The 72,089-nt window shown below is 46.1% G+C and overlaps 2 long non-coding RNA genes across 4 annotated transcripts; one reads left to right on the top strand and one right to left on the bottom strand.

Annotated features, from left to right (window-relative positions):
- The first annotated feature begins 31,982 nt into the window (after positions 1-31,982).
- On the top strand, positions 31,983-47,305 carry LOC113998973. Of its 3 annotated transcripts, none has more exons than XR_005565806.1 (4): positions 31,983-32,280; positions 36,709-37,055; positions 38,116-38,224; positions 44,807-47,305. It is a non-coding gene; the product is annotated as an uncharacterized LOC113998973 (long non-coding RNA). The 3 variants fall into 3 exon arrangements; XR_005565805.1 differs by having other exon boundaries at positions 40,516-47,305; XR_003544702.2 differs by having other exon boundaries at positions 38,116-47,305.
- LOC120324466 lies at positions 39,925-57,211 on the bottom strand. The gene is made up of 3 exons (XR_005565807.1): positions 57,084-57,211; positions 48,838-49,055; positions 39,925-41,610 (listed from the first exon to the last, which is right to left on the bottom strand). It is a non-coding gene; the product is annotated as an uncharacterized LOC120324466 (long non-coding RNA).
- Positions 57,212-72,089: the final 14,878 nt, after the last annotated feature.

The following is a 72,089-nucleotide window of genomic DNA, read 5'->3' as shown; positions in this document are numbered from 1 at the left end:
ATTTAAATTTCTAATAGGATTATCCAATATGTGATGCACAGCAAGTGAAAACTTGTTGTTAAGGAGATCTGACAAGGTTTCCATTCAACACAGAAGTTTAAATCGATTCCTTAAGTTCCCCTCTCACCCCCAATTCAACTGAACTTCATAATCCTATTATCACCAATAAAATAGCTAAGTAATTTTAAATAAAATTCTTTTAACTACTGTATAGGGTTTGCATGGCAAGCTTTTGGGGTGGGAGGGAGGGAGGACAGCGGTGGCTTCAGAGAGAAGCTGCCAGGAGGTTCCCCGTGTCCCATGGAGCCAATGCCAGTGGCTCCAAGGGGGACCCACCACTGGCCAAGGCTGACCCCACTCATGACAGGGGATAATGGAGTTAAAAAGGGGAAAAAACAGCTGGAGAGAGGAGTGACAATATGTGAGAGGAACAGCCCTGCAGCCCCCAGGTCAGTGCAGGAGCAGGGCTAGGACGCGCTCCAGGCGCCGGAGCAGAGGCTCCCATGCAGCCTGTGGGGCAGCCCAGGGTGGGTCAGGCTGTGCCCTGCAGCCCCAAGTAACACATTTAACTTTGGGAAAAACCAAACAGAGCCAATGCTTCTGTACTAAAGTCTTACTCAAACAAAACTGTTCTTTTTTCCACAAAGGCCGTCTCTTACTCCAAGCCACCTGTGTCACTGAACAGAAGCATTCTGGATACAGCCCTGACTGCAGCCCAAAGCAGCTCAGCCTCTCCTGCTCAGGGAGGGCACAGCTCCTTTTCCTCCAGCTGCCAGGAGCACTGCACTGCTCAGAGAGCCACCAGCTCCAGGGGCACCGGAGAGCGGCATCAACCAAGACTCCTTGTTCAGAAGGGAGATCAGATGTGTAACAAGAAACACTGAGTGGTCTGTGGTCACTGAAAGAGGCAGGAAAATGAAGAGAAAAAACAGCCAAGGACCTCAGCCAAACTTACAACACTGAGTACAATGTATCCATACCACAGACAGCACTTACCAAACCTCCTACTGAACTGTAGATGGTGCAACATGACTTGTGGGCTTTGGGATTTTTGTGATTGTTGTTGTTTTGGTTTGGTTTTAATATTGCAAAGGTTTCCTTTCACTTCAGCTTTCCCACAGTAAGAGCACATGCCTGTTTTGAGGCGAGCAGTGCAATGAGCCAGAGGACTCTGTCCCTGGCTTGGTGTTCCCAAGCACTGTGGATGGTTTGGACAGGCTTACCTAAGAGGGAGCACTGACATCCCCTGGCACAGTCCTTCCTCCTGTTTGACCCCAGGCTTAAACATATCTGAAATCTATGTCTCATCCAGTTCTTCTTGTAGTCCTGCAGCAGCATCCAGGACAGTGCTCCAAGGCTGTGACAGTTGCCCTAATAAAACAGTTGTAAATGGGTTTGCAGCCTCAGCAGTTCTCTGCCCTCATCTGTCACCAGCCACAGGGGGAAACAACAAGCAAAGAAGGTTGAACCTGATACAGAAAAAAAAAGATACAGGGAACCAGCTAAAGGGAGACTGGGATGGGATGGGATGGGATGGGATGGGATGGGATGGGATGGGATGGGATGGGATGGAATGGGATGGGATGGGATGGGATGGGATGGGATGGGATAAGAAAGGATGGTTACTAATATCAAGTTTCTGGGAGCAAATTTGCTTATTCTTGGTGCCTCACTGCAAGAGGGAGCAGTGCAGTGACACTTCTTGGAGAGCAGTTTCACTGAATGGGCATCACCCTGGAGCAGTTCAGGGATGTGCAGGAAACTGTCCCAATATACAAGTTGCTGGTGTTGTGAAGTGTCCTGAGTGCCCTCTGCGAGGAGCAGATGGAAGGAGACTGGCATGTGCAGGTGCAGCTGGTGCTTCTCCTGGTTTCTGGAGCACCGGGGCAGGGAATGCCGTGAGCTGCCAGGCAGAGCCAATGAGGCACAGGCAGGCCTTGTCTGGAGGGGCTTGGAGAGCCATCACCTGCCCTTGCCACGGCCATCCCTCCTGCAGCTGCTCTGTAGGACTCGGAGGGGCTGGCACAGCTGGCACACGGGGGTGCAGACCCACAGCACGTGGTGCAGCACCGGGAGCACGGCCAGAGGTGGGAGAGGAGAGGGGAAGTGATAGAGTCCCAGTATAGCCTGCCACTGCCCATCGCTCATCCAGCTTCTCCAATGCTTTTCTGCTTTTGCTGATGCCAGAAACACGCTGGTTTCTCCATGGCACCTGCTTCTGCCCACCCTCCTCTGCCCAGGGTTCTGCTGCTGCCCACCCTCCTGTGGGACCCAGCAACCCTCAGAACCAGGGCAGGCAGGATGCCTGGGGTGGGCAGGGTGCCAGGATGATGCCAGGACCAGGACAGCACTCTGGGACAAATTTAAATCAAAATGGTTTGTTCAAACCTCCCCTGAGCACAGAGAGAAGGGCATTCCTTATGCAGAGCTGTGTGATGGATAGCCCTGATACAACACCCCCTCCCAGATGCCACAGGGGACTTCAATTAGTATTTCACAATTAACACTAGTGAAGAACAAGGCTTTTCCCATGGACTTATACTGTGTATGTTGTTTTCAAAACACCCACATTTCTTTCAGAGGGAACAGTAGAGAAAATTCATAATATTTCATTAATCAAAGAACTGAACTTCAGAACAGAAATAGTTCCTTTCCAAAATATTACACTGATCATTGGAATTTAAAAATTAAGTTGAATTAAAAGTTTAATATCCCTTTATCCAGCTTAACTTTTTTTCACATTGGCCTTTGATCCATTGATATTTCTACACCGTGGAGAAAAAAAAAAAGCCCACAAATGATCTCTCCATCACTTCAAACCCTCAATTTTAGATGTACACAAAAAGCAACAAGGCTAAGGAAGACCTTCTCATCTTCTGCATCTGATTGTATTCTCTGCCTTTATGTTGGTAGCTTCTATGTATTATTGAAGATAGAAAATTAACGCATTAGTGTCAGAAACAGTGATGTAGTAATTATTAAGGACTCTAAAAGGCTGAATTCATTTGTGCTGAATGAGTCTAAATTATCTAATAACCCCTTTGATCATGAGTGGATGCCTTTCTGAGCTTCCTCTGCATTGGTTTAGTCTTTTCATTTATGGCCATGCCTAAGCAGTCTGTTCCTGCATCCACCCTACTTCCTCAGATACGGAATAATCAGGCTCCCAGAAAGCCTCACGGTAACTTGCTTTGCAAGGACCTACTAATCCACAGGTGAAGGGGATCTGGGAATAAGCTGCCCTCTTCCACACATGCAGAGCAGCCTCAACAGAGGAGCTTTCTGCTTTACGGAGTTTGCCATTTTAGAAGCCTTGTAAATTATTTTGATTCAGGGATTTTAGGGATCTGATTAAGGTTTTCATATGCATTTCTGTGCAGTTTATATGCAGTTGTGTGAAGTTGTTCTGTGGTTTGGTTTTAGTGGGGGTATTTTGAGCTACAGGGTGGCATTGTGGGGCAGAGACAGCCCCTCTGAGCTCTGGAAGAGGATCCTTCCACCCCAGGATCCCAGCATCCCTCACCATCAGCGCTGCTCAGGCATCTACCAGCCACCCACCACACCCAGGAGGGTGTCACCCCTTTGGCCACCCCCACCTCCCATTCCTCTCCTTTCAGCCAGCAGAGTCCCTTGTCCTCACCGAGCCCAGTCAGCACACACACGGGGCAGGAGGCACCCATGGAACTTTAGCTCAGTTTAGGGTTTTTTACTTTGCATCTTCATACAAAACCTCTCAAAACAAACCAGTTGGTGGTAAAACCTGCCCCAGCTCTGCATGACAGAGCTCCCTCTGCCTCTGGGAGCATCTCTCAGCAGCCCCTGCCTTTGGGAACATCCCTCACACATCCTGTGTAAGAAAAGTAAGTTTTAAGTTGTAGGGAAAGAAGCTGAAACTAAACTGACCTGGACCACAATTTTACAGTTTCCAGGTGTTGCGGTTTTTTTTTTTTTCCTTTTTTACATTTACAAGGAGGGTAAATAACAATGGAAACAATGTAATTTCCCTGGCCAAAGAGCCCGGAGCTCTGGTTCATCACGAGGTCTTCCCCACCTTCCAAGAACCTCTCTCCTCACAGCATCACCACAGCTGACCCATGGAAGGAGAGCTATGAGGCCTCAGGGGCCGCAGGAATCTCATGAACTCTCCTCGAGGTTCACCCAGTAAAGGCTCATCTCAAGTCAGCCCACTCAGATGGAGGGTGAGCATGCCCAAAATGTCTTTCATCTGAATTTTCTATTGAGATTTCTTTTTCTGAGTGAGTTTTTTTGCTAGAGATGGCTGTCAGCATGTGATGCTTCCACTGCCTTCATACATCTGGAAAAAAAAGTCAGAATTTCTCCTAACTCCTATTTTTTATCCAATCATATAAACAGTCATTAAAATTAAATTGAATACACTTGCTTACAACTCTTGACCTGATTCATGTCTGATTTGTACCAGACCTCTTCCAGCACAGCTCCAAGGAGAAGCCAGCACAGCCTCAGCACAGTGTCAGCAAGAAGTCCTGGTATGGAGGTCACATCTTCCTTTAACATTTGCCATCCCGTCCCAGAGCTGTGACCTTCCTGCTGGCTTGGAGAAATGCCAATAGAAGGGAAGAGCTGCACTGTATGATTAATAACTATTGTTCTTCGTCTTTCGTGTGTATTTTCCTCCCAACCTTCAGAAATCTGCAGGCATTCATTCAGAGCATCCAGCCTGAATTCGCACGTGCACAGTCTATCCGCTGAAGCCAAATCTCTCCTGTAATTAAGGAAATGGCACAAAAAGCAGCACTGACCACCTGAAACCTTCTGAGGCTTCAACCCTATTGATCCGGGCCCTGGGCAGGGGAAGGCTCCTGGAAGCACCAGTGGATTTGTGTCTAAGTACCTGGTCTTTTCTCTGTGCCCAAACTCATTTCGTTGTTAGGGAAGTTGAACTGCAATTGAAGAGCATGAGTTAAATATTTCATGTTGTGCTGGAATGTATAATTCATGATCAAATTCTTTAGAAAGGAAAAGATAAGACAGAGCTGCAAAAGCTTTAAATAAAGTATTTTCTATACCTTGTAGACAGACTGCTGGAAATTAGAAAATAATGTGATAGTAGTAAAAACAAATACTCAAAGTACATTTGAGAAATTATTTTTTATTGTTTGCAAACAGATGTAATTAATATTTTATACAGGCTAGTCCTAAAGCACTGTGTTGCACTTAGGTTCTCCACAATTCACACCCTCTCTTAGGAACAAGATGTATTGGCCTCAACCTGTAAAAGCTCTAGATGTTGTTATTTGTTGTGCTGACCTGGGGAGCCCCAGGCAGGGGAATGGGACAGTGCAGCTCTGATAGAGCTGCTCCATTCTATCCAGGGCGTGTGATTGTTCCAGAAGTCTGAACCACGAAGGGTTTGTCACACTGGGATGGTGTGGGGGATCACAGAATCCCACACTGGTTTGGATTGGAAGGGACTTGAAAGCCCATCTGGTCCCACTCCCTGCCATGGGCAGGGACACCTTCCACTAGCCCAGGTTGATCCAAGCCCTGTCCAACCTGGCCTGGCAGCCACAGCTTCTCTGGGCAGCCTGTGCCAGTGCCACAGGGAAGAATTCCTTCCCATTATCCCATCTAACCCTGCCCTCTGGCTGTGGGAAGCCATTACCCCATGTCCAATTGCAATGGGCCCTGTTGAAAAGCCTGTGCTCATCTTTATTATGGGTCCCCTTTAAGTATTGAAAGGCCACAATCAGGTCACTCTGGAACCTCCTCTCCTCCAGGCTGGACAGTGCCAGCTCTCCCAGCCTTTCCTCATAGCAGAGGAGCTCCAGACCCTTCCTGTCTGTGGCCCTTCACTGGGCTCTCCCCAGTCTGTCCATGTCTCTCCTGTGCAGGGGAGCCCAGCTCTGGACACAGTTCTCCACGTGTGGCCTCACCAGTGCTGTGTAGAGGGGCAGGTTCACCTCCCTCCACCTGCTCTATCTGAGCACTGATCTTAGCAGAAAACATTAAAAAAGACTCAACAAAAACAACCAACAAACAATAGAAATTCAAAGCAATAATCATTTTGGGAGCTGTTTGTCCCACTAATGGTGGCAAACAAGGATCTTAGATGGAATATCTTTGGATTTTTCAGCTCGTAGTTCAAGAAATTTCCAGTCCAACAAGACCCCTGGGGTGCATCTCTGAATTAGCTCTCTGAGGACGTAACTTGCTTTTGGAAACTGGAAATATGTCTGTCAGAGTTTGTGCTCTGTCCTCTACCACTCCTCCTGGGCGTGCAGGTTTCAAACATCTCTGAGAGCACTAACATTCATTCAGCATCCCCAGAAAAGTGCTCTTCTTCCCTTCATTTCTGTGGCAGAGATTCAAACTGTCCACTGGCAGTTTACAAATCAACAAGTTAATGCTGGGCTCCCTTCAGTTTGTGGAGAAAATAATCACAGAGCTTTGACAACTGAACAACAGACAATTGCTTGTTGTGTCTGTGTTTTCTTTGAAGGAATCCTTACAAAAAGACCAGCAGGATTTTCACATGTAGTTAATCATTCCTAGGAGACACTATCAAAGTTCATGAAAATGGATGAGCTTGGGCTGGTGCGATGGAGCTGCCATGGAAACAGCTGGCACTCCCCACCACAGTTACCAAACCGCAGGGCAGCTGTTCCAGGGACATCAAACACGGGAAAGCATCAGGATTCAGTAGTTACAGCACATCTACGTAAGCAATGAAGCTGCAAGTGTGCAAATAACCTGAAATCAGCCCCGTTTTGAGCCGTGCCTTGTGTGGATGGATGTGTGCACCGACACAGCCACAGCCCCCTGACCCTGCCCACGGGGCACCGGGGCTGAGCTCTCTCGTGGGATATCGCTGCCACTCCCACACTTTCCCCTTTTAAAAGATCCCTCACTGCCTTTCCACACAGACATTTGTTACCAGGCATCCAGAACTGGAAGGGTTTTTCTTGCTGTTCCTATTCGGAAAACACAAATCAAAATTTGAATTATTGAAAAAAAAAAACCCCAAACATATCTGTAGCCTTTCCAAAGAAATTCTTGATGAGAGTCAAACACTTCAAAACAACATTGGCTTCAGGACAGGCTGAGGTAAAATGTAAATGACAGAGTTTACTTATAACAGCGGCAGAGACAACACAGACTGGAAAATGTTTATAAAATACATAAATGCTTATAAAATAGAGTGGAAAAAGAAAAGGAAGCAACATTCAGTTTCTACAAAACACAGTATGGCAGGGATCTGCTGGTCGCTGCCTGCCTGTGCCAGAGGCCTGAGGGATGAAATCAGTGGCCCTTCCCAGATCCACCTGCCAATGGCCCATGTTGGGGTGGCCTCTCCCAGCCATGCCACAGACCCCAAGGGTTGTGTGGGGTCATCTGGTGTGACATGCAGAGGATGCTGTGCTGGGACAGTCCCATCAGGCTCAGACAATGAGGCAAAGATGAGCATTTCTCCTGAGGGAGGACCATTGGGGAACAGCCACCCCAGTGGGGACACCTCAGCTGACAGGGGACAGCCATCCCAGTGCCCACTGACATGGGGACACCTCAGCTGACAGGGGACAGCCATCCCAGTGCCCACTGACACCGGGACACCTCAGCTGACAGGGGACAGCCATCCCTGTGCCCACAGCCACAGGGACACCTCAGCTGACAGGGGACAGCCATCCCTGTGCCCACAGCCACAGGGACACCTCAGCTGACAGGGGACAGCCATCCCAGTGCCCACTGACACCGGGACACCTCAGCTGACAGGGGACAGCCATCCCTGTGCCCACAGCCACAGGGACACCTCAGCTGACAGGGGACAGCCATCCCAGTGCCCACTGACATGGGGACACCTCAGCTGACAGGGGACAGCCATCCCAGTGCCCACTGACATGGGGACACCTCAGCTGACAGGGGACAGCCATCCCTGTGCCCACTGACATGGGGACACCTCAGCTGACAGGGGACAGCCATCCCAGTGCCCACAGCCACAGGGACACCTCAGCTGACAGGGGACAGCCATCCCTGTGCCCACTGACATGGGGACACCTCAGCTGACAGGGGACAGCCATCCCTGTGCCCACAGCCACAGGGACACTTTTGCTGACACTCCCCCTGCAATGCCAGCTCCAACAGCAAGAGCCCATCACTGCCCCGTGGCTCTGTGGTCAGATCAGCCCCTGCCCTTCGGACAGACAGCCCCAGACAATCCAGTCAGTGCCTGAACAGCATCCCAGGAGGAAAACCAGTGCAGGAAATATGCATAAATTGCTGAAGACCAAACCAGAGTCTTTTATAATTCACTGCTTTTTCAGCTTCCCCATTGTGATTGCTTTCAGCCTGTAAGCTCCCACTATCCACGAGATGCAGAGATTATTGACTTTGCTGAATGAACTTGGATGCCAAATCCCCTCTCTCCTTTGCTGAAATAAATTCTTGGACAGCATTAGTGTGGAGCATCCACATCATCGTGCCAGTGTCCTTGATGACCTTTTCTTGGATCTTTCTAACATCTGTGGATGAATTTACACTTGGAATCGAATAGCTTTTTACTGCTCAGGGTGTTAGTGCATTAGAAACGTCAGCCTTTGAAGTAAACATCACAAGGCATTTAGTTATAAAAAGCAACACAATTTTATTACCTGACAAAAGAAAAGCTTAAAACATTTCATTTAAGAGACACAGCTGATTTTCACCTAAATAGAGCAGGAGAAATATCCTGTCAGTTGTTTCCCAAAGTCAACCTATCGCAAAGCTGATGCAGCAAAACTGTGCTTGTGGGTTCCTGGGGAAAAATGATTTTATTTATTTTCTCTCTTCTAACAAAACATAAGAACATATGGGAAGTGCAAAGTGCCAGACAGAAAACAGACACAATTGTGAAGAAGTAAAAGGTGATTGGAAGAGGTCAGGAAGAAGAGCACCCTAAGAGACATCCATATGGGCTGCATAGACATTGGCTTCTTAAAGAATTTCAGTACTCTTAACTTGACCCCGGTCTCAGGACATAAAACCAAGATGTGCACAATTTCTGATTTTTCAGGAAGGTATATCCTCATATTGCTTGTCTATTTTTCCAAACAGGTAAGCACCTTCTCATACCAAATTTGCATTAAAAGCAGGGGAGTAGCTGAAAGAAGTCAGTGAAAACTAAGTTGCTTGCTGCAGCCTTTAAGTGCTGGTAAACAGAGCCGGGTGTGAAAGAGGGGTCCCAGGTTCCGGATTATTGACATTAGGATCAAGGCGAGAATTGTGAGTGGGAGGCAAACAATGAACAGCAACATTCATCAGCTCAGATTCTGACTCGAATGTGATGATAAATAAGAACATCAGTCATCAGCTGTGAGGTAGAAACAAAAAAAAATGTGAAGGAAAGCCTACACCTATTGTTAGATACTTGAGAAAACTTTAACAAGTCTGAGACATTTCCAAAAATAATGTACACATGTGTCTTGAATAATGGAGAGTTTTTAATATAATAAATGGTGATAAACTGATAATATAATTATGAGCATTAATTCAGCAATCAGAACTGTTTTCAAACATTGATGCTCTGTTTTTTTCAGAAGCTTAACAAAGAGGTTGCCAGTATTTGCAGGGAAGTGAAACAAGATTTATACCACGTAGTCCTTCTGTCTTCTCAAGTGTTTGATCAAAATGAGTGAGCGTGTGTATTGCACACACCACTGACCGAGCCTCACAACCCAAAGAAAACACTTTCCTAAAACCCACAGCATAACTGTTTGCCAAAATGAATAAATCTGACCTGTTTATTGGGGATCTGCCTACCTTAAGTATATGTTCAAAATGTTGCTTCTTCCTACTCTTTCATTTACCACAGGACCTATCCATGGGTCTGGGGCCAACAGGCTTGGTAGATCTTAATTTGAGTTTAATAGTGATAGCAAGAGGCATAGGAGAGGGGAAAAAAAAGATATTTGTTTGCCCAAACGTTTTACAAACACTGGATGAAGCCGAATCTGGATCCTAGTGACCACTGGTCCACAGCCCGAAGTCCCTGTTTTCCCCTGTCCCATCCCCTTGCCAGCAGGGTGGGGTGAGGAGCGGGACAGCCCCTGGTGCCAGGGCAGGGGCACACACGGGCACTGACCCGGCCCTGTCCAAGAGCTCTGCTTGGCCTGGTGCATCACTGCTGCGAAGGACCTGGGGAAATGTCACAGTTTTAACTCCCTGTTGTTCTTCTTTCTGAAGAAATGTGAAAACCCAGGGCACTGCAGGGGCAGCAATCACAGGAGGAACTGAGAATGGCATGGTGTGACTGTGACAGCAAAAGAATCTGCTCAGTAGGAAATGTTACCATCAAAGGATTTAGAGTAAGGAGTGGCTGTTTCCATAGCAACATCGACAACAAAAAGCCACAAGAGAAGAGTAAAAAAAAAATTCCAACACTGTCTTCCATATCAAACCAATTTTCCCCAGATCTAGACCAGATCTAGACTGGTTAGTACCAGGAAATGGAAAATGATGATAGAGTCAGTGTTCTCCCCTTAATAAAGGTTTCTGGGGATGCACATCTCATAAAGTTGAAATAGGATATTTGCCAGACTTGGTAAAGCAATAATGTGCCTTAGTTATTAATGACACATTGATTTACATAGTGATAGCAGTTCTGTTTAATGTCTCTATAAATGGTCTGGGCAAGAGGAACAAGTGCACCCTCAATAAGTTGCAAATGAGGCCAGGCTGGGTGGGATGTGGATCTGCTGGAGAACAGGAAGGCTCTGCAGAGGGACCTGGACAGGCTGGATCCATGGGCTGAGGCCAGTGGTGGGAGAATCAACAGGGCAAAGTGCTGGGTCCTGCTCTTGGGTCACAACAACCCCATGGAATGCTCCAGGCTTGGGGAAGAGCAGCTGGAAAGTTGCCCAGCAGAGAAGAGCCAGCTGTTTCTGGCAGCAAGGTTCCCTCCCTGTGATGTGCATTGGACAGAGCAGGGTTTTTTCCAAAGCAATATAACTCAGGGTGGTGCTAAAGGATTCAGAAACTTTCCTTCATCCAGGTCTTACTGCTATGCATGGGGTAAAATCAGTCTCTTATGCCAGCCCCACAAGAGATCATCCCTCACATCTCCATGTGGAATTACAGAGCCCTCAGTGGGCATCTCCTGACAGCTGTTCTGTGATTGTCATACTTTCACCTTTTTTTGGGAAGCAATTGCCTGAAGCACACTGAGCTGCTGCCCAGCAGCTGCTCAGATTCGCTTTCCAGGTTGGGCAGCAATGCCTTCGGGATTCTCCCTTCTGACCAAATGACTAATTCCACCAGCTGAGCATATGGCACAGCCACTCTCTTTTATTAAGTCAGTACTACAGCCCTCTAATCAAATCAATACTAAATCAAATTTTACTCATTATTCATATTTTTATGTTGCTAAAAATGTCCATTGCCAGTGCACAGTCCCTCGGCTGTTCCCAGGGCAGAATGCAGAGCTGAACAGACTCTCCCTCACAGTTTGAGTGAAGAGTTATGAGCTGAGCTCCTTCACATCCTTCCTCCCCCCACATCTCATATGCAAAGACTCCTCATGTCTGTGTCGCACTCTGTAGCAGGATCCTGTTCTCATCTCTGCCTACAGGGCCAGTCTGGGGGTGAGCCCAAGCAGTGACTCCCTGCTGGCCCCTCCACCTCTGCTCGGATGGTCACCCATGTCCCCCTGCCCCACATCTGTTCTGGGCACACCACAGTGCTGCCTTCTGGGTCAGCAGCACGTTCTCTGTCCTTTGTTGCTTTACAGCAATAGCCATTGCAGCCATGACCTTGTCCCAATGGGCTTTTCCTTCCAGGCAAGATGTTAAGGGAACAGGAAGGACTCTAGGCAGTGAGGGAAATATTGGATTGTGCAGCACAAATATGGAGGTGGAATCTGCCCGTTCCACTTTCCTGCTCCTGCTGTAATTAGCAAGGATGTTCCCACCTCCATCGTTACTCCAGCATTCAAGCCATCTCCAGGCAGTCTGTCAGAGGCTGTGTTTCCAGCAGCAGCAGCGTGCCAGTGGTGTTTACCATGGCAGTCACAGCCTGCACTCAGTGCCACCCCCTCAGTGCTCCAACCAGGACAGCAACCTGCTGCAGCCAAGGGCCCTGCACACACACCAGCCACGTGCCAGTGGCTGTCTCTGGAGAGCTGCTCAAATGCTAAATACCCCGGCATCAAATTCTCATCACATTTTTCAGTACCAGGAAAAGCGCTTTGCACAGCCAGGCTTCCTCACATGGCTCCTGCCCCTCCCCAGCCCCTTCCAGCAAGTGAGGAGAGTTTTCCTGATGGTAGCACCACAGTGGGAAGGGCAGCTCCCTCAGCCATTCCTACATAGGAGCAAACAGAGCAGAACTACAACCCCTTGTTTCTAGCTCACAGTGTTGGAAAATGCTGTCAAAGCAGTGGTTGTGGGTGAGCCCCTGTGAGAGGACAAGGTGGGCTGCAGGTACCTGACTGTGCTCCACGCCCAACCCTGCAAGTGTGGCAGGAGTCAGCCTCACTACAGGCCAGGGCAGTATCCAAGCATCACACACCAGGACAAGCCTCAGGAGCAGAGGATGGGGCTCAGCCCAGCTCCAAAGGTGTCCCATGTCCCAGCCACAGGCACCAGCCCCCCTGGCAGCCCCTGCAAGGTCTCAGTGCTGAATGAGGCTGTGCTTCCCCATGACAAGTTTCCATGGTTCTCCCTGCTTGGACCTGATCAGTCTGCACAGAAGACGACTTTCTGAGCACTTTAATGTCAGCCCTATTTAAAACTCGACTTTTACCATTCATGATTCAAAGAACCATTTATTTAATCATGTGGCGATGAAGATTTTCCCCAGATGACATTGTCTGACATTCAACGTGACTTTGGTCTCTTATAACACACTCTGGTCACTAATGGGTTAGTGAGTCTCTGTCTCAGTACAGGGCCATTAATGATGCCAGTTCATTGACTGGGGACTCAGGTCTCTAACAAGAACCTGGATGTTCTTCAGGGTCTTCAGCACTGTCAGTATTTATCCCTCTCTGTCCTGCTTAGTCCCTGAGCCACCAGGAAGCTGGAGTAGGACAGGAGGTTCTGATGAGAGGTTATTCATCTGCACTTCACCCACACTCACCTGCTTGGCAGAAATGAGGGAGGAATAGGGGAAGAGAATTTGGTTTAAAATTAGTTCAAGTATTAACAATGCCCTTACCCTGGATGGACAGCAGCCCAGGGACTGTCACGTTGGGTAAAGCAGCAAACCCTGCTGGAGGGTGGACTGTCAGGAGCCTCTGGTCAGACCCCAAGCCAGGCACGGACAGACCCAGCAGCCCGAGGGAAGGCAGGGCTGTGGGTTGGCCATGTCCTTCTGCCTGGGCAGGGAACCTGGGCCTCTCCTCAGCTGCCTGCTCCCCTTGCCTGGGCGTCCAGCTGTGCTGGAAGTGCCAAAGGCTCCAGCAGTGCCGAAGGCCCCAGCAGTACACACTCTGCTCTGACTGACCTGATCCAGTTGCACACAGCAGGACAGTGGCACAGAGCTCCCACAGCTGCTGGAATGGGGACCTGTGTCCCTGGTGCTGTTGAAGCCTTTGTGCTTTGGCTTATTTTTATCTCCTGTGCTTTCTAGACTGCACCCTGGAAAGAATGAAGAAGCCCCTGCACGTGCCAGTTGGGCCTCTGATATGAACTTTATGGCATGGAAATAAATTAGAAGGTTCACTTGATTTTGTTCGTATTTATGGCCATCAGAAGTGCAAAGGTGTGAATAGACACTCTTTGCTATAGACAAATGGAAACTAGGACTGATCCCCTGTGAATCACTCGTGTTCCTTAAAGTTCAACTCTCCTTTCTGCCAGACAATTCTTTACAGCAATAAATGTGACTCCCTGACCTTTCTGACTGCAGACAAGAGGATGGATGGGACAAAAAGAAATAGTGATCAACAAAAAATGTGATATAGTGCTGAGCTGGACTCTCGTGGTGCTTTGAACCACAATGACAGTTCAGAAAGTACAACCTTGGAATGGCTTTGCACAGCACAGAGTAAAGCGGAAGAGCTCTCCCTCCCTCTGGACTGAACACGCACTGAGAGTTGTGGTTGTCTCCAAGGAACTCACTACACTCCACCCTTGCTCTTGTTGCTCTGAGGGGTGGTGTGGGCATCATGAGGGTAGTTGTGGTGGCCAAGTAAGAGTCCCCTATCAGCTGCAGCCCTCAGTGCCCACAGATCCTGCCCATTTCCAGGCTCTCCTCCAGCTCCACAGGTGCTGGTGTGGTGATACTGGTGACACAGGTCCTGAGCAGCTGGTTCTGCGCCCTCAGTTCCCAGGAGCTCTGAATCACCCCAGTTAGGACTGTAAATGATGCCTTTCAAATGGTCCCAAAGAGTTAGGCTCTGTGTTTCCAAGAGATAACTATTATTTGCTCCCAGAATAACACTGAGTAGAGCCACTGAAAAATGTTTTGTGCACTGAGTCATGCTCTATTAACCAGAAAAGATAGCAGAAAAAAATTACAACAGCACAAATATTAACTATTGTCTGTCAGCATGGATTAAGAGCACCCAAACTTCATTGCCTGAAAGGCTATACTTGCCTAATAACACAGCAATAGTTTTCACGTGAGGCCTCAATTTAATCTTCTGCATTCCTGGGCTGTTTAGGCTGCCTTGCTTCAAATGTCACATTTAATCAGTGTGCCACCTTCTGTTAAAAGCATGCTTTTTAAATAAAACTTTGATAGACATTTGTCTTACATAAAATTTATCCTTCCATGCAAAGATCAAAAGCAGAACACTGAAGGGAGGATTTGTCTAAAATCAAAGAAATGCTGCTTCTCTCGCTGTCTGGTAAGTGCCTTATCCTCAGAGTTCATTTCTCTTTCATTACACATCACCCTCTGCAGACACCGCCACCATCAAATGAGAGAATTGGGAATTTGTCTCTGGAGCCACTCACTAATGCATGGTGCAAGGAATGGAGCGTGGCTGGCTGCCCGAGGCGTGCGAGTGCCCTGGCACCCCTCTCTGGTGACGTGTGCTCTGCATCAGCCAGCGACTCATGAATGTGTTCAGGTGTTTATATACTTGGAATAGCAGCAATTAATTCCAAAGTCCAAACTTTGACTCTCTTTTTCAAGAGTCAGTACTCTGAGTTACAGCGTGGTGGGGCCGTGCCCCTCAGGGTGACAAGGGGTAACACGGTTGTGCTGCCTCGGGCCACCTCCAGCAAAGCCCAGCTGGGCTCTAGACAGTGCTCTGTGCCCAGCAGCAGCCCCACAGCCCCCACCCCCAGGGTCTGCCAATGCTGTTGCTGTTTCCAAGCCCCCGAGCAGCCGTGGGCGGTTCAGCCCAGGCTCGCAGCCCGCAGACCTCGCGCACCGCGCTGACTCGGACTGCCTGGCTCCAAGGTTCACCAGCCCAGGAGAGGGCTCTGCCAGGTCACTGCTTCTTGCTGGTGCCTGCTAAAAGGGAGGAAGGAACCCCAGAAGCTTGGAGTCCTTATTCTGGAAGGAGCTCCCTGTACCACTGCTTCAGGTGGGTGCTGGAGCACTATTTTCATTTTCATCTTCTTTATTTATTTCCCTGCCACGCTTTGCAAGGTTTTCAGAGATGAGCAGTTCCAGATAAGCCTACGGTTCTGAGTTTTCACTGTCTTCATTTAATTCATTTTCCATCAGCTGTTGCAGACGAGCCCCATCCCAACCCAGCATCTCTGCTGCAGCTGAGAGCTTTTCTGCCTCTCCTGTGCCCAGAAAACAGAAAATCAGAGGGAAGCATGGACTTTGCATGGATTTTAGAAACTGTGACTATCTCCTAAATAACAAACTGCAGTGACTCACCTTGCTCCAAACGGTTTTACCTGAGAAATTATATGCAACAATTTTTGAGAAAAAAGAATGAAAGAGATGAAGAAGAGGGGAGGGGAGGGGAGGGGAAAGGGAAAGGGAAAGGGAAAGGGAAAGGGAAAGGGAAAGGGAAAGGGAAAGGGAAAGGGAAAGGGAAAGGGAAAGGGAAAGGGAAAGGGAAAGGGAGGAAAAAGAATTCTGTTTATTGTGTGTGAGCCTCAACAGCGATTGGGGCAAATGTGTTCAGACACTTGAGGTCAGCAGAGAAGCAGCCAGAGGGAACCCAGAGCCTGATAATTCATGACCTCTGCTCCCACCACCCTCATGGCTGAGAGCCCATTTCCCGGCCATTAACCCAAATCCAAGTGGACTGGTCCCCAGCGGGAGGGCTCACAGGGCCCCAGGGTGCTCCAGGACAGGCAGCACTGGGGCCTGGGGAGGCAGCTGCAGAGTGTCTGAGACAGAGAGATGCTGCAAAGAGCCCGAGGAGGAATCACCGGAGTTGCATGATGGCAAGAGAACAGCTGCAGGAAAGCAAGGGCCTGCCAGAGCACAGCTCAGGGATGGCACAGCCCATGAGTGTCATCTAGTTATGCCAAGTCAAAATAATGTTTTCTGAAATATTTCCTCATTTCTCACACCCACAGTTTATCCATAGAGATGGTGCAGCGTGCTCCTTACCCTGTGTGATGGGCTCATCTGCCCTTGGCAGCAGGAGGGGAGTTCTGCCTATGCCTTGTTTTGATGAGAACAAATCACAGCACAAAATAAACACCGGTTTGCCTCCAATCTTTACAGTAATGTGGAAGCTTTATAAGCCATTACCTAAACATTAAAGAAAGCAAAAGATCCCCAGGCCACTGCCTCTGTTCTTGTGTCCAACCATCATGGGTCACTGAGCCCATTACTCTCCCTTTTCTCCATGGGGTCCAGCTGGTTTTGTCACCCAGCCTTTTCTGGAAGAGGTTAGAAGCTTTTAGGGGTGCAAATTCCCACATATTGTGCATGTGTCCATGGGAATGGATGACCACGTGTAACAGACTCTCCAAAGATCCATCACCCCGTGCAGGGCTGCTCCTGAGAGGCAGCTTCAATACAGACTGTGATTCTACTCTCTCTCTTCATATGTACATGTATATTTGTGTAATAATGTACATTTTCCCACTGTATTCTAAGCTACAGGAATCCAAATAAATCACACATGGAAATATATCCCACACCTGACCTGTTTTGCAAACCAGTCAGTGTGGTGATGAGAGTGAGGGCAAGGTAATAGCTTCAAATTTAAATAAGTAAACATAAGGATGTCAACATGCATCTCCCATTTTTTCCTGTGCAGAAGGGGTGAGGAAGGGATTGTGGGATGCTCAGAGCACCATCATCACCCAGAGAAGCTCTGATTCTGCCAGGCACAGGGAGTACACACACTGTGAGGCTGTGCAAACACTGACACCAGTTTTAATCAAGTTAAACTTCAGTCATTTCACTCAGTATTATTTCATTAGAACAACCGTGCTGTGAAAAAATAATTTTCCTTAATTAACATTTTGCTCAATTAATTCTTTCTCTCAGAGGAGATTTGAACTTTATTAAATTATTTGAAAGAAAGGAAACACATCTCAATACGAATATTGCATTAATTCAATGCAACCCACAAGCTTCCATTTCAATAATTGTTGCCATTTGTATAGATCTCTGCAAAACTTCTCAAATCAATAATCTTTCCCAGAGGTTAAATTTTGCCTTGAGACAGAGATCATATGAAGAGAAATGTCATGTCTCAGACTCCTGGAATGACTTGCAAGCATAAAATGAGACATGAAAAAGAGTCAGAGAAGCAGTAATGCTATTTTGCCCGGAGGACCAGAATTCTGTTGATTTTATTAGTGGTGCAGATACTGTAAAATTCAGACTCTCAGTTCAAGTTAACCTGGTCCATTTGACAGCTGGAGCCTCCTCAGTGTCCTTCCACCCCCTGTTCTGCTGCAACACCTATTTTATCTCCATCAGAAATCATTCTGAAGATCACCATCCATCCATCCCTTCACCCATGACCACCTGTTGCTGTGGGTTTCATGCACACTGAGCACTGCTCACGGTGCTGGGACCAACCACACAGGTCTGGCCCCTGTGTGCCACAGCCCACTGTGAGAGACACCCCTGCCCTGGCAGCCCCTCGGTGCCAGCTGAATCCCACCTCTCCCGACAGACCCACGGACCTGAGGCCTGGGCGTTCCCCACGTGCCTGTGCTGCACACCAACACCATCGAGGGTGGCAGCGGGCCCCAGGCAGGCAGCCCAAGGCAGCTCCTGGACCAGCCGCCCCCTCCCAGCTGCCTCGATGCCCCCACGGCCTCCAGCCACAGGGAATGTGCCGCACTGCAGCCCCCATGGTGCTCCTAGTGCCCTGGCCCCCCTCCTGGCAGGGCTCCCCGGGCTCCACTCCACGCTCCCTCCCAGCCCTGGGGGAGGAACCGCGTTTCCAGTTACCCAACAGAGGCACTTGAAGACAGCGATTAGTATTCACATAAAGTACCTCTAAAATCACTCCACTCCATAATTATGCTCAAATTCATTAGTAAGAATATTAGAACTATAATTAAGTTCCAAGCCTTGTGTGGGCTCCAGACAAAACCAGAGCCTGTTATGAGGGACGGCTGCCAGAGGCACCGGCATCGAGGAGGCAAAACTACACAGAGCAGAGTGAAGGTACTGCTTCACACTCTCAAAATTACAGTTTGGTTTCTTTTGCAACGCCTCAGTATAAACTGTAATCTTAATATCTGATCTCTCCCTTTTTCTTTCTGTCGTTGGATTAAGATTCCTAATAAGCAAAATCACGGAAAAACCAACATACCCAGTTACTTAAAATTGCTCTATGTTTACACCCTAACAAAGTCTGGAAAGCATCCTACAGGATTCAAAAGCATCATTTCAAAGTAGAAAACTAGAAATAAAATGTCTTTTAAATGCTAATTACCCTCTGACCTCTGCTAGTAGTTGTGAAGGATTTTCCTTTGGTGGGAGTTACTTGATGTAGATTGGATTCTTCCAGAGACTGTCTCTATATAATACCTGGGCGTCTGGGGCCTGGGACAGGAACCACTCAAAGGCATTAGAGAAGACATTGCACATGAGGTTCTTAGACCATTCTAATCTTAAAATCCAGCCTTCCACTTCTGAAATCAACATTTTTCTACTTATTTGAAGAAGACACGACTCCATCCCAGTAAACTGTGACACTTCAAAATGTACTTAAAGTTGAGTAACTTCAAATATTTGAAGAAGATAATGATGTCCACGAGGCAGGGAAGCCAGCCTGAGGTGAGCACCCCAGCAGAGCTGTGTCCTGGGGGGATCATGGCACTGAGGGGATGGCTTGTACTCCAAGGCTGTGGGAATGGATGGGCTTCAGTGAGCCCTGGGGGCTGGAGAAGGGCTCAGGTTCAGCAGAGAAAAGCAACCCAGTGCCCAGAGCTCAGGGATCAGCAGGGTACCTGCAGCTGCACTGGCAGCAAGGGGCAGAGTAAGGAAAAGGACCGCAGTTCTCCAGGAAGGGGGTGATGAGGGACACGGAAGGGGTGGCAGTGCCATCCTTGCCCCAGCTCCTGGCCAGGGCTGCCTCTGCCCCCATGCAGAGCCTGGAGAAGGGCAGTTCTGCCGTGCAGCACTGGGGTGCCTTACCCAGCTCTGCAATTCAGCCTGAAAGCCTCTGAACAGGGAGGAGATGAGACTCTGCTGACAGGACCTGTTTTTACCTAACACTAACACATGAGCAACTAACCACATGAATGACACCTGTTACACAGAGCTGAAATCTGCCTTTTGACAGAAAAGTCTCCAAGAGGAGGTACAAGAGCTATTCATTGGTTTTGGTTCTTGTCTGATTATGGCAAACAGGAAAAAAAAAAGATATTCACATAAAATCTCAGATAAGAAAAACTTCTGTTTCTGTGCCCATACCCATACTTTTCCTTGAGAACAGTCTGGAATTTGTGCACTTTTCTTTACTTAAGTCATAACTGTGTTTCAAATACAGATGATATATCTGTTTCCCTTTCTGTTCATCTGATATATTTGGTTTTATATGTGAGAATAAAAATAAGGTGCCCCATGGAGCCTGGAAGAGTAGAAAATGTACAGTGCCCTGCAGAGATAACCCCTTATCTTCATCAACTGCTATCCAAATGGAGAGCAGTAAATCTTAATCTGTTTTCAGGGAGCAAAATTTTGCACATTTTTTCCAGCAGTTGTGAGATGTATCTGATTCAGTGCCACTATTATTGATGACAGTAGGAAACAGCACAAATGTGTATCTTGCTGGCCTTCTGACACTGGTATCTCACAGCTCCTGTCAGACGGCACAACGGAGGCACATTGCCCAGAGATGTGTTTTCAGCAAGAGATAAAACCAACTGGAGAGCTCATCATTACAGCTCTGAGCTGGAGACCAGACACGGAAGAGCTGCAGTGCTACCAAACACCCTACGGGATGAGCTCGGCATGTCCCGTGCTCTGCAGGCAGGGACGGGTGCATGAGCTCCTCTGGGATGTGTGCCACTGCCTGGTTCCCAGAGCGTGTGCTCAGCTCCCAGGGAACCTTTCAAGGTCAACCACTGGGAGCTGCTTCCCAGGCAGGGTGAGAGAAGAGTTGAGCTGTCTTTCCTGGTCCCCAAAGTCAGCATCAAAGTCTTTATGCCACATGGCCCGTGGTACCTGACTGTTTACAGGGGAAAGGCTGGTGCTGGTGCCCTACCCCTCATTGTTAATGCAGTTCCTCTTCCAGCCTTCCAGACCCCACCAGCACATCAAATCTCTGGCCACTGCTCACCTTAACCTTGCTCCTCACCTTCTGCCCCACCCCCTGCCCAGCACCAGCACAACCATTCCCACCCTGCCCTGATCCTTACCCAGAGGAGGGTCTGTGAGAGGGGTCAGTGACCTCGCTCACCCCAGTGGATGTTGTGTTCAGGAACCAATGCCCATGCCGTGTTGAACAGGAGGAAGGAGAAGAGCAGAGTCCCCACTGATTTCAGCAGCATTCTCAGATTTAAACTGCACATCTCACTGATCCCAGTGACAAATGAGTCCAAACAACACTTAGAAAAGTTTTCCTGAGATGACAGGGAGCTGTGACAGGGAACAGGGTAGAATTTAGACTTTTTCTCCTTCTTTTATAATCCTCTGGATTTTCCAGTTCAATTTTAACTACAGTGAAAGCGACGTGTTGAGAAGGGAGGGTAGAGGTACGAATGCAAAGCACTCCCTGGGCTATGATGTTAGAAAGGCTTAGATAAAAAAAGCACATCTTTAACCTGAGAAAGCAGGTTCACAGCTCCTGGAGTTTGCTGGGGCAGCTTTTGCTGGACATGAATTGATCTAATGCTGCCATGTGTCTGAACTCATCCAAGTGCATTCCTTTCTCCAGCCTTGTGGGCAGCCAGCACCCTGCTCGGGTGTCCATGTGGCTGGTGCTGGTCCCAGAAGTGTCTTGTGCCCCTCACATGCAATAGCTCAGCTGCTGCCCTGGTGCCCCTCCTCTGGGAGATCCCAGGGCCCATCCTCCAGGAGGTCCCGGTGTCCCTCACTGCACAGCCCCTCCTGCACATGGAGCCAGCCACGTGTGTGCACAGCGGTTCACACCAGCTCCAGCTCATTCACAGGGCTCGAGACAGAGGAGTGGAGTGATGCAGGGAGGGAGAGCATCCATTCACAACTGCTGTGTGGCATCAGGTTGAGTACAGGCTTCTGCCATCTGTGTTTTCCTTCTAAAGACCTTGAAAGCAGCACATCTCCTTCTCAGGGTGACACACAGAGAACACAAACAGCCTGGAGCCTGTACTCAGAGCAGCCCCTCTGGTCCCTCTCAGGCAATGCTGTCCGCAGAGTGTTTCTCCAAGTCAAGGACCTGCCGACTTCGTCAAGGCACTAATAAATATTTCTGTAATCTTTGTTTCATTTGTGTTTGATTATAAATGCTGTCTCAGTAGGAGGGAGTTTCAACCAAAGCCACAAGAGAGTCTGTGCAATGTAGAGCCCCAGGTTAGAAGTCCCAGTGCACTAACGATTGGTGCCCAACGCCCTGGGCATTGCTCCAGGTTACATGGTCCCTGCACAGCCAAGATTCCCTCAGAAGAGCAGGTCATGTTGGGAATGAACAGTGAATAAGAACATGTGGCCATCAGGATATTGAGCTATTTCATAAGTGGACAGATGGCTTCTTGAGAAGATGTTGACCCCTCAGTGCTTTCTCCCCATGCCTTCTCCAGAAGAGCAGAGCAGTGCTGCAGTGAGTCTTGTGCTGAGAGCTTCTGCACCTTCTGCCTTCCCTGCTGCAGGAGCATCAGGCTTGATCCTGCAGTTCCCAGGGCTCTCCTGGTCCCTGAAAATGTCAGTTAATGCTCCATGGCTGGACCAAGTGAGAGGCTTTCTTCCATTCTCTTTTTTATGGCTCCTATATATAGTATTTGTTCTGAAGGTCTCTGCTTATATACACACAGTATATTTGATATATATAAACCCATATAAATACCACTGGAATATAATGAGGCACTGAAATTAATACAGATTATGTGCTTAGAGCTGCTGGATCACATTTAATCAAAACTCCAATTTTATTGATGATAAGGAAGAAATCTTTATTGTTGGAGATATAAAATATGAAAAACTGCCTCTCATGAGGAGACATTAAAACCTAATTCACAGAAAAATCTAGCTTAGGAAATGCATTGCAATAAGGAAAGAAGGGAGGGAAGAGAGAAAGAGAGACCAAGAGAGGAAAGGAGTGAAAAAGGGAGAAAGCGCCAGAGGTGGAAACGTGCACAGATTTACAATGTCCTGCAGAAAAAAATCTCCTCTGCTGCCTCTGCAGAGCAGTGTTGTACAGTGTTTGCTGCTAAAGTAGAGCTTCAGTGACGAGCAGAGCTGAATGGCCAAGTCCCAGTGAATAACACATTCACTGACTCCTGACCTGGGCTCTGCTGGAGAAGCTGGAATGGACAGGATTCCAGTGTGCCAACAGAGTGGGGAGCACCCAAGAGACCCAGGACAGCACACAGTGCAGTGCTGGGAGCTGTGTTTTGTTGCACTCTTATCACTCCAGTGAGGAGGTGCAGGACAGATCAGCTCAGTCCTTCGCAGCCCAGTCATTGTTGGTTTTCCCTATGAGGCCGTGCCAGGAGAGCAAAGGAGCTGGGAATATTCTGGTGTAATTGAATTACCTCTACACCCACTGCAACACCAACCAGGTGGTTTAGAGAAGACCTGGGATCTGGGAAAGCCTCAGACAAATACCTTTGATGGAGAATTATCATCTGAAATACCCACCGTGCTGCAAACATGTCATGCAGTGATGTAATAAACTATGATGTTGGACTGGGCAGGCAGGTGCTGATTTTCCACCTCAAGGCAGGTAACAACATCACTCCAAAACTGCACATGCAGCCATTTTCAATATCTGTTCCCTATTCTGTGCTGAAGGCTTGTGTCTTCCTGGTCAGAGGTGAGCAGTGGCACTCAGCTGGGAGGAGAGGAGAGGAAAGGGGAGGGGTGGGGAAGAAGGAGAATCATTTGGGAGTGGAGCAGTGAGGGGTTTAGCCTTGCACTTGCTACCTCTGAGGAGCAGGACCCTGGGGATGCCGCAGCACACGGGAGAACCCCCCACCATTCTTCACAGCCCTGGTGGCACTGCTGTGACGATACCCAGCTCTGCCATGTCCAGCTCTGCCATGTCCAGCTCTGCCATGTCCAGCTCTGCCATGTGGCTCCAGCCTGTGGGGTAAGCCATGCCATTGCCCTGTGGTCTGACTGGGAAAGAGGCATCTGGAGCAGTCCCTAGCCTCCTCCTACACTGAATAACTAATCTTCTCTGAGCTTTCCATGGCAGAGCACATCATATAAAATACCAATTTCCACAGAAGTCCCTAATTGGAATGCTGGAGGCTTTAGTGACTCTATATTCTGATAAACTCTGAGACAAACATCCCCCTGGTAGCAGGGAGGAAGCCACTGTGCATAGCAACAGGGAAGTGGATGGAAGGTGTTGATGGAAACAATGACTCCCTGCACACTCCCTGGGAGGAGTCAGGACAACCCAGGCTATTGCCACAGCAGCCTGCAAAGGATTTGCACCTAACACACAACAGAACAGCAGCCACAGTTCTCTCGCTCTGGTGTGGCCAGGATAGGCAGTGACCAGGACACATCCCGAGGGCAGCAGGGTCTCCTTCCCACAGCCTCCAGCAGTGGTCACTCTCTACAAAGTACTCATTCGGAAGGATGTGTGACAAGCTACTGGCAGGTTTATTTTCCCAACAAATTGAAAGCATTCTGCTTCTGTTAGAAATTACCTCTGCTCAACTCCACCTGGCACTTCTCCATGCTGCAAAGATGAACCCAGGGCAGCATCATTTCTCCTCCATTCACTTCTGCTCTGGATGCACTCGGAGTGGGCCCAGGCAAAGAGCCCTCTAGGCCATGCAACACGGCAGGACAGTCCCTGCTTTGCTGTCTGGGGAGGTCTCTGGTGAGCTGAGAGCTGGGGCACGCTTTGTGCACTATGGATATCTTACCTGGCTGACCATGGTCTCTCCTGGCTGAATTACAAGTGCCCTTCTCCATTTCAGTGCCTTTCAGAGGACCACGTGCCTTGCAGGATGCTTGTGTGGTGTCACCAAATCCAGCTCATGTGTGGAAGGTCCCACAACAGGTCAGATCTTTATTTGTTGCATTAAGGACTTGTTTAAGCTCTTTGCTACTTCCCAGAGCAAACAGAGCCTGGGCTCTGGTCCTCCATGGTCCCTCCCACATCAACCTGGATCTGTTTTCTTATGACTTCAGGCACTGATTTCATTCATCAAGGATTTTCATTAATAATTTCTCTCAGCTCTTGCTTTACCAATAACTCAGATCATTTTGCATGTACCAGCACATGTATTAGTATTCACCCTCATATGAACCAGAGCATCTGTGACTTGTAGAGGTAGGAGCAGTGTCATCAGCTCAGATGACTTCTCCCACTAAATAATTAAAAATAATCAGTAATGAGCATTTAATCATTTACATCACCTGATGCCAAAGCCTCATCTGTACCAGACGGCCCATCAAAGTAAGCCACTCTGGCCTCTCAGATCCTCTCAGATCTGGGAGAACAGAGACAAGCCTCAGCAGTCAGTGGTCACAGGGGCAGCCTCGGATCTGGCAACTCCTGTTAGCTCTCAAGGGACTCCCAAATCCCTCCTGGGACCAAGGAAACTGGCAGGCCTTTAAGGTCAACATTCTTCCAGTGCAGGACTGATGCCTCCAGTAGGTGGGAAAGCACAAGGATGAGCTACACAGGAACGTGCAGAGCAGCTGCTTTGCCCTGGGGCAGATGGGATGGAGCCCAGCACACATCCTGCCTGTGCACCAGGACCCTCAGTCAGCAAGTCCTGCCTGCATTAGCTTTCACTTTTTTCTGCTTTACTATGACCAGAGCACTCCAGCTGAGTCAGCAGGCAGGGCTCTGTCTGCTCAGGGGAATAAGTGTGATTTTTTGGCAAAAGGGTATCCAGGAGTCTCAGCTCTCGAATTCACCAGCTCTGTAATCATTCCCTCTCTGTGACAAAATTTCTCTCCGAGAAATATATTGAAAGATCAATTTTTCACAGTTCCTTGACACACGCTGGAAGAGTGAGCAGAGACATATTTATGGATTTCCTTCCATCAGCACTTTCACGTTTGTGACAGCTCAGCATATTAACATAAGGCTTCTGCTTACAGGTTTTGTCTTTTCTTATACAATATGAAAGGAAAACAATGTTCTGAAAACATGCCCCATTTACAGACATATTGTTCAGATGTGCTTGGAGGGTGTTAGAATGGGCAAAACTGGTGAAGAAAAATGATTATAAGATAAAAGTGCTGGTAAATGCTGGAACCCAACGCCTCCATTTCAGAAGTGTTGTGACAGCTGTTACATATTGAAATTAATAACCCATGGGCTGTCAAGAATTCTGTCCAGAGCTATTGTTTGGGAGCCAGGAAGGACTAATGACAAGCAAAACTGGCACCAGCTCTGCAAATGGAGGTGTTTGCATATAGGGGTCAAACCTGTTCTTATCTGCAAGTCTGGGCTGGACACCTGAGTGGATTTACCTGGTTTCTGCCTTTACTCTGAGTATACAGTAGTGACCTTTTATTCCATGCCTGCATGGGGAAAGAAAGAAAACCAGAAATGAGGAAGAAATACACCCGAACAATTCTGTACGTCAACAAGGAAAGCATGATTCTGAAATCTGGCCAGGGGTTTCAAAAGAGTATGAAATGTGTAGTCTGTACATGGTCAATTCATTTTCTTTGCACTATTACCTATAAAAGATAGTCTCAGCCAATGAAACATCAGCTATATGTTGTCTACAGAGTTCCACCATCAGAGGAGTGAACATCTCTGTTCACTCTTGAATGTTCTTAAGAACATGGATTTTAAGAGCAAAGAGGACCATTAAACCATTTTATCTGATAGACTGAGTAACTTAAGCCAGAGAATTTAATTTCTGATGTGTGCATTATTCCAGTAGCTTGTCTACTGAATTGCTCCTTTCAGAAGGTGCCTGTTCTTGCTTTTAAGCCCTCTAAGGTGCAAATCTATTGTTTCCCTCAATCGCTACCAGAGGTTAATATTCATCACTGTTAGGAGTCAGGGTCCTTTTCCACTCTTGTCATTAGCAATCTCATTGTGCCTTCTGCTTTCATTTCAGTGTCTTTATTTTCTGCTGTTCTGCTACCCCCACAGTAGTGGTGCCTCCTTTTTCTCTGAGGAAATGTGCCTGTCTGTGGCTGCTGTGAGTTTACCTTTATGGAGCGGTGGTGTTTCCTGTGCACACAAGTACACTGCAGGTGTAAACGTAGCAATTTGCACACACAGCTGAATGAACTGGGCAGCCTTTACCCCCCAGCTCAGCCCAGTGCTCCCACAGGCCCCCCCTGATCCCAGCCAGCTGGGTCATCTCTAGTGCAGCTTCCACTTGGGTCTGAACCGGCCCCACTGGCCTTTTGCCTTTACTGGTTGGTGAGAACTGTATTTATTAACACCATCAAGGTCTGCCTCCCTCTTGTCCATGAAGCACCAAAATCACGGAGCGGTGGGTGCTGGAACAGACCTTTGGAGCTCACTGGTCCAGCCCTACAGCTGGAGCAGGTTGCTCAGGGCTGTACTCAGTCAGGTCTTTAATATCTCCAAAGATGAGACTCCACAACCCCTCTGAGCAACACACGCCAGTGACTGGACCACCCTGATGGTAACAAACCCCAGCACTAAGCACAGAACAGGCCTTGGAGCAGTCAATAGTTGTTATTCATGATGTGGCAGCCACAGCTGGGGCCTGTTACTGGTGCCAAGGGGGGACCACTCACCTGAGGCAGGGACAGCAAATGCAGCGGGAAACAGGTGGCCAAGAACATGCTGAAGGTCCAACGTTTTACACCATCGTGTTATTTGGACCTGTGGGAGCCATCCCTTAACCTCTCACTCCCAGGTTTCACACTAGCTAAGCTCTCTTGCTGCTTTTTGAAATGCACACACACAAATCAGACCCAGCTGTTTGAAAATGCTGCTTATCTTCTATGCCTCTCTCTATGAAAGTTCTAAAAATTGGTGTTATGAACATCAGTGATGTTAAAGAAATTCCTTTTTCAGACTTAGAAATTGCTTTCTTGCCTGCCAACAAGTGTCTGGTGAGATGAATTATTGGAACTCAGTCTGCTGGAAAGAAGAGACACCTTTGCTGATAGGGACAAGCCAGATTGCTTCATAAAAAAAGGATCCACCTTGTCAGAATTCTGTGAAGAAAATTGCCTCTTCTTATAGTGACAACTTTTACTACAAAGATTTCCTTTTTTATCTGCAGTTCTTTTTCTACGCTCTATAAACCAGCACCTTGTTCAGTATGCCTGCCCTGGAGTGCTACTACGCAACTCGTGGAAGGAAATGTTCACATGTTTAAAAAACTAAAAAACTAAATAAAAAAACTCATTGCATTTCTGCTACACAAAACCTGTAGCTTATACAGGGCCCTAAACCAGCTCCCAGGAAGATCTTCACTCTTTGTTCACTTTGCTCTTTTTGTTTAACAAGCACATGGAGGATGTGTGCAGAATCTCTTCCATTCCCTTGACGCCAGCACACAGGACACCTTATCTCTGTGTTTCTTATATCTGGCTGGAGGAGAGATTCAACTCATCTCCAGACAGACTCCCCCTGTGCAGGCCCTCAGTGCTCACAGGCATTCCAGCTTTCCCTGGGAAAGCCCTCTTAGCCTCTCCTTCTCACAGGCACTGTCTCAGCTCTGGCTAACAGCCACAGTGCCAGGCTGGAGTGCAAACTGGTGGTGATGGAGTGAGGGTTTCTGGGGATTGTAGCTCAACCCACTCATGTATTTCACATGCTTTGCTCTTTCTCATTCCTTTTCTCTTTGAACATGGCACGGAGCAGTATTCAGCAGCACTGGGCAGTATTCAGAGGCTGTCACCACCTGGGAGCAGAGGTTCCAGACACAGCTCCCTGTGCCACAGCTGCTCTGTTTCCAGGCACCAGCAGAATCCCAGAGACAGGAAACATTGGCTCGGCCTCTGAAGCAAAGCAGCAATTTCCAAGTGGACCACGGCTCTGTTCCTACACATCTCCAGGACCTGCGCAGAGGGCAGTGTCCACCACTGAGCTGGGGCTGTGACCCTGCCTGTCCCTCAGCCACAGCAAGTCCCAGCAGGAGGCTGTACTCAGCAAACAGCTCAGTGCCTGCCCTGACACAGGACACAACAGCACTGCTGATACAGTTAGAGTTGTATGGATCCAGAATGTGATTTGCACTGAGAACATTGCCTGGATATGCAGGTTTTACTTGTCTCCATCCAGTATCATGCATCTGTTTTTATGACTATTCTCTTAGTTTGAACATAGCCATAAAACATTTAAGAAGATCATGTCTACCAAGACAGCAAAGTGGCCCTAAGAGTTCTTCAGCTTACCTGGTGTGCCATTTGTGATGATTACACACTGCAAGGGCCAAGATGCAGGCAGAGTCCAGGCTGGGTTGGCACATACGCATACCTATGGCACACATGCCCATGTGCTGCAGGCACACATGCTCAGACAAGTCTATAAAGACAGAGGAGCTGGAATAACTGAAAGCCACACTCTGCCCACTTGAGGTTGGCAGGTTTTCTAGTCAGGTGATCAAAGCAGGCTCCAGCATGACTTTCCAAACTGCTCCAGCAAAACACCCTGCCCAAAATATAACTTGTATATTGCCATGTAAGGATAGGATGGTATGTGAAAAGTGCTAGTGTCCTAGCATCAGCCAGCCCTAGCAGGGTTTTCCTGAAAGGACCAGAGGATAGATGACTCTCATGTTGAGGCTTCTGAATTTTCTATTCAGCAGGGTTTTTGTGCAATACGAAACCTCAGCAAAGCATCTTAAAGCATCTTGCCCTCTTGGGCATGCTAGAAGTGTTTGATCAAGCATGAAAACTCAACTTAAGCAATGTGTCTCAGTGAAGGAACATCAGGGTAAACCATTTGAAAAAAATATCTTTAAGCCAACCCACCTCTCTTTATGCTCTCTTTATGTCCACACCTGCTCCTGGGACAATGCATCCTTCTCCAGCAATGTCATTGTCCCTCAAACCAAACCCTCTCCACGATTTCTTTAGGAAAACTTGAAAGGAAAGCCCACACTCGATCTGCAGAGCGGTGCTGGCCCACACAGATGTGGCTGCGGGGTTCTTCGTCATGTGCAGTCTGCCCAGTTCTCAGTCTGGGCACCTGTGCAGGTGAAGGTACTGGGGCAGCTGTTTGCCCTCTCTGCATTCTGCCAGGGGTGGCTGGGTTTGGTCACATCAGTGCTCAGTGGTTTTGTGTCTGAGCTGTCCCTGGGCGGGGTGAGCGGGGCACGGCAGGCAAGGCAGGATCGCACTTACACCCAGTCCCCACTGGGGCACTGCTGCTGGTTTATTTTATCATCTTTGCTGTGTTGCAGTTGTTAGTGTCTACCTGTAACACTTCATAACTAAATATCACAAGCCAAATAATGCAGGGCCAAACAGAGTAGAAATGATGACTAGCACATTTCAAACATCTCTCCAGAACCACTCCAATATATTTCCTGTGGAGGAGTTTGGACATGTCAGCTTTTCTGTGAATGGACAAAGAAAATGTCACACTGAGGGGGAAGCAGAAGGGATGGCTTTATTTTATTCCCATTCTCTTTAAGCCTGATTCAAATGTGTTTAAAGGAAAATGGAATGCTGAAATGAATTCCTGAAAGAGAGATGAATGAATGGTACATGTAACGAAACCACTGAAACATGCAAAACATGCTCACTGATACTACACTCACTCTGTCTAGACATAACATGTGTTCTTTGTTTATAAACAAGACAATATTTACACATTAAAATTCAATTGGTTTATGTAACTAGTCACTCCGAGCAATAAATAAACCCATAGTTTCCTGTTAATCCTTATTGCTGAATCCAAATAAAGTGATTTATAGTGTACTGCATGCCACAGTCACAATATGCCGCGTACTTTAATGCTGATATTTTATACATCTTTCTGTGTGAGCCTTCCCTTCAGACTTTTCAAGAACATTTATTTCTTCATCTGCATAAGAAGAACCAGTCTCAAAGCAGCATCTACCCTGGCTGCCCGAACTTTCACACAGAAACAGACAGAACTGCAACACAAAAAGCTGCTGCAATGCAAAGAAGAAGCTGGGTGAGAAGGGAGGAAGATAGGAGAGCTTGGAGGAGGGTCAGAGGGCAGCTGGAAGTGCCTGTTGACTGGGCAGAAATGCCCTTTGCAACACTAAAAATCAGAAATGTTCTTCTATCAGCCTAAAACTCAATGATCAACACTAAAATTTGGATGTTACTTGGGACTGACATTTCTGAGCATCTATTTAAACACCAGCAAAATTAAATTTAAATTAACAGCAAAACTGTTGTTCACTTATTAGCTGAGATTTCACACAACATCACATTTCAGATGCTATTTCACACTCAGAGGACTCCAAAGAAGGACATCCCTCTCAGTTGTTTTGATTGACACCTGCCTTGTCGTGAGTGAGACGGTTCATATCAGACTCCCATCCCTCTCCTCCTGCTTCTGTGACTCGCCTGCAATTCCAGCCCTCCTCCAGACCGGTGATGAGCACAGACCATAAGCAAATCCAGCCGGGGCACTTGATAATTCGCTCAGCTGATCAGGTTACACATTTTGCCTACTCTTCTTCTTGAACTGCCAGCTTGAAATACCAGCCTAAAACGCTCTTGAGATTTTTTTTTTGATGAAAACCTGGGTCAATATGTGACATTCATCACATCACTGCAATTTTTACAAACTAATCAATGGGGGGTGGAGTCTGTAATTTTATTTAACAGTTGCAGACAATGTGTTTGTTCGAAAAGAGGTGGCAGATCTACCTGCAATCAGCTGCTCCTACTGCAGAGGGAAGGGCTACCTCTGCACCCGAGGACCATCACAGTGCCAACAGCTCCTGCATCCTTGGCACATCAGCCTCTCCTCCCAGTTCTGTGCCACCTGCAAACCTGCTCAGGGTATGCGCTGCCTTTCACACCAGTGCAAAACTGCCCCATCCATGGGGGGTGTGGGAAAGCTGCCCTGTCCCTGGGGAGTGTGGGAAAGCTGCCCCGTCCCTGGGGGGTGTGGGAAAGCTGCCCCATCCCTGGGGAGTGTGGGAAAGCTGCCCCGTCCCTGGGGGGTGTGGGAAAGCTGCTCTGTCCCTGGGGGGTGTGGGAAAGCTGCCCCGTCCCTGGGAGGTGTGGGAAAGCTGCCCCGTCCCTGGGGGGTGTGGGAAAGCTGCCCCGTCCCTGGGAGGTGTGGGAAAGCTGCCCTGTCCCTGGGAGGTGTGGGAAAGCTGCCCTGTCCCTGGGAGGTGTGGGAAAGCTGCCCCATCCCTGGGGAGTGTGGGAAAGCTGCCCTGTCCCTGGGAGGTGTGGGAAAGCTGCTCTGTCCCTGGGAGGTGTGGGAAAGCTGCCCCGTCCCTGGGGGGTGTGGGAAAGCTGCTCTGTCCCTGGGAGGTGTGGGAAAGCTGCCCTGTCCCTGGGAGGTGTGGGAAAGCTGCTCTGTCCCGGGGGGGTGAGGTCAGAGCTGCCCTGTTCACCAGCAAGAGGAAGTTCAGGTCCTTGCATTCCATATGGTGCTTTTGCTTTACCTGTTAAACTGACTTTATCTCAACCCACCAGTTTTCTCACTTTTACCCTCCCCATCCTGCTCCGGGGCCTGAGCAGGTAAAACCAGAACAGCTGCAGCAATCTTGAAGACAAATTGTGTCATTTTCTGGGCAAAAATGGGATAGGGTCTACCAAGGAAAGGTGTTTACCAAGGAAAGGAAGGGACAGAACTAGCTGAAGGAGTTCTTTCTTTTGCTGAAATAACTGATGTGATTTTCTCTGTAAAAATCATTGATGGCTTCAGCAATGGTAAGAAAATAATTTTCTTTTCTTTCTTAGAATTCTTTTTATGCTAAGTTCTTTAACAATGTTGTTTAGGAAACATTAAATTTTATTTTCTTTTGTAACTTCCAATGCCCTTAATTAAAACAATTTCATAAGTTCTTTTCACTGAGAATTTTTTTCCAGAGGGAACATAAGCAAATGTAACGAGACAAGAATATCTGTGTCTCTTTATGTTTGTAATAATGTGGGCTTCTATAAGGAAAGAAAAACAACATAATTTCACACTCAGTGTGACACTGCTCCTGCTCCTTGAATGGCTGACTTATGATAGAATTGAACACTGGAGTATGTGTTACAAATTTTGAAATCAAATATTTTGCTTGAAATTTGTTTCCAAAAGAGAATTGGGAATTTAAGTTTTATTTTATGTTCACAAATATTCACTCTAGTCCACCAAAGCAAAATCAAAGGTAGGCAAAATAGCTGGAATCAATCTTTCATTCAGTTCTAAATGTGTGTTCTTTTTTTGTTTTTTCCCCTCTATACTTTGTTAGAGCTTCTAAATAAGACTGGAGGCAAAAATTACTAATTTATTTCCCATGATCATGAAACATAGACCGAAAAATGTCTTAAAAGCTTCATATACCTCATTCTTCATGTTAAAGTTCTACTTGGAATGGTTGATGGAGGCCTGACTAGTGATGGAAGGATGTTCAGTGACAATGAAAAACTCACTGCATGACACGCAGGAGGCGAGGGGCTCTCTGAGCCCCAGCAGCTCCTGGCCCCCCGAGCTCAGACACGGGTGCTGGACTGGCCAAGTGCTGTGCCAGCAGCCCCTGGTGTCAGCCTGGGCAGGTGGGAATCCTCAGAACTTTGTGCACGAGGAGGGAAGGGAACCATGTCAGCACCACGGGAGGACTGCGTTTCCTCGAGGTTGTCTGGAAGGCCACACTAACACATCTCTAGAGTAACTCAGGATCTAAAGGAGGTCACAGCCAGTTGCTGCCTGCGTGGGCAAGACTTTGGTGCTGCAGAATGGCTGAGCCTTGGGAGAAAAATGCAGGAATTCAACAGACGATGTATCACTGTGTGTCCCACATGGCCATTTATCTTCAGTTAAGACATGAATAATGCAGTGAAAGGTTTTTTTGCTGACCAGGCAATTTCTTCAACTCCCCCTTCTGAAGTCTGTTTCTGGGCTCTGGGTAAGAAGGAAAGTATTTGTGGGCTGGCAAGATTCAGGAGTTAGTTCTGTTTGCACAGAGTGTAACATGTTGAAAGCACCTCACAGATGAAGTGAGGTGAAGCCAAACTAAGGAAATAGAAATGGAGATGATTTAAAGCCTTTTAACGACAGGCTACTATGAAATGAAAGTGGGTTTCACCAATTTGTCTCATTTAAGTAGCAGTGCAACCAGCCAAATCCAGGTCACTGACCCCACTGCCCTTTAACCAACGTTGTTGGTTCTCTGCCAACAACACCACACTTGCTTTTACAGTTCCTTGGCTTACAGAATTTGAAAAGGCATGTTTGGGAATTAGTGAAAAGCTGTTAAAAAAACAACACTCAAGGAGTAATGGATAAAAACCCAAATGTAAAAAGATTGGCACAAAAGAGAGTGAAAAAAATCAATTTTGAAGGTCTTTACTTAATATTTTTTACATTCTTTTTTACCTTCTTCTCAGTAGTTCAAAGTTGTTAAGAATGGATATATTTCAAACATTCTGTAACACCACAACTCACCTCACTGCTGCCAGCCCTGTACGTTGTTAAAGGAAAACAAGCTTTCTAATTCTAACCAGACAACTGTAAAAATTCATAATAAAGAACACACTGGGAATGTTAGATATTGAAATGGCGTTCATGTTTTTGTTACAATTTCCATTGGATCTACCACAATTGGATATTTTTTATTCTATGACTGCGGGTTTCAAAAAGGTGGCCACTGCATGTGTGTGTGTTTATAAGCGTGTGCCTCGGGGGGGGGTGTGTGTACACATACAAGGAATCATAAGGGAGTGAATTAAAGAAATGGAAAATTCCCCTCTCTCAATCCTCCAGATCCATAGATAAATCTTTCCAGAAGACAGCCATGCTGACAACTGAAATCTTACCAATAATTTCTCTGGAGCACTATTTGACTGGAGTCATAAAGGCTAGACCTTTATGTTAGCAATTAATAAAAGGGTCCCCTGCATTAATGCATCAGAGAGAAGCTTTCCCTTGTCCCCAGACGTGCCTGGAGAGGAGCTCAGCATGGCTCAGGGCAGGTGAGCAGCCAGACGCCAAGGAGGTGAAGCTGGTCACCACATCTCTCAGTACTCTGCCCACGGGTACATGGTGCCAGCCAGGACAGCTCCATGAGGGCAGAGAGAGCTCTCAGGTGGCTCCAAAGGCTGGCTCTCCCCTGGACTCACTGCAGCAGGGAGCTCAGCTGAGCTGCCCACAGCGCTGGGTCTGTGTGTGCCATGGCTGCGGCTCCTGCAGGGATGTGTCCCGAGGCTCCTCCTGGATGTGTCCCAGCAGCAATAGCCTGAGTTTGCCACGAGGTCTCAGCCTTGAATTTGGGTTTACTTTAGGGCAATAATTTGCAGAGCAATAAAAAACAAGTCTGAGTCTACCTTAAAACTACACACTTTTATGTGTAATCATTTTGACCTGTGCCACTGATAAAAAAAGATTTGTCTGAAAATCCTGAAGGCACTAAAGCTGTTGTGAGGAGATGATGAGCACACTGGTCAGTGGGATGAATGAACCTAGTCAGGCTATGAATAGCATCAGAAGGATATTATTAAATCAATGTTTGGGAATGCACAGGAGAAAGCAGGCTTCTGCTTAGCTTTCTATTATTCTTCCTGTTTCTGATTTCCCTGCCAAGAGAGCCAGAGGCAGATCTTTGCAAAGGATTTCCTGCAATTTTCTCTTAAAAAAACAACTGTGTTTTACACACTTGGAATGCCATATGTGGCAGATAGTTTGGGGGTGCATACATGCATTGTAACCAAGAAAACACAAAAAACCCCCACAAAACCCACCCAACCTATTTTTATCTGGTTTCTTCCCATGCCCTTGGACTCTGAGAAATGTAGTCTGCTCTGTCCTTGGCATAGTAACTTTCTGGAGGAGGTGCTTAGGGGTTGTCTGTCTGTAACTATTTCAGCAACTTCTCTTGCTTTTACTTTCTTTTTATATGATGCTTTCCAGAGGTCACATTTTTATTTTCTTCTCAGAAATCCACTTCTCCCGCAACAGAAAACCTTTCCCTAAACCAAATATTTGTTTCTCTTGGATGTTTTATTATCCGTTCTCAGCCATTTGTTCTCTTTATACAAATGGAGGCAACAAATGACATGAAAACTGTAGAGCTGGTGAATACCAGCTACCACAGCGCAGATTAAGAGTATCACAACAACTGATTTTTTACAATGACTGCTGAGATAATAAAGAGTAAATTTATACCAACTAGTGAGAAAAGTGCTCTGTATCTTCTCTTTTCTGATCTTACCATGGTCAGAGGAACAGCCAGAGACAGTGCCTGTCCTCCTGTCACTATAGAAAAGCCTCAAGTGTTCTGGTTTCTTCTGGAGCCAGGCTCTGCTCTGTGGTGCCGAGCAATAGGAAAAGAGGTAACAGGCAGGAACTGATGTCCAGAAGTTCCATCTGGACATGAGGAAGAACTTCTTTGCTGTGCAGTGACAGAGCACAGAACAGATTGTCCAAAGAGGGAGTGGAGTCTCCTCACTGGGGATATTCCAGAACTGCCTGGACACAATCCTGTGCCATGTACTCTGGGATGGCCCTGCTGGAGCAGGGAGGGACCAGAGGACCCATGTGGTCCCTTCCAACCTGAACTATTCTGTGATTCTGTGAAGCTGCATCTGGGGGGATTCAAACACAAAGTTCCCTGCTCAGGCACTGACCACTGTCTCACAACCTCCACACACCACACTCCTCGTGTCCCTGTGGCTGTTGTCCTTGCTGTGCCACAGAGACCTCGAGGAGATAGACCCAGCACCCTCTGGGAATAAGCACCAGTGTCTTCAGCCCCCTTGTTTCCTGGATAACCGGCTCATCTCTTCTTTTCTCCTTATCTTCCTTTCTTCTAATGGGGCTGGGGTTGATTTGCCGTGGTTTGTTAACTCATGAGAACAATAGGTATTGTAACTGTCTTGGCTATGAATGGGTCACAGACATCACCCCTCTATGAGGCTGGAAAGCCAAAGTCTGCAGGGCTGGCAGAGGGGCTGATGGCAGCTCTGCAATGTAAACACATCTCTGATACAAAGATGCTTTGCTGTAATGCAAAACAGACTGCGAGGGGATAGGTCCTGGGTTTGAAATCAAGTTGTGTTCTCTATTCTTTCCAACAGTATATTTGACAGCATCAAAATTATTACAAGTAAAGCAGAATTTGAGTGGCTGAGGAAGTGATATATCACTTTTTGCAGATCTTTTCAGACCAGGGAACAGTGGATGAAACCCACTTCAAACTGATGTCTTAGAGCTGAGCAGAGTGAAAGCCCCTGTATCTCCAGCACAATGTGGATGCAGAACAAAAGCTAAGTCTCCGACTGTTTACTGCTTCTGAGAATACCTTTCAAGTGAAAACAATTGTTCAAACAAACCTTGAGAAGAAACAAAGTGAACAGCCACATGAATAATGAATGACACCACACAGAGTGTTACTGGTGGTCTGGATGGAGCCATTTGTTCTCGGAGCCCAAGTATTTGTGCTTCCAGTGTGGCTTGCTCTATATTCCTTCAACTAGAGCTGATATTAAACTTGTTCACGCATGTGAGTGTGTGTCAGTACATTTTCCTCACAGCTTTTTTTAACTGTTCTGTTTATACAACTGCTTTCATGCTAGGATACAAACAGGAGTGTTCCTCAGTCATACTCATGTGACCAGGGAGCACTAAATGCGACAGTGATGTGAAGAGTAAAAAGATTTTTTCCCCTCTGTTGAACAGAAAAATATTTGTGTCTTCCTACTAGACAATTATTAGCTTTTCAGTCTTGCAAAGATTCCTCTTTTCTTCCTTACTTTGTTGTCAAAGTTTCCAAAGAGCCTGGTCTGAGTGAGTGATGCTCTTTCCAAGTACGACAGGAGCACTGATTTGTGATTCATTATCCTGTCCTCAGGGGCTCAGGAGACAGCAACACACATTCCTGTGTTACCAGAGATCACACACTAATTAACAGCATTATACATTTATGAACCAATTATCATATTTACACAGGACAAGTGCATCCTATTTTAATTATAATTTAAAGTCTCACTTGAATAAGCTGTGATTGAAGAAAAGCCCAGTGCACCCTATTAGCATTCTGCAAGTGGAATTCAAGACACTCGGCCAAGTGTGCTTTGTATTTTCCCTCCCTTGCAGCATTAGCAGGATTGTGTCCTCACCTCTAGCAAAGGGCTGACTGCCCCTGACTTAGTAAGTGCTTCTCACTTCCCCCAGGACATCCTCCCCAGCCTCTCCCTGCATGGCTGGGAACAGCCAGTAGAGCTGACAGTGCCCCCAAAGGCCTGGCACATGGAAAATAAACACGGGCACCAGGCACCATAACACTGACAGTTTCCAAATACCGACTGTTTGTTGGCAGGGCAGTCTCTCTCTCTGTCCTCTCTCTCTGTTACCTAACAGCCATACAGGGATAGGAGGAAAACATCTAAGGGGAGAGGTGGACAAGGTGAGAATGGAGGAATGAAGTTGAGCCTGGGTAGAAAGGTGAGTAGGGGAAGGGTTTTGATTAATTTGTCTTTGTGAAAATTCTGGGTTAATTCTGGTGATCAGATATGTGGCACAGGACATTTGGGTTTTTTTAATTGTGGGTATTGTACTTGCAGGTTTTTGGAACAAAACAATATCTTCTGTGCTCTGCTGCCTTGCCCCCAGCAGAAGGGCAGATTTTTGTAGGGAGAAAGGGCTTGGAGATAACATTGTGCGAAAGCAGAGGTGAGTCTTTGCTTTAATGTCTTTTGTGAGAAGGAAACTCAGCTGCCTCTCGGAGCAGGTAGCAGCCCAGGTGCTGAATTCCCCTGCTGTGAGAGCACACACAGACTGGTATCTCCCACCCCTCGCAGGCGGGAGGGTCCTGGGGGGTGATCCCTGTCTCCATGTCTCACACATCTCCACATTCTTTCTGAGCTGCACCAAAACACATTTCCTAAAGTTTTCAGGTTCTGTTCCAGCTCTTTTTATCAACAAACCAATTCAAAATATTTTCTCTTCTGACAGTGGTGTTCTACCTGTGTAACTTCCACAGCCACCTTCACTACCCTTCTAAAAGGAGTACAGATGAAAAAATGTTTTAAAGTCTTTTAAAACAGCCAGAAATTAATCATTTGAACTGATAGTATCATGGGAAAGCCTGGAACACACATCTGTCTGGAAAATTCATGGGTACCTGAGAACAAGAAATCATAATATTTGGGCTCTGGAATTTTTAATATTTGCTTCTTCTGCTACTCCTTCTGCTGAAATATATTCTGTTACAGTTTTGTCAATTCCTGGATAAGGAATGGAGCAATACTTTAATCTTCTCTGGGGCAGACTGCATATTTTAAAAGCTCTATAAACACGAGTTTTCCAAAGAACAATCGTTGTTCCTGTAGGCATTAATGTTACAAACCAAGTAATAAGGCTTCAAGCACTAATCAAAAAATCAGAATTGCAAGTTGGTAACAAACAACCTAAAGCCTAAATAGCTCTTAGCACTAAAAATAAATTCAGCCTTGTCTGGGATCTCCACAGAGCTTTGTACCTCCCAGACCATAAATATTTTTCCATTTCAGCTTTCAAATTAGTTACTGATTAGCTACCTCAACATCTGTAGGAGAACCTTCCCTGGAAGAGGAAGCAAACTGGTTTGCCGAGGTTCTGTTTGATGAAGTTGAGAGGTACCTGCAGAGCAGATCTGCTTCCAAAAGCCAGCCCTGTCCATTTTCCTAGTTTATTACTGAAGTGTTTTCAGTCGAACCCAGCAAATCTGTTCCACAGGCAGAGCTAAATCCGCTCCTCTGTGCCAGGCAGCAGCCGCTGGCTCCGGGCGCGCGGGCAAAGTGCCCAGACCCTGCCCAGCCCAGCACAGCCCGGGAGCTCTGAGCCCAACACCCCTCGCAGAGGGCAGGGCTGGGACTGAGCCGGGCTCTGGGGCTGCTGCAGATCCCTCTGGCTGTTGAAATGGTGTTTGCCACCTCAACCAGCACCGAGACCTTGCCCCTTGCACAGACCTGAGAATGATGTATCAGCTGTCCTACAACACCTCTCATTAAGCTGTTTCTTTTGGCAAAAGGAGGCCTTTGAAGGGATGGCAGGGTTCAGGGACTAACTTTTCTAACGGGGAGCTTTGGTTCAGAGCCCTGAGAAAGGTTACTGAGTAGGAAGTTTTTGAGAGAGTGAAATGGAAACAAAATCTTCAGACTGCCCTGTCTTAGGGGGAAAATTCTGCACAGCTGAGTCCTGCTGATACCACGACTCCGAGGGCACCGAGGTCCTGGCCTCTCTCTTTGTCCTCAGGCAGAGCTGTGGGCTGAGCTGTAGCCCTGATCATCTGTACTTAAAAAGCACTTTTGTTGGAATTTCCCAAAGCATAAAATTTCTGCTCGTAGCTGTATTTTAATTTGTTGTGGGATATCAGCTGTTCTCTTGTCAGAGTTTTTTGATCCATAGCAAAGTCCCAAAAGCTGTGTTTTGTGCTGATGGTTTTTCAGATGGAATGGGATAATCCAGATTCTTCCTCTTGGCACCTCTTCCCTGAATTCCACCCCATTGCCCTAATCATCATCCCATGACACAGTGATGACTAAAAACACTAGAAATTTTTATTAAAATAGTTTCTGCTGGTACCATTTGAACTGCATTTTAACGCTTTCTCAGACTACTCCAAATGAGCTGCATGAACATCACATCACAAGCTGCACAGTGCTGTTCTCAACTTGGGGCAAGAGCAGGCTGATGCCACTGTGATGTTTACTGACAAGCCAAAATGCATTCTGGAGAAAAACACCATTATTTCCTTCACAAATGAAAGCAGACATCCCTAAAGCTCTAGACACTCTCCAAAATGCCTGTTTAAAGTAAACGATAACAGGATTGCTTTCCACTAGCTTTGGGCAGTAGGATGTTCAAAGACGTGATCTAAAAACCTGACTGCTTTGTCTGGGACCTGGGGACAGGGCTCACTGAAGGCATGTATTAATGCCCAGCTCCCTACTGCTGTCCCAGACACTCACATGTGCCCACAGGGATGAGGTCGGAGCCTTCTGAGCATCTTGTCTGAGTGTGCTGCTACCAGGAAGACCTGAAGGGTGCCTGGCGAGCCATGTCCTTCCCAGGACCTGCTCTCAAGAACCAGATCTCTCTTCTGAAATGCCCCAGATGACTGACACCTCATCCTGCTGGGAGCCAGCTCGAGACTGTGGGGTGGTCAGGGTGAGGCTTGGTCCCACCTGCCTGGCCCCAGTGCAGTGAGGTCTGGCTCTGGACATATCCCTGGTTTCATCTGAGGCTCTGCTGGACACGTGACATCCCACACACCTGCACCTCACCCTGTACCTTCTGGTTCAGCACTGCTGGCTCCGTCCAGGAGGGACTTTGGACTTTGTGAGGATGCAGGTGAGGTCACTGTTACAGAACTTTCTCTGTATTCCCCAGGTACCCTGCAGCAGAGTCTCAAGCTTTAAGCCCAATTCAAGTGCTACAGTGGTAGGAACAGCTGGAGATGGGTGCCTCCGAGGAGGGACCCCAAACAAAGGAATCCCTGGCCTGTTATACCCTGACAGTCCCTGCACCCCACCCTCACCTGCTTCTCACACCCTGCACACAGCTCTTGGTTCAATGGTGATTTTTGGTCTGGGGTCTTCTCACACCTTAGTAGATTCTTTCTCTCTCTCCCAGTGGGCCAGTAGCTGTTTTGATCTGGTTGTGACTTCATAACTTCCAGTTTACATAACTAAGAGCTCAAGACAAATTAAGTTCAGCCAAAGGTAAGGGTTAAGATAAATTCAGCCTAAGGCTTCAGCAACTTTAGCTTCTCATGTTAAGTAAAACTACTCAGACAGAAAAATACAATTAACAGAATTCAGCTGGCTTGAATTAACCTACAGCAGTCCCTCAGAAGCCCATTGGACACGTTCACACACTGGAGGGCACCTTGAACCCCCTGTCCCGCACGGATCAGCACACAGCAAGAAGAGCAGCTCTCCAGAGCAACACTGCAGGAGGAAGGACAAGACCACTGGCAAGCGAGTAATTAACATTTACTGGTTTCTAGTTCAGGTTAGTTTGAGAGGAGATCATCTGGCTTCTGGTTCACTCCTGCTGGGACCAATATGGTGAAACTGAAACAAAGTAGAAAATACGCACATCTTAAGTGGAAAGGAATTCATTCCTGAGACCGATAAAACAGAATCATAATAAACATTTAGGGAAAACATTAAAATCCATTGAATTTCCCTTCTCTGTATGAAAGACAAGGAATTTAAAACACCAGTTTGAATTCATTTTGAGTCAATTCATTCAGAAAATGTACTTTGGCTTTCCTCATGTGGAGGCAGTTAATGAATCTAACCCCAGAGCTATATATTATCAGTTCCCTAGTTATCACAATAACCTCAGACCAGTAACCCTCATTACCTGTACTGCTCGCCTCATCTTGTTCAATTAGGCACAGATAAATAAATGGAAAAGAACTGAAATTATTTATTTGGTAGGACAGTGTTTCTCTCCCTTATCCAGGTAGGGTTCTCCAAAATTATTTCCAAGAAATCTATCAGAGTGGTTGTTTGGTGTCTTTTGGTGGGAAATCCACACTCAGACACCCACAACCATGCACGAACACCCCACATTCACTGCCCTCAGCACAGACGCTTAAAGCAGTGGGTCCATGAAGTGACTCCTGCTTTCAGAAGCACCCACGTCCCCGGCATAGAGAGGGATGATATGAAGGCTCCTCCATGGACACATGTGACATCTGCAGAGGGCAACCCCAGGGACAGAGCTCTGAGAAAAGGGAGGCAGAGCACTTCACAAAAATTATTCCCTCATCAACAGATATTTCAAACCCATGAAATAGAAAGACATTCCTCACAAATGGCTAGATAAAGAAATGGGAAATGTGGTGCCTTTGAACAGAAATGCATTCACATGGATAATCAGATTGCAGAGATATCAGGCTAGGCACTTACTTTATGGTATCTTTATTTCTTTTCTGGCACAGATATAAAGATTTTCACAGCTCTTTTCAACAGAGGAAATGTGAGCTGCCTGCTCTCACTAATCCAATTGCTTGCTCGTATAATCACATTGTAAAGAGGCCAGTAATGCTGTAAAAGCAGGGGAGAGAGAGGAAAAAAATCCAGACCAGCTTCTCCCTCTGTCTCACTGCTCAAAGTGTAAATGTCACTCTTTTTATGTGTGCAAATAAATGAAGGAATGAATCTTGCACATCCTTTAGACCATGAATTCATTATGCATCACTGAGGGCACACGTTTCTCACTAGAAGTGTGTTATGTCAGAGCAGGTACTGAAGGGGTTTCCATGTGATGTCACAGCCTGGTGCCCACTGAGTATTACATTGCACATCTTTGGGAAGAAACAGGAGATTCCAATGCCATAGGAAGAGTCCCTTCTTGTCTTCGGGGTAGCACAGTCAGAAGCAACACCAGGATGTGGAGCAGAGCTGCCCTGCTCTGGCTTGCACCCTGCTGCAGGATCCCAGTGTGGATGAGCTGTTGTGGACTAGAGAGTGCCCTAGAGCTGAGAGAAAGGCAGCTGACAGAGGGCAGGTTTGGGTTTGCCTTTCTGAAATCTCATTTCTGTATTTACTCGTTCTTTTATAAAACAGCCAGGAGGTTTAGGCATTACCACGAGGCAAAACACTGAATTTACACATAACAGGAATGGCCTGTGTAATTTTGCAAAGAAGAGGATAATATTTTAAAATGTTTTGATCTGTCCTTCAGCATTTTGATATCTCTTCTACAGAAGTCTACAGGGAAGTTCAAGGCAATATTATCACAAACTGTTTCTCCACAGGGGCCTATTACTTTATTCTTCCAGATTCCTTAGGAGTTTTTCAAGGCTGTCAGTCTCATCTTATATACTTCAGGCCTTTCCCTTCTCCTGTCTCTAAGACCACTGAACATGTTGTCTGAAACATCAGCCTTAACTCCTTCCCTACAACAGCACTGACCTACTGGCTTCATTCCCTTCACTTTGCTTCTCCCATGTTTTCTAGCAATCTCTTCCAAACTAATAGTGCACCTTCTGGTCCATTTTGCTCTTTCCTCTTTAGTCCCTGTACACTGCTAGCTCAGGAGTGCAGCTTCCAGCTCACCCTGGTCTCACCCTTGCTGTGTGAGCTCTGCTTGGACTTCCTTTAGTCCCAAACACAAACTGGGAGCTGTTCTCAGCCCACCCAGTCCTGCCTTCTCCTCCCCAGTGCTGACAGATGGAGGGCAGAGTGCGAGGAGAGGCAGAGTGACCACTTCCCTGTCCTTCACAGGGACTGGGGGCAGAAAGGCCCTTCCCACCAGGAAAAATGAACAATCTCACATAGGAACACTCTTACGGTGGTAAAAGATGGGGATGGGAGTTTCCTTCCTTCCCCATGGAAGCCTCTCTGGTCAGCCACCCTAATGGTTGAGGAAGTTGGAATTTAGATGATGGGGTTTTAATCGGGACTTTTAAGAATAGCAGATAAAAAAGAAATAACAAATCTTCGCTACTCTGAAGCACAATATTAACCACAAAAGACAAGACAAAGCAGGTGATTTCCATTTTGGTAGTGCTAAGTCTAACAAAGGCCAGAGCAAGTGTTCTTTTGTGATCCCATCCTTTTATGCCTCCCCAGTTCCCAGACAAGCCACTGCATATATTTTTACATTTCAATGACAGTGGGAGAGGTTTTATAGGGAAACACTTCAGAAAACAGACCTTCTCTCTGAGATTTCCTGTATTTCCTTTCCCTGCTACAGCCTGAGTAAACTGATACTCCCACCAACTGGCTGTCCCTTCTCCAGGGGTGGTGGTGATGACAGGTACCACACAGTGTGCCAATCATTCCATGATGTACTGTAATTAATTATTTCTAAAACTAATACACAATTGTGCCAAAGGAAATGAAGAAATGGTCTTCAGAATAGATTTTGAGACTCCTCTAGTTTACTCAATAGTCAAATTAAGATGTCGTTAGAGTTTATACCTAACAGGGAATTCTCAGTGTGCTTTCAAATTGTCATTATTTGTTGTGAACTGAAGCTTGAAAAAAATCCAAAAATTTCCTTCTTAATGGCTTTGGTCTTTTCCATTTGACAAATACTGATTTTTCCCTTCTTTCCTTTGGCGAAGAAAGCAAAGTCATGTTACTGGTACTAGAGAAATTCAGGCCAGAGGCTAGACCTCCTGGTCACTCTAAAATCCTCTGCAGCTCCCTGACCAGCAAAACAAAACCTTTCCCATGTGAGGAATTTGCCTCTAGGAGACTTCTGACCTTTTTCCTTTACTGTGATGGTTCTTTCTGCTTCGGGGCACAGACGGGCACCTCTGCAGCTCCTCAGCAGTGAAACCACTGTGGGCTCCGCTCCTGCCACAGCCCGAGGGGAGCATTCACCTGGACAGAATGTGCAGAAGGTCCTGCCTGGAGCACTCACTGCCCGAGGGGAGCATTCACCTGGACAGAATGTGCAGAAGGTCCTGCCTGGAGCACTCACTGCCCGGGGGGAGCATTCACCTGGACAGAATGTGCAGAAGGTCCTGCCTGGAGCACTCACTGCCCGGGAGGAGCATTCACCTGGACAGAATGTGCAGAAGGTCCTGCCTGGAGCACTCACTGCCCGGAGGGAGCATTCACCTGCACGGAATGCAGAAGGTCCTGCCTGGAGCACTCACTGCCCGAGGGGAGCATTCACCTGGACAGAATGTGCAGAAGGTCCTGCCTGGAGCACTCACTGCCCGGGGGGAGCATTCACCTGCACGGAATGCAGAAGGTCCTGCCTGCAGGGGCGAGGCTGGCAGTGCCTCTGCACATCCCACTGCCCATGCTGAGGGTGGCAGGAGGCACCATCCGAGCTCCAGGTGAGACCAGCCCTTGAGCACTGGTGCTGTTCCAGTGTCTGCCCTGTCCTGGAGCACCCCGGGATTTCCAGAGGAGCCCTGGCTGCCCAAGGTCGCTGAGTCTGCATCCCTCTCCCTCAGAACAGGGCCACAGCAGATGCCCTTAAGTCACTGCCAGTGCTGTGGGTGTCTCCAACACCAACTAGGTCCCAGCTCAAGCCTTGGGGCATAAAGATCTCCACCTGCTGCACTGGTTTTGCTTGGTTTTTAATCTTCATCAGAGTGTGTCTGGAGGTTCCTCTTATCCCCATGAACACCTGATCTCCTGTAGCTCATGCAAGTTTTGGCCTTATTGAGAACTCACAGCAATGTCTCACCAGCTAGTAGTGTGGAAAAGCACGTCCCTGGCTTTGTTTTCCTTGTTTTCCTCCCACCCTTGTTCAGTGACAGACCTTCTGTTTTCTGCTCCATGCTAAAAGGTGTGCGGGCACCTACAATTTGATTTCACAACACTGCTCGTTACTTCTTATCAAGTCTCCCACTTAATCACTTCCTCTAACAATAAATCCAAGCCATCTGGCCCTGCAGATCCTGTAGATTCTGTCCAAGCATTTAGTCATTTTCAGAGCTCATCCCCGAATCCAGCTATTCCGTCTATGTCCTTTCTGAGACACAGTGACCTGAACTGAACACATTATTTCAGGTGAGTGTGTAACACTGATTTATTTGACAGCTTTCCAATACTTCCAGTGTTATTTTATCCTGTTTCCTCTGCATTCTAATGATTCTTGCTCCTTAGAAAGCAGCTACATGTTGAGTCTTTGAGCTTTCCCAGTGATACAATGACCTTTTTTTCTGGGTTGTTGCAGTTAATTTAGAACCTAGCCAGCAGTATAAATTGTTCTCATTAATTCTTCTGTGCAAATTACTTTGCATATGTCAAAACTGAATTTTGCTTGTCATCTTGTTATCCATTCACTCCACCATATTTTTGTACCCTTTGAAGATCATCACAGGCACCTCTGGTCTTGATTACCTAAATAATTTTTGTACAATTTATATTTCTTGCCTCTCCACTATTAATTTTCTCTTGTAAAATGTGTGTATGTTTATGTGTATGTAAATTAAACCCGCATCCCCTTTAGGAATTTAGATCCATCGCTCCCCAGACCTTCTGCAGTGGCATCCATTCCCCTGTCCATTGCAAGATTAAGAGTGGTTTAGGGACCAGATCTGAACTGTAAGGGAGGATTTAAAATCCACTTTGCCTCATGTATTGAGAGGGATTCTGACTTTGCTTTTTGTGGCCATATTTTTCAAAGGTGGAGCAACTCCAAATTTAGCCAAGGAGCTCCTTGACTTATTTCTATCCATGCCCAGACCACTGTTTTCAGACAGGCATTATAACCTGCAGCTGGGCAGGGCTCAGGAATGCCCCAGCACCTTAGTGCCAGTCAGCAGCTGGGACCTGCCTGAGGCACAGCTCCAGACAGGGACCCGGTGCCTGGGCTGAGGGAGCTGAGCTCTGCCAGCCCCCGGGTGTGGGCAGTGACACCGTCCCAGCACAGGACGGTCACCAGGAGCTCAGAGCAGCACAGGGCTGGGCTCAGCACCCCCCTGTGTGCAGCTGTGCCAGAGCACCAACTGCTCCAGGACCCGTGTGCTGAGCAGGGCCGAGTGTGCCAGGGCAGGCACCACAGGGACTGTGCTCCCTGCTGTGGATCCACGGAGTATTGCTGGCAGCACTAAAAATAGGAATCAGTAATGGGCACAGGAGCAATTCACCCTCTCCCATTTGCACAGTTTAATTCCCACTGACTCGCAGGGGTTCAGAGATTCTGTTATGCTGCACAAAGCAGCAGAGCACACAGAAAATTTCACCCTTAAAGACAAGAACATCCATATACTGAGTGGTCTGAATCATGGGTCATCTACCCCCACCACCTGCGTCTCTTAGAACGCTTCCATCAACGCTGCCTCCGCACAATCCTAAACATCCACTGGTCAGACTATGTGACCAACACATCTGTTTTAGAGCAAGCATCTGTCACAAGTATTGAGGCCATGTTACTGAGAACACAGCTGCGATGGGCAGGGCACGTCTCCAGGATGAAGGACCAACCACCGCCTCCCTAAGATCCTGCTCTATGGTGAACTTGCCACTGGCTGCCGCAAGAGAGGAGCCCCGAAGAAAAGATACAAGGACTCCCTGAAACAACATCTCAGCCTTGGCCATATTGATCACCATAACTGCTCTACTCTGGCCTCCAATCGGGAGGCCTGGAGACACACCATCTATAACACAGCTGTCTCCTTTGAGAACACACGCAGGATCACCCTCGAGGAGAAAAGGCAACGCAGAAAGAACCGTGTATTGCAGAATACACCATCTAAGGAGTCTTTCTGCTGTGCCTTTTGCAATCGGATATGTCTGTCACGTATTGGCCTCATAAGCCACCAGCGTGCCTGCAGCAAATGTGGATAGAGCCTTCCCAAATCTTCGTTCGTGAAGCCCAGCCATGATGAGGACTGGGACAGCCCAACCACCACTTCATCTGCAAAACGCTCAGGTCATTCGTTATGCAAACTGATTTAACAGACAAGAAAACACAAGTTTTTACTCAAAAATTTCCTTTTACCTTTTTCTGTAGCTGATTCTTCTTTAGATGCTACTCAAATTACAAATTCTGCAGCTCAATTTGTGACTTACCTCTGGAGAGGTCTCCAGTTACCACAGTAATGACTGCTTTTAGTTGTGTAATTAACCCTTACCTTAGGTGAAACAGTCATCTAGTTTATTGAACTTCACACATGGCATAAATTCATGTAAATTAGGACACAACTTTTTTGCTGTCCACACACCGACAATTTCACAAGTCACCTTAACACATTTGCTGTGATGTTAAGATACACAGGCCATCCACACTTTGGTAAGAAACTAAACCAGCTTCCAGAGTGTGATGGCCAGCATCAGTTCCCCAATGGGTAGGACAGAGACTGGTAGATGGTGGAGGCAAGGGACCAGGTCCTGCTGCTGTAACCCACCCACCTCAATATCCCAGAGTACTGAATGAGGTTATCCCAAACTGTGTTATCTCCTGGAATTCATATTCCTCAGATACAAGTGCTGATGCAGTCGGCTGCCTGGTAGAGCTGAATGTTATTTATCTGCACTTGGTCTTTCCCAAGGCCATTGACAGAAAGATAGATAGAAAAACATTTATTCTCTCTGTGGCCTGTATCATTTTCGTGTAATGCCATCTGATCCCCCAGCTGTCTGTCACTGAGCACTGAGATTGATGGGAGCTGCTGAAAGAGGAGAATAAAGCTGACAAAAATAGCAAACTTTACAGTAATCTGTGTTTGCTTGTTCCCAAACCTCACTGACACTATTCCCTATTCCCTTTCACTCAGTAATGCTGTTCCCTGACACCTGGATTACCCTGCCTTGCCCATTCCATGCTATGCAGGCCTGGATCTTCCCAGCACCCATACACACAAATAAACATACCAACCATTGCAAAACACTGGGTTTCACTCAAAGGGCCGCTGCTCTTTAGTCAGTCCTGGTTTAGGTCAGAGGATGATGTGGCTTAAACTCATCAATAAAGCTCACGGAAGGGGACGGCTCAGCAGCACACGGGGGAATCCGCCTCCTCCAGGGCCTGCTGAGATGGTGGGGGGTTCCAAGAGAGCACACCAGGCGAGGCAGACTCCGCAGGCAAGCGTCTGTTGGATGTTGGAGAACAATGAGAAATATATCAAAAAAGGCTCTAAAAGACATCTATACACATCCAGGTTCATAAGATGCTGGCCAAAACACCAATATTCATACAAGAGTTCCATACCTCTGACTAACTGCTTTGCTAACTAATCTTTCTTTAGGGTAAAAAAGAAAAATCATCCTACATTTCCTGGCATCAAAGCAACTGATTAAAAATATTTTCCACATTATAGCTGACATTGATTAGCTTAGCTCTGATGAGATTTCACTGCCTGAAAAAGAAATCCCTCAAAAGGCTGGAGAAAGCCTCTTTATTAATGCTTTTCTGTGATTACATAATATATATCTGTAACCACTCTATATTACTTGAGAAGAAATTATGTTTAAATGACACTTGCTGAGATGGCAGTAAAACTGTCATGTAAAGTGCCAGTATAACTCCTCCAATAAGTCACATTTAGCTTTAAAAAACTGTCCAGCCTTATCTATATTTTATTAAAACAGGAAGACAGAGTGCCAGCTGCAAAGGCTGTAACCGTGTGAGAATCCTCTGGAGTAACAATCACACAGAGCTCCAAAGCACAGAATGGGAGCAGAGGGGGGAGTTGTTTCCCGCAGTGCACATCCTGTGGGTTTGATCCCAACACCAGCACTGGAGAGGCCCCAGGGCCAGGGATCCACCAGATATGCACCAGGACACAGGGGGGTCCGAGGGGCCAGGGACTCCCAGCACTGACACTGGGACACAGGAGGGTCCGAGGGGCCGGGGACTCCCAGCACTGGTACTGGGACACAGGGGATCTGAGGGGCCAGGGACCCCCAGCACTGACACTGGGACACAGGGGATCCGAGGGGCCAGGGACCCCCAGCACTGGCACTGGGACACAGGGGATCCAAGGGGCCAGGGACCCCCAGCACTGGTACTGGGACACAGGGGATCCAAGGGGCCAGGGACCCCCAGCACTGGTACTGGGACACAGGGGATCTGAGGGGCCGGGGACTCCCAGCACTGGTACTGGGACACAGGAGGGTCCGAGGGGCCAGGGACCCCCAGCACTGGCACTGGGACACAGGGGATCCGAGGGGCCAGGGACCCCCAGCACTGGTACTGGGACACAGGAGGGTCTGAGGGGCCGGGGACTCCCAGCACTGGCACTGGGACACAGGGGATCCGAGGGGCCGGGGACTCCCGGTACTGGTACTGGGACACAGGGGATCCGAGGGGCCCCCAGCACTGGTACTGGGACACAGGAGGGTCCGAGGGGCCGGGACTCCCGGTACTGGGACACAGGGGATCTGAGGGGCCGGGGACTCCCGGTACTGGTACTGGGACACAGGGGATCCGAGGGGCCGGGTAGTCCCGGTACTGGTACTGGGACACAGGGGATCTGAGGGGCCGGGGACTCCCGGTACTGGTACTGGGACACAGGGGATCTGAGGGGCCAGGGACCCCCAGCACTGGTACTGGGACACAGGGGATCCGAGGGGCCGGGGACTCCCGGTACTGGGACACAGGGGGGCCCGAGGGGCCAGGGACCCCCAGCACTGGTGCCAGTGGGGCTGTGCTGGGTTGTCCTCAGGGAGATGCTGCAGCTCAGGGATCAGCTGGAGAGAAATGGCACTGCTGTTCCCTGCAGTGTGACCAGTAACTCTTCCAGACATTCTGTAGTAATTTCAGTACCTCTCAAAGGACCTCTGAAAAAACCTGTGGAACCTTTCCAGGTAGTTCTTGCATTTCCCCACTAATAGCACTGAGTTTATTCTCCGCAGCCGAGGACAGCCAGACTTTTTTCTACTGCATCTCACAAGTTTACTTTTAATTTTTCATCTGTAGCTCTTTTTTCTTCTGACTGTATGCCAGTCTTCCTTAATACTAGAGATGGACGTGGGAAGCCATTAGAATGAATTTAAAATGCATCCTGGAGTTTCTCAGCCTGCATTTGTACAGTTTTATCTCTATATATGTCCTGTCTGTTTTTATTATATCATACAGTAAATTTTAATTATTTTCATCAAAAAGTTAGAAGTTTTCTGAGAAAAAAAACCACAAGGAACAGGTTATACCATTTTTACAGTGTATTTTCCTAATTTATTGCACAATTGGAAATCCTTAAAGTTGTTTGCCAGGCCCTCTGAATTCCCTTTCCACCATTAAATTTAACAGACTGCTGAATGATTTCCATATATCAATATTGTCTGTGACTATGGGGTAGAGAATGTTAAGGAATTAATAGCATATGAAATTTTGTCACTTGTGATGCTGTAAATGTTAAGCTATGCCACTGAAATTGCACTTTAAGCAGTATGAGATTAATGCCATTTGTCATAAATGTCCTGCTTTTTAAATGTTATGTAAAATGTGTTTCCAGGCATACAAAGAAAGAAGGCTGGGAATAAAAGCTGATTTACTAGGCTGCTGTTACTAGATTGCGCAGTGGGATTGTCTTTATCTTTCCTTTACAGTTAAAACACCTCTGACTGTACAAGATTTCTGCAGATGATTCCAAAAATAGGCACGCATATATTGTACACAGTGTATGTATTTTATATGTCTGTAAATAAAATATATAACATAATAGTACATCAATATGTAATATATACATATAATGTTCATTGTATGTACATGAAAATAGAATTTTCAGTATTCATTAACTATGTGCCAAGATGTCCCCAAAAGGTGGGTCATGTTGGGAGAATAAACATATTTCAAATACTAATAACTCGGAAGCAATTAAAAGTTAATTAGAGGAGAGGATCAAAACTACCCATTTTTAATAGTAAGTACAGTCATGCAAAGCTGTGAAAGGGATGCTGCACTGATACAATCACAGGCTGATTTTCAGAGCTTAAATATTCTAGCAGATAGTTTGGGTAAAGGCTTACTGTGCAAGGACACAGAAGCTTTTAAAAAAACATATTCCAATCATGTTTCCTAAACAAGGAAAGGGTAACACTTGCTTTAAGCAAAATTAGCAACCCAAATGATTTATCCAAAATGAACATCAGCATTTAGTACCAGTATACTCTGTGCAGTTTTGGGCACCACAGTATAAGAAAGATATAAAGCTATTAGAGAGCATCCAAAACAAGCACACAAGGATGTTAAAGGGCTGGAGGGGCCATATGAGGAGTGACTGAGGTCACTTGGTTTGTTCAACCTGGAGCAGAGGACACTGAGGTCAGACCTCACCAGGGTCTGCAGTTTCCCCGTGAGGAGCAGTGGAGGGGCAGCTCAATCTCTGCTCCCTGTGACAGGGACAGCACCCAGGGAATGGCTGGAGCTGTGCCAGGGCAGGTCAGGTTGGATCTCAGGACAAGGTTCTTCCCCCAGAGGGTGGTTGGCACTGCCCAGGCTCCCCAGGGCAGTGGGCACGGCCCCAAGGCTGCCAGAGCTCCAGGAGAGTTTGGACAGTGCTCTGAGGGACAGGGGGGGATTGTTGGGGTGTCTGGGCAGGGCCAGGAGTTGGACTTGGGTGATCCTTCTGCATCCTTCCCAACTCATGACATTCTGTGAATCTGTGTGATTCTATTATCTCATTAGCACTCAGTGTCACAGCTCCAGGCTGGAAGACACTAGTGTTTTTTTCCCCTGGAGGCTGAAAAGTACAATCAAATATTTGTGTATTGACCTAAAACAGAACCATACAATGATTTGTAACACCATAAGCTACAAATCAAATCAAGTGAATAATGCATCAATTTATGAATCTGATAATTTTAAATGAACTATTGCTCTGCTGTGTAGTCCCATGCTGCTACGGGAATTAGTTCTTCACCATATTTATCTTTTCATGTGAAATTATATTTTAAATTAATTGTACAGAAAGCCAAAGTTGGGAAACAAATTTTTTAAAACTGTGTCTGGTGACTTTACACCTCTCTCTATGTCTGGATGCACCCAGGGCTCCACAGGACCCTCCAAGCACCCACAACTTAAATCCATCTATCCTTCAACAGCTGGTGCTCGCTGAGTCCCCCCTCAGGCTGGGTGTGGAGACAAATCCCCAGCCTGTGCTGAGCACACTGTCCTTCCCTTGGGTCAGTTTTCTCGGGTTTGGTTTGCACCACCCAGGTCATGCCCTGTGAGCACCGAGCGTGGCTTCCCGGCTGCGACTGCCGTCACTGCCACACAGGGTGTGCACAGCAAAGTGCTCACTGCAAACAGGCTCCCAAAGAGTCTGCTGTGGCTTTTGATCCTAAAAGTGAAAGCAGAAGCCAGCTCCATTGCTTTCGCAGAAAGCTTCTTCCATCGGTGCATGAGACAAAAGAGGAAGTTTAAGCACTTCCAACTTCCACCTCTTCCCTAAAAGCAGCTCCTCAGCCAAGTAATTGTGTGAAAACAAAAACAAACAATTACACTCCCTCAAGAAGCCATTAAACATGGCTTGGTAAGTCAAGAATTTGCATATGGCTGATTGTTTAGTAAACAAACCGTCTCTGGAGAGGACTGAAATTAATCTTTTGCATCAAATCTGTTGATTAGTCTTTCTGGGAATAATGCTAGATTATACAAACAGGTGTGAGTCATGACATCACTTTCTTTGAAATTTAGGATTAAACATGGCAATAAACAAAATTTTAAATGCATTTTTAAGGTTTGAAAGCATAATATAGTTTAGTAGAAGATTAATTCTGCTTTTTACATCAAAACTGAAGTCTTAGGAAAAATTTTTTTAAAAATCTGAATTAAAGTCCAGAGTAGGGTCTGCCTACAGGCTGTTGCATTTGTCAATGAGTGTAACACTGGAAGTGTAAAAGGAGATGTATGTTTAGATGTGCATTACTGACTGTACCAGGACTGAGACTATCATAGTCCATCAAGAGCCTCGCCAAGGGAGGTCTTGCAAGCTGTTGTCAGCACTGTGGGAGAACTGGCTGCTTCTCCTCCACCTTCCCCACATAAAGAGGATTACATTGTGAAGTCGTGTGTGATAAGATTATGCTGATTCAAGATGCCTTTTCCAGTTCTTTGGGGGACCAGAGAATAGGAATGATGTGAGAAATTCTACCTGGATACAGCAGAAAAGGAAAATAATCTGCTGCACCTCTTCAAAATACGGGCAAGACACAGCATAGACAGTCTTTCTGTGTAGGAATTCAACAATGTGGACAGTCCTACATCTCTGTGAGAATTCTTTCAACAGAAGCAGCCAATGTTTTCTCCATGAAGGGGCAATTAAAACAAAGAAAACTAGCCATATTTCTATCAGCCAACTCCTCCCTTACCTGAGGTAAAGGTAGGTAAGTCCCGGTGGCTCGGCAAAGTCTAGCCTTGACTCTGCTACTGCTACACCATGAGGCATCTCAGATGAAAACTGAGAAATCTCCTCCCATTTTGGAAGGTGACAAGCTTCTTCCAGAGCACCTGACAAGTTCTGCTGCTCTGCACACTTCAGTCCAGCCCAGAGGCTTCACTCAGTGCAGCTCAAGTAGCTCTTTAAAGATCAACATTAAGATAAACATAAAAGGTGAGCAGTGATTAAACACTTGACAGTGGTGATATTTGTTATTTGCTGGTCTCAGATCACATGCTGGTGATCCCTTTGCACTTTCAGCAAGCCCCCACATGATGGGCAGCTGGAATTAGGGGCTTTTTCAGGGCAAGTACCTGTGTTCCAACTCTAGAGGCTGAGACCATAGTCTATTGAGCCCTGGGAACCCACTGCACTTTGCCATGTGCTGTAGCCTGGGAGGATCAAAGATGCCTGGGCACCAGCCTCTCATCAAATGACTCCCAGATGGATAAACCTGCTATGCTAAGTCCTCTGGTGGGCTGGGCCTTCTATATCCCCCAGGAGACATTGGCAGTACATTATCTGCCCAGAACATCACCTGCCTACAGAGCTGCTTAGGATGGTATGTGGAAGTTGAAATCAAGAGAGGTTTTTAGTTGACTTTGCTTAAAGAAAAAGACCCAGAAAACTGAGTCACATGGAATATCTTTTGCTGAAAGCAAAATTACATACAGTGGCTTTAAAAAAAGCCTCTGCATAAATATTCTTTTTCCAAATAAGTAATCTTCAGGGGTTATGAAAAAGGGTATATAGAAAACAGTTTTCTTGTTCTTAATACTTTGATTTTAGTTGACAAGATAATATTTCTGCATGTAGTTGGAGAACAAATTTGCCCAGTGTTTCTGTTGCCACTAGAGTATAAATGGACATTCTGGACCAGTGGAAGACGGGAGAAATTTTAGTACTGGTCTTTTCTGTACTCTGGAGTTTCCACCTGAATGAAGCTGTGGAGGCTCACAGGTCTTGTATGGCATGTCACTGTCTGACTGCTAGAGTACAACCATTAAAGGATGTCTCAAGGGTGCCAACATTGTCTTCCTAAATTGCAACCCTGTTGCATATTTAAACTTTGGTAGTTAGTATAAAGAATCAAAGTAATCTTAATTTGAAGTATTTTAAGTTACCTCACTAGATTCAATATTCATTTCTTCATCATCTCATCTCAATTACATTTCCATTTCAAATTATTTATCTCAGTTAATTATAATCAATTTTATATTTTGCTAACAACAAATATGATCTTGAAGAGCAGCTGGAGCACTTGAAGGTCATTGCAGGAGACAGGTGACCCTGTGACAAGACGATCACAGAGTGTGTGGTCTGCACGGGGGGTGTCACCCGTGGGGATGCTTAGCTGTCTGACAAAGTGGGTACTTTTATCATTGCACTTTCCTCATCTTCTGGGGTTTGAAACAACTGTCACAAAAGGAAAGGCTCTTTTCACTGGATCAGTTACTGAAGGAGGCTGTGCAGCAGTAACTGGAGACAGCACCTTCCTTAGCTCAGCAAGGCTCAGTGTGCCAGGGGCTCACCTGGCTGCACAGGCGGGGTTTGATTTTTAATTCCTTCGCTACCACAGAAAAGGGCCCCCTGAGTGCCAGCCAGAGCTGGTGCTGTGTAACTCGTGCCCGAGGCTGGGCCAGCATGAGAACACCCCTGCACAGGACAGCAGGAGTCTGCGGTGTGTGGCTGTGTTTGCTGCAGACCAGAGACCCTGAAGGAACAACCCACCGGGCGAATCGTGCCTCGGTAAGAGCTGCCTGGGAGGGGCAGGAGATTGTAAGAGAGAACAAAAGCCTGCTGGTGTGGGGACCAGCTCCTTCAGCAGAATCCCTGCCAACTGCAGCTGCTTTCTTGTGCCTCCTGCTGCCCCTCACCTTGAGGTTTCCACTGTGTCACTGACCATCACCTGGCCAAGAGCTGCTGTAGGTTTCATTTGCATGCTCAGAGCACCTTTAAAGAGACACTGGCATCTCTCCAAGCAGAGAAAATGGTTTGCTAATATACTGAATAATGTGTTACACTGCAACAAAATGTCAGAATGAACAATTGCTCAGAACAATCATTAAAAAGAAAAATTAAAGTACAGTCAGCCTTTGAATATAAAATCACAAATTAAACTCGCACTTTATGAAGACCTAGGCATAAATAGAATCCAAAATGGTCTAAATAATTATATACTTTAACAGAACCTAAGGTATTCATTGATGTTTCAACAAGTAAAATAGAAGTACAATGGATTGAGACCACATCTCCAGAAGCTGTGTTTTCAGTTGAAAATACTACCATGAGAATTCCCATCATAATTAGAAAAATTGCTATACTGAGAGTGTTTGCTTCCAGAATTGAAGTGTTAGCCTTTTTTGATGTGAAAATGACACTGTCAGAGAAAAAGAATCTCTGTTTCTAATGAGTCAATAGACTCATTCGCTTTCAGCTGGAGCAATTGTTACCACCCGCCCCAGGAAAAGGAGGGGGGGGGTAACTCAGGTTTTTATCAATAATTCCCTTGGGGTGGATTAAAGTGAAATGACACTAAATAATCAGTGTCTGAAAACAAAGTTTATTTTAACAATTTTGTATCAACAGGTATGCTAGCGTTTTGGGTGCTGTCATACAACAATGCAACATAGAGACAACTTGGCGGGGGGAGAAACTGCTTAGGGGAGAGAAAAAAAAAACAGGATGAGAGTAAGGGAAAAGAGAAGCTGAGAGTGCAACAGAAATGGATACAGTCACCGCCCACTGGATCCAGCGATGCTTGAGAGCGAGGGTCTTGATTCGCAGGCGGTGGGGGAGAAGGAGAACCCGAAATCCCAAAGTCACCAGTCAGTTTATATCCCCTCAGCATGCTTTTGCACCTCCCTGGGACGAGGAGTTGTTTGCCTTTTTAGGGCTTAGCACTGGAGGGAGGGATGGGCCCAACTGCCCATCTGAGGTATAATGCAAAAGTGAAAGCCTGCAAACTCCTGGAATGCATAAATCATTAACCATTTCAGTCTCTGACAGCAATCCAGCTAAGAAAGACAAATGAGGAGAATTTTTGTAAGGAAAGACGTATTCAAAGCACTGTTATTCAGAGTCCAAGTGTATTTCCGGCCTACTCATATTTACATTGTTACAGTTATCTTGACTATGAGAATTCCAGAGGGTATTATGAAAAGTAAGGATGTAGAAATCCACAATGAGTGAAAAATAAACTTAGGAAACACCGTAGGTCTTAGAGTTGAAAAACATGACTGAACTTAAACTCGAATCTTTGAATGAAATATGTAAAATATAACATGATACTTGAAAAATAATGAATGCCAAAGGATTTGAGTATTTGATCTATCCTCAAAGAGAGTTCTTTTCATTAACACCCCCATGCCAGGAGCTGCAGTATAGCACCAGAGAGACAAAAGAATTCATCAGTGCTGAAAAGCTTTTATTTTCACTGGGTAGTGTTCAAAACAGTGATCCCATCAACTTGTCTTGACAAAGCTGTTTCCTGTCTCAGCACCTGGGGACTGGCTTTAAACCACAACTGTGTGATTAACTCACCTGGTGTGTGAGAAATCTCTCAAAAGCAGCAGAAGCACCAAGCTGTGTCTTGCAACCTCCGCTGTGGCAGAAAATATGCAACAACAGCACAAAACATTACAAATTTTTTTGGGAAAGAGTTATGCGAAGGAATCTTTTAGAGTCTTTGAATATCAGTGTATGAGCTGAATCAAAGAACTGAAGAACTACATCCAGCATAAACTGTAGGAACAAGAGTGTATGAAATCAGTTCCTTTTCAACTCCTTGATAGTGCAAACAAATTAAAACCTGAAACCCTATCTCTTGAACTTTAATTTTCAAGACGAAAGGATAATCTCTTATCCATGGAGTACTTATTAGCCTCTGTCTTGCACAGTTTTCTCATCTTGACTTCATCACATGATGGATCATTCCAGAAATTTAAATCTGTCCTGAGCCAGTTTACCAGTTTTGATGTTTCTTAAGAGTCTTATAAAGACATAATTATTTGTGACTCTAGTTAAAGAGAATAAATATCCAACCCTTTCTGTTTTCTTTTAGCAAGAGATTCCTAACTTTCTTCTTGATGAGAGTGACAGTCACACTCTTAATGGGCCATCAATGTACAATGTGAGGGTTTGAGTGAGTGTCCATAAGCAGGGAACATTTGTCTAGGAGGTAAAGGTGACTGACAAGACCCACTGCTTGTGAGCACTCTTTTGCAGGCTCAGAGCTGGAGTGATGCCAGAAAAACACCTCATGAGGTAGTTTTGCCATGTCTCTGTACTCTGGCTCTTAGAGACAGGTTCCCTGCATGCACATCCTTTCTTCCAAATGTGATAAACAAAGTCTCGAGTTTCTATAAGTTTCGAATAACAGTTTATTAGCTGGTAAAAGCAAGCAGGCGGTTGGGTGACAGAAATGGGACCAGTTTCCCAAATCTGCACACCCCTACTACAGGGTACATTTAGTATTTATCTTAGCTACTTCATGCATATTAATTATATCATATACATATACATTCTACAGGTTTTTGCAAAGTATTTAATAGATGGGTTTTCTTACAGCTAAAGCTAAAAGGGTTATCTCTACAACCGGTCATAATTCATGCATTCTTGGACGAACAGGTGCCTAAAGATTTAAAGTTCTACTATATTTTATTCTTAGGATAGTAAGGAGGTTTTAGGCCTCTTGACCTTGTGAGGGTCTGTTTTATTTCTTTATGAGGGTGTAATTAAGTTTTACAATCTGTTTGTTTTATTTTGATGTAATCACCCATTTGTTTCACAAATCACAATTATTTATGTATCACACAAAGTAGCATTGCACCTCAGCAACAATCAGGAAACAAAATGTTTGGCACTAAGAAGCTTCTCTACATCAACTTACTCTATGTCCCTACAGATTCCTAGGCAGGACATAAATCTGCAAGGAAAAAATCCCACTAAATATCCTCCTATTCATTTGTTTTTTAAAGAAACTTGGAACAGCTTTGCTTTCTTGAAAATCCATCACTAGTAACTATAATGCAGTTAGCAGCTTTATATCATTAAACATAAAACAAAAATGGAATTAATGTCAGAGATAGTTTAATTCAGTCTTCCATGGCAATCTGTTATTCAAATTGATTAGGAGTAATATGAAGCAGGAAAATGTGAACTGTCATTAACATCTAGTAGGCTGGTTAATTGAAGCTTCCAAGCAGAGTTCTATATTCCAGCCATCCTGGTGTGACCGAAGGCCTGCAGCTCAAGGAGGGGGAGCTGACACAGTTCCTTCCTGGGCTGCCCAATACCACCTCTGCAGAAATGTTCTTTACAGCTGCTCTAGGCCGAGGAGTGAAGAGTTCAGGGAGAAATGTCCCAGCACTAAACCTCATGGAGGCATTTCCCTCAGCCTGCCTGCAGTGCGCCCTGGGGCTGCTGGCCTGCTGCTGTACCTTCTGGAAGGGTTTAGGTATCCAAGGACAGTCATATTGCAAGGGAAAAAAACCCAACCTGTGTGTTTTAAGACCCCAGGTTTTAGCAGCAACTGAGAAAGGGCTTCCAAGACTCTGATTTTGGCTGGAGATGTGTCAGTCCCACTTCAGACTTCCCTATCACCTTTCTGTATCAGCTCCTTATCCCTGGCTGTGCCTAGCAGGGCCACAGCAACAGCATCTTCACCAGATCCTGAGCTGTGGCCCTTTGGCTGCTGCTTCTCATGCTGGGACACCCTGTTGGACATAGCTGGCCAGGAGCCAGGTGAAACAGGGGAATCAGTGGAGCCTCTTGATGCCCAGGACATCAAGAGCACAAGAGGAAAGTGAATCTGTGAATGTTGTTCTGGCAGCATTACCCTAAAACAAGGAGCTAAGCCAGCCCCAATCCAAGGGGAAGTGAAGTACACACTCCACACTGATGGCTCCCAGCTCCTCCAACACTTGCTTGTGATTTCTGCTGAGCTTCACAGTGGAGGGAGGAACTGGACATCTTCTGTCTCTAACACCTGTATGGGCCAGACAGAGCCTGACCCAGCTGGCTCTTGCCGAAAGAGAAGCGTGGCAGTTTGACAATTAATTCAGCTGGAAGCCTTCTCTTATAAATGCAATTTAGGAGTAAGGGCAAAATGAAATACTGTAGAAATTAAACAAATCCATCCAAAACCCCAACACAAAATAGCAATGAAAATTTATAAAGGTGAGCAGCTCTATCTGTGAAATGTAGATCACTTCTTCAGTGGTCAAGCACATCAAAAGTGCTTGATAAATCCTCTGTATAAAGGACATTCCTACTGAGAAAGGTGAAACAGCAAACCAAATTAACTCCTATTACAAAAAAATCTTGTAATAAAGAAACATATCTTTTCTTTTTGGTTGCTTGTGGCTGGAAAATTATATAGCACAATTAAAGCCTTCATATGTGACAGTGATTCAGTGAAAGGCATAACTTGCCAACACTGATGATCAGTGCTAAATTCTTACAGCCATTTTAATTTCTGTCACATCCGTAGAAGAATGCACATGCAGTTGCTTTACCATAGTAATTACTTTAACCCATGATAAAGAGTTATGAGGTAACTATTGCTGAATGTGGTGTGCACTGGCAAAAAGGTCAGTTCAAAGCACTTCCATTGTTATTCCCTGGGCACCACCAAGCTTCAGAGACACCTGTTCTCACAGTGCCTGTTCCGTCCTTACTTGCACTCACACTTGTTTATATTTTCCTCCCCGGTGTTTTCCACAGTTGGGCTTTTGAGCTGTTTAAAGCTCTTTGAAGGTGTGAAATAAAGGCCCATCAAATTCTTACTGCTGGCTGTTGAATGCCACCCAAAATAGCAAATGGGTTTTGACAGGCTCCAAGCAGCAAGTCTTTTCATTACATGTGATTTCATTTTGGCAGCCCAAGTTTCTTTAGATAATATTCACATTTCAGTAAAGAAGCTGCAGAAATCCACCTGTGTCTGGAGAATCACAAATCTACACCCGGAAACACTCGTGTGGAAAATGAATGTGCGCTCTCAAAAACTCTGTAATGCCAACAGTCCAGGAAAAAGTGCCTTTGTCAGAAGACCAGTCCCACTTCAGAATCAGTTCCAACTCTCCTTATTTCCAAGACTGTCCATCCCTGTCAAACAGGCCATAAAGTAGGAATTTATAGGCATATAGGGATGTCCCCTGACAAGTCCACAGCAGTGGGGACACAAAGTGCCCTGAGTCATTGGGTTCCCGTTCCTGTCCCTCACAGGCTGGGGGACAGGCCTGGTAAGTGCCCAGGAAGCAGCTGAAGAAAATGTGGATAAGCAATTCCCCAATTATGAAAATTGTCAAGGTTTATTCCTCACGACTCCCAGAGCTGGCAAAGCAGTCAGCAGGAAGGTACTATGGGGGCACAGAGGGTGGGGGGTCCTGCCCTCAGTGTCCCCTGTGGCTGTCCACAACCAGACCCTGTTCTCCTGGGTCAGACACCAAACAGGCTTCCCTCTGGAGACTCCATTGCTCTCCCATGCAGCTGCTGGGAGTGGCTGGGAGGGCACAGCTCACTCTTCCAGAAGCTGTTGGTGTTTTGGGACAGTGGTGTTGGGGCCCCTCATCACATGCCATGGCTTCAGCAGCTACGTCCCACCCTGATGTGTGCTCTCACACATTTGTTTGAAGGAGATTATTGTTATTTGGGGGCAGGGAGATAGTATTTGTTTTTATAATTCTCCACAGTTGTTTTGATGCAGTTATTCAGTGTGACTACAAACTTCTATTCCCCAAAGTTACTGGGGAACTCATTAAATAAATAACTCCTATAAAAACACCCATTTGATGAATTCACACATTCACTTTTTTAGTTGGAAATCTGCAGTTTCTCTGGACAATACAATTCTCCATGTGAAGCAACACAAGCCATGAAGTCTTGTGTCCAAAAGCTAAGGTAAAATTCCTCTGCAACCAGTGATAGATCATGATTACTGCTGGAGTGACAGCTCAGTACTATGCTGATACCCTTAACTCTGCGACAAGAGGCTCATGCTGGGGACACTGGATGGGGGTCCCACAGCTGGGTGTCACACCTACCTTCTTTGGGTGACCACAGAGAAACAAACACTGCTCCACCTTCCCTGTCACTCTGCGTGATCCAGGAGCCAAGTACAGCTCTACCACCTCCTTTGGGATGCCGAGGAGCAAGACCTATAGTAAAACCAAAACCAAACCACAGAGGTGGGTTGGAAATAGTTCAGACTGGATGTTTCAGGGTGTGCCTGTATTTAAGACTATGAGTCCTGCTCCTTGCAAGCTCCAGCTTTGTGCTCTCTGCAGCAGCTTCTTTTTGAGGCTTCAGAGCTGCCAGCGAGGTTTCTGTGGACTTTACTCAGGAGCAGCAAGGTAAGAATGAGCTCTTTTATATCTATTTGACATTTCAAGTTTATTTACCTGTGTCTCTCTCTGTTTTTCCAATAACTGTTGAACACTCCTTTCACCAAGCCCTTGAGAGATCAGCCACCGTCAATAGACCTGGGAAGATTTTTGAGCCAGGTGATCCTTTCTGAGGATTTAATTTGTAAATTGCTTCTGATAAAATTGCTTATATTCCCTAACTAAGGTTTACACGTGTGTCTCTTCACATCCACAATGTGAAGTCCTGAAGGTACAGAAAAACCGTAATGCCTGAATATATCCCCTTTGACTTTCCTCTAGTTTCATCATCATTTTTCAATGTCAGAAGAAATTATTCAAAAATTTTATTGTGGGTTATAATTTTCCTAATTAATAAAACTGAGGCAACAATCTGTTTTTAACAAAGACTTTCATTCTCTTGAGGAACCAAACAGATCATTTTAACTTATTAAAAACCACACTATTAAAATGTACAAAGAGGCTGAGAAGCAGTCTGAGCCAGGAAGTGTTATGGAACTTAGCAGGCCAAGTGCTGTTCTCCATATTTTCTGTCTATATGAAGCACTCATGTTTGCAATGTTGACTTGTTTGTGTAATGAGTCATTCAAGAAGCCACCCTGATTCCATATGGTTTTTCTAACTGATTTTGCTGGGACTATTTGCATGAACTGAGTTGCACTATCTCCTTTTGTAGTAGTAGTAGTAACAATAATAATAATCATAACAACATCAATAATAATAATAATAGTTATTATTGGTGGCAACAGTAGTGTTATTTCTGTCATGGAATATTCTGATTTTTAAATGTAGGCACTGCCAGAAAATCCCCACTTTAGCTGTCAGGAAGTTTATATATCATATTAACTCAAAGGTGAGATTGTATTTCTAAGGTGAAGGACAAGACTGTGCCTTGCCGACATTCTGCACAGAATAACATGACAGCAAAGGCTTTGTTAAAGGTATCAGATGGGTCTCTTGAAGCCTCAATGCCAGATTTTTGCTGCTAGTCCCCAGCAGCAGCCATGGAAGAGAGAAGCTGTGCCCTTGTCGGGCAGGGTTGTGTGAGAACAGGAGATTCCTGCAGTAAAGAGCCTGGGCTCAGGACAACAACAGTTCCTCTCCCAGGAACGGAGCAGGGACTGTGACATTCTGGAGCCTGGCTGCATTTGAAATTTTCCAGGCACTTGAAATTTTCTCAAAATAAGTCCAGAATTAATCTTTTTGTTAGGTGTGAAATGTATTGGATGTCATTCTTCCTTCAGCTTTCAAAAGATAGAAGGAAAAATGCAAACAAATCTTCAGGATTAATTCTATAACACTGCAGTGTATTTCCATGCAGAATTCCTGTGGGAGAACCACCAGGCTGTGCAGAGATGTGCTCTCACCAGTGGCACAGCCCCAGCCTGCCAGGGCAGGGCCTGACCAAATGCAACAGGGTTCGGTCAGAATTTTCAAAGAATAACCCAAGTATTGTAAAATAGGTGTAAATCATTTCATGTTAATACATGTTAATCATACAAGTTGAAACATTTGGAAGTAAAAGCATCCTTTCTACAGGAATGCTTTGATAACTTGTTATTACTTGGGAGGAAAAAAGCAAACAACATTTCAAATATTGGCTAATTTCAACAGCTAGAAAAAAAGTTGTGAAAGGTCAGGGCACATTAAGCAGTGGGACAAACTGTAGAGGAACACCTTAGAGTATCTACTGCAAGATTCTTCAATTAATACAGTTTAATGTTTAATAAAGTTTAAATTAAATTTTGAAGGTGAAATATAAAATCTGTCTAGAATGGGTGAATTCTGCTTGTACAATTTATTCTATCTTTGGTTCTTTTTACCTTGTTCAGTCTTAGTTCATTCTTAGTTTTGTACAGCTGTATGTCACCATGAATTAATGAGATTTTAAAAATATTCTGGTTTACTGACTACATTTTTATTTATTTTTGTGTTATATTGGATGATGCTGTATCTCTGTGCTTCTGATTACAAGCTGCAATCGCTCTACGAGATCAAGTAGAATGTGTTTTTTCTACTTTCTCTCTATTTCCTTGATATAATCCTTGTGTGGTTTTTTTTTCAATTACATTTCATAAAGTTTTCTGAGTTCTTGAAATTGTATTTGTTTTGTAAAGGTTGGTTTTTGTTTAGTCTCTTTTTTTCTCAAGTCAGTGAAATGTTATCATGCAGTACAGTGTTGCTTTTTCTGGCTCACACTCAACAGTTCCTCAGTTCTTTTCCTTTTCTTATGTTGAAGAGCTAATGTGGTGATTCATGACAGGTGGTGTTGTTAGAGGTGGGTACTGGGTTGAAAATGACATCAAAATGAACTCATTTGTCATCTTTAACCAAATATTTAGTGTCCACCTTTTTCCCCCCTTCAATAGGTGCTTCAGGCTCCTCAGCTTTTTACAAGATGGTGGAAGTTTTTGCTGAGTGCTGTTTCTCTTGATTTCTGTTAAGATACTGTACCAGATTTCAGATTTTTTCCAGATTTTAGAGAAGCATGGAGGAGGTATTATAGCAGAGAAGAGATTATAAATATTTGTGTGCTAATTGTTCAAGTTCTTTCTTCTTTTTTGTCGTGGTTTGACTTCCCCTCCCTGATCTCCCCTTGGTCCAGAGTTCATTTTTGTAGCATTCTGGGTTTCTGGCAGTAACAATCGGCTGTCTCATGTAGGAATATGATAATTTGATAATGCAGTGATTGCAAGCCTATCCCAGGCTGTTTGACTTTCAAAACCTAAATGCTGAACAAAGGAAAAGTAGAATGGTTAGATACCGAACTGACTTAAAATGAAACAATGCATGAATCACTCTCAAAAGATGGAGATAAAGGAGTGAAGGAGACCCACAGGAAGAGTAAAATCCAAGGACATAAGACAAGCAGAGCTCACCAAGCATGACAGCAGCTGGAAATTCCTACGCTGCTTCCCTAGCCAGAGCAGAGCGAGGAGGGTCTGTTCATCCGAATCTGCCGCGAGGCAGAGGGCTCATCCTGCCATCCCACCCGTGTCTGCCGAGGGCCTACCTTCGTTAGGGACCCCTCCTGATCATGTCATCACTTTTAACCTGGCTCAAAGCACTGGGATAAAGGCAAAAAGGGCCCAGGAATTACGAAACTGCAGTGCTGGGTGAGGAGGGCCCCACTGCAGTGCCTTGGTAGGGTGTGCTGTCTGCAGGTCTATGGGTGACCCCATCTCCTTGGTTGAAGCTCTTGGGATGTGGCAGCAGCACACTGATCCCCTGTGTATTGTTACACTCAGAAGCTTCTTTAGGCCATGGAATAACTGGAACATCAGATACTGCTTGAGACAGGCACTGGGATGGGAAAGAAGCACTATTTCAGCAGGGCTATTTGTCACTACATTAATTATGAATGAATGAAAATGTAAATATGTCTTTGGAATTCTCTGGAAGCAGAAGCAGTCCATGACTGTCTCCAACAGCATACCAGCTCCCAGCAGGAACCCAAGCCTGTGTCCACTTTGTGCTTTGATTCTCTGGGCCACAAAGAGGGGACCAGGTAGGAAGGGATGTCCTCGTGCTGGGCCAGCTATAAACCCAGGGCTTACCTATCAGGGTGGGCAGCCTGGTCCCTCTGCTCCATCCAGGTGTCCCTGCTGCCCCAGCTCCAGCATTAGCTCCTAGGAGCTGATGACTCAGGCATTTGGTTCAGCACTTCATTTCTCCTTTCTCACTATAGACTATTGGTCACAAAATCCCTATCACTCAAGAAGCAGAAAAACAAAAGACACAGTAATAATGAAATTTAGGAAGAATTTTGATTTGGTTATTTTTTTTCTGGATTATCTTGTGCCTCACTAACAAAACATTTTTCAGATTATTGTATTTTCTGTTAGTCTATAAAACAGCCCAAGCTATTTCCTCAAAAAAGGTTTGTACTTCATAGACAAAGCAGGTCCACAATTAGGGCTACGGTGACTTTCCTTGGTACCACAGAGGAATCACAGCACTCCCTATGCATGGGGAGTCCCCTGATTGCCACTGGGGCCACTTTTCAAAATCACGGAAGCACATATTCAAATGCCTCTTGTACTTTTGGAGACATGTAGGTGTGATGCAAACTCTCCAGGCCCTTTGGACACTGTGGTTATTCCTGACACTGTGCTAAGGTGGTGTCTGAGTACTTGGGTTTTGGTAATGCCCCTGCTCTGATGGCTCCTAAAGAGCCAGTGTTAAGGCAGGCTCCTGCAAAACCTGGGTGATGTGCGGGATGGCATGTGAAAGCCAAAGAGGGGGGGAGAGAGGGCACAACTGTTTTCAGTCATACTGCAACTGCTCTGACTTGATGTAGAGCTCTGCCCCAGGGGAAACCTGGCTCCTCCACCAGAGTTTGGACTGCTATACAGTTATTTTTCTCCTTATCTCATTCTATTCACAATAAAAAGCAAACAGAGCCAAACTATGGGATGACAAAGCTCAGGATCTCCAAATACCAGCACTGAATTACTTGGTTGAAATCTGACCTCTATACTTATTAAAATTATATTACAAAAATGAAAAAGGTCATAAATAAATATTTAAGATCTACAGAAAATGCCTTGAACTAGGCAATTTAATAAGATCAGTCCTCTTAGTGTAGTTTAAAACAAAAATAAATAAAAGATGGGCATGAAAGTCAGTTATTACAAAAGTCTTTCTTGGCAGAGGACACTGGTTTCTAATCCAGCACAGAAATCTGAGACAGGATTCTCCAACTGTGGATTAAAACCAAACACATTTAAACAAGCAGTCAGACACAACACAAATTAACATCCCGAAATCTAATGAGATAATTTCTTATCTAATTAGATTGTGGAGTCAAATGCTAATTGCTAATTAAAAATACAAAATCTGTGAAAAACGCAGTATCTTTGCTGGCGTGAGCATCCCACCCCTCCTGCCAGAGGCTCGTGGTGGGGCTCCTGCTCCTGCTGCCTAACCACAAGGGTTTCCAGCTGGGCCAGGGCATCAGAGCCCCCATCCCAGAGCAGCATTCCCAGCTCCTCACACCTGTGCCCACCCCTCACCTTGCTGCCCAGGGCTAGGACTGAGCCTGTCCTGTGGGACACAGAGCATCCGTCCAACCCACATCAGAAAAAACCAGGGCTCCCTATGTGATGGCCTCTTCATCCCTCTCTTTTTACTGCCTCTCTGAGCACCACTGCAGCGGGATGAAATGTTTGACAACTTCAAGGCTTCTGAACATTTTCTCCACAGCAGTAAATCAGCTTCTAATTGTTTTCCAGACTGACACTTCCTGTGAATGGCATCTGAGGGCATTTTAAAAGGACAAAAAGTCCTGCTGTCAGGGCTCTCTTTCCTCACAGATAAAACCCAACCCTTCAGTGTGTTTTGAGCACAAAGGGTTGGATCGCTTTTCTTAAGTATTTCTTAGGAAACTGGTACAAAACAGCCACTTTAATTGCCTTCAACAAACTGTAAGTGGACTCGGGGGAAAAAAATATCGTTGCTATACTGGAAATTTCATAAGAAGAAGAAAATTTATCTGTGCAGAGGAGACAGTCCTTGCTATTTTGGTCTCCCCACCTTTTGTAGCTTTCAGGTTTAAATCTTTACTAAAATTTTTCTACCAAAAAAAGTTGGACAGCGTCTACATGGAAGGAAGGGTAAAAAAATAGAGGGAGGGGGAAAAAAAAGTACGTTTCTTATGGGAAAGTCTTGTAGAAAGTAATGGGAATGGCAGTATGGCAATATCAAGAGAGAGTTGCACTTTAAATGAGTACTGATGTTAATAGATAATTATACTTCTTTGGTGTAAGCCTCAACAGAGCTGTAAAAAAAAAATCCTTATTCACTTCTGCAGGGCATAGTCAGATGGTCGCAGTCACAGAGCCCTCACTATTTCTAAATGGATGCTGGTCTGTGTAGGGGACAAGGGTCCTGAAGGACAGAGCTATAGGAAAACAGTTCCTGGACCAGAAATCTAAAACCATTCTTTTATTCAGTCAAGCACAAAGACTCTCCTTGTTAGAATGCACAGCAAAATCCCCATTCCAAACAAAGAGCACGTCTATGTGTACAATGGATGCGTTTTTTCCCCACGAGTTACATTTATACTTTCCCACAGCTATTATGTCCACCCATATCACTGATTTTGTACTTCAGTGTACTGTCTCATACGAGAGTTCCTTGACAATTTGTGCAAACAATTATGCCCCACCAGTTGAACTTGATTCAGGATTACTTTATGACAACTCAGGTGTACTAAATTGATTCTGCATAGTCCCAATCAGTTCCCTGGAGAAGGAGATTGGGTATCTATTGATTTGGTATTTGGTGTTTCCCCTCCCTCCTTGTTTGGCCTGATGTTGGTCTCCTTTCAGCATCACTGGGCTGTTTACCTTTGCAAGCATGTTTGGAAGGGATGCTTATTTTTGCTTCAAATCAGAACAGTAATTCGACATAGCAAAATGGTACAAAACAGTAAACAGTGGGTATCCACAAACAAAATCAACTACCTTGTGTGACATACTGGATCCGAGTCTCACTGAATTATTGATATGGGTCGGAACCAACTCACTGTGAGAGTGTGTGTGTGGGGAAGGGCTGGGCCTGCAGCTGCAGGTACATGGTGAGGCTGCCGTGTCACACACAGCCTGCTGAGCACACGGCAGAGCCAGAGGGCTGCAGCCAACACGGCTGCACCCACGCAGAGCACACTGCAGAGCTGAAGGGCCAGGCTGTCAGTCAGGGCAGAGCTGCCTGGTAGCCCACTCACCCCACATCCCTGGAGCCTGTGACTGGCTACAGCACCTCTCACTCTGGCCTGGAAGGCACTGACTGCACATCCTGCCTGGGAGGGAAAACCGAACTCCATAAATACATGAGACTCTGTGCGAGCTCTCTCTCTCTTCTCTCCCGCAACCTGAAGCATATGAACCATCAGATCTTGTCGGTAACCATTTTTTTCTTTCCCCTCTCTTCTTCTCTCTTTCTTCTCTCCTTCTTTGCCATTTTAATCTGTTTTCTTCTTTTACTCTTTTCCTTCTCTGTGGTCAACTTAAAACCAATGCATTGTGTTTTACTAAAGCTAGTATATTGATTCTCTGGAATGGGTTTTTTTGCTGAGTGTTTTCATGAAATGCTTTTTCTTGGTTGTATTTTGCTCCTGTAAAACTTTTTGCCAAAATATCTTATTTTTCTCACTAAATTAAAAGAATTTCTCTTAGAGGAGAGTGTGTGACTCTTTCTCTGGATGCTAATTCAAGGTTATAATGAACCAAAGGCTTTTACAAAGCCTTAAATAAAATGTAACTGCTCTGGGCAGCTTATGGCTTAAAACCTTGTTCCAGGCATCTTTTTTCCTTTCTTACTCACCCAGGTTTCCTTTCCTTCTCCCCCAGCTCCTGAGTCTGAATCTCCTCTTTCCCTTCCCACTCCTGTCAGGTGACTCCTTTCCCTGCCTGCTCAAGCTGGCTCCAGCCAAGCAGTCAACATATTGTCCCTGTCACCCAGACATTCAACATCTGGAACATCTGTCTGGAGACAGAGGAGAAAAAGAGCCTCAAATATCTTGAACTGGAGCGGGGGTTCCATGGACACATGGGAAGTCATCACGTTGCGGAAGAAATGCTGCTGCAGTGCAGCAGGAAGGAGGTAACCCCCACAGGTGATACCTTTTAACACATTTGGCTTCAGTGCTTATTTTTGTTGCACCACCATATTTCTGCTGCTTGATGTTCAGCCATAATTCCCAAAGGGCCCTTCACTCCATTCAGCAGCTGCTGGGCTCCTCTCATGGCTTTGCAGTTGATTATTCCTGGTCAAAGGTACAGCTCTGTGGCTGATCTGATCCAGTGCTGCCCCGGCCTCCTGCAGACCTCCAGGTTCACATGTCTAACCCAGGCCCTGCGTGCCTGCACTGCTGGAGGTGCTTTTTGACTCACTCTCCCCTGGGGCTCCTTCTCGGGGAGGGAGAGGATCGACCACCACTGCTTCTGGCCCCACCCAGGTCCCATCTGTCTCTGTCCCAGAGCTATGTGCTCCTGGAGGCTCCCTCAGCTGCCCATGAGGTTCCCCAATGGAGAACCCCTTCCCCCCCCCGCAGCTCTAGGAACTGCTGTCTCAGAGATACGATGCTGCCCGGAGTTGCTATGGAGACCCAGAGCAGTCAGAGCTGTGGTTTCAGTGTGTACGTGGGGTGACTGCTGTCTCTGACATGAGGGACGCAGTGCAGTGACAGGCTGGAATTGCCCAGCAGGATGGGAGAGGGGGTGGGGGTGTCTCTGCTCCAGCCTTCTGCTGAAGACAGCACTGTCTTCTGATCAGTTCACTCAGAGCTGTACTCTGCTGGCTCTTGAAAGCTTCTGAGGACAGTTTTCCCACAACCTCTCTGGACCTCTGCTCCACTCCTGGGGGTCCTTAAGTATCAGCATCCCAGGACTGTGCGAGACACACATCTGAAAGGAGTAAGGAAGGAGTGTCCCTGACACTGTGCAACTTTGCAAGACTAATTTGCACATAAAAGTCTCAGGTTGTTCAATGTGTCCAAAGAAGGGCAATGGAGATGGTGAAGAGCACAAGTGTTATGAGGAATGGTGGAGGGACTGGGGTGGGGGGCTCAGCCTGGAGCAAAGGAGGCTCAGGGGGGACCTTCTGGCTCTGCAACCCCCTGACAGGAGGGGGGAGTGGGGGGAGGTCGGGCTCTACTCCCAGGGAACAAGGGACAGGACAAGATAAAATGGCCTCAAGCTGTCCAGCCCTGGCCCAGCTGCCCAGGGCAGTGGTGGAGTCCCCATCCCTGGGGGAATTTAAGAGCCATGTGGATGTGGCACTTGGGGACATGGGCAGTGGTGGCCTTGGCTATTGGACTCGATGATCTCAGAGGAATTTTCTAACCAAAATTATTCTTTTCTGTCAGTCTTCACAGAATGCAAAAACTTATTTCTCAGTTTACTTAAAAATATGGACCAAAACAACAACAAAAAAACTCCCAAAAGACACCTGGTTTGTTTTAGAATTAGACAGTTTCAAGAGGGATAGATCATTTCTGGGCAGGAACTCAAAGCCGGTAAATGGAGAATAAGCATAGTCCTCACTTCTTTTTAGTGGAAAATGTACTGAAAACATAATGGCCTAATCGCGAGTTTAAAAAAAACCAACAAAACCGAGCCAAAACCCAAACAATCAAACAGAGAACAGATTCTTTGCTTTGTTGAAAATCCTTCCCCTCAAGAATCATCCTAGTGCTTTGGTTGCTTCTCTTCCTCAAGGGAAGTAATTTGCATGTTCATCTTGGGTGACAGACATCATTCTACGTTTTTAGTGTAAATTCACAAGTGAACCCCAACTCTCCTTCTCTGTTTAACATTAAATTGTTCATATGCTTATCTTTAACAACTCCTGCTATAGT

Source organism: Pipra filicauda, unplaced genomic scaffold, assembly GCF_003945595.2.
Source record: "Pipra filicauda isolate LSUMZ 115617 unplaced genomic scaffold, ASM394559v2 scaffold544_size365909_pilon, whole genome shotgun sequence".
Taxonomy (NCBI): Eukaryota; Metazoa; Chordata; class Aves; order Passeriformes; family Pipridae; genus Pipra; species Pipra filicauda.
The sequence above is the reverse complement of the archived record's forward strand: the minus strand, read 5'-3'. Positions and strand labels throughout refer to the sequence as shown.